The following is a 72,089-nucleotide window of genomic DNA, read 5'->3' as shown; positions in this document are numbered from 1 at the left end:
TCCCGACCCCCACTAAGCACAGTGGTGTCACGCATCAGAATGACTAACGGCCGAACTAATAATAAATCTCTAAGTTATCCATTTTTCAGAATTGTTTCCACAAAAGTGAAAGAAGGTGGGAGAATATGACAGTCCTCAACTCTGTCTGCTAGAAACACACAGTTCCCCCAGCTCTTCCTAAGTAAGACACGATGTAAAATGAGAGTGTTAGCACATGGCCCGGTCATTACTGGCAACTGCAAATCACATCGTACGAATCACCCCCATCTCATTGAAGAAGTACCCTGACCCTGCAATAGATGAAGATTGTGAACTTTCAGAAAATTATTCATCTGGGTTTTAGACAAAACATTTGAAGAGATCTATTCTGTTTTCATTAACATTATGAAAAAAAAATCATTAAAATATCAGTTTGGGTTTTTTTTTAAAACAACAACAAACTTACAGAGCTTTACTAGTTAAATGTTGAGACGTTTGTTCGCAGTTGGTTAGAAAGAAGGCATTATTATAGATCTCCTTATCTTTATTCCCTCTAGTATCACCTAAGATCTCTACAAGATGAGGCAGAGATGTGCTCAGGCAAAGGCTTACTTCAAAGAGAAATGTGGAGGGAACCCCTGGCTGCAGAGAAAGATCAAAGGGAGAGAGCTGTTTCGTTTGCCAGACATTCGTATGTTCCCTCATTCATCAGGTGTCTATTGAATTCCTAAACTGTGTCAGGCAGTCAGGGTGCAGAGCAGAGAGATGTCCCCCTATCTTCACTGAACGGACAGGCCAGTGGGAGAGGCAGCTAAACTAGCAGGAGGTTAGTTCCCTGTAAGAGGACCTTACTCACAGGAATGCCCAGGGCACCATGTGGGCCCAGAGAAGCCTGGGAAACCCACAGCATTTGGATAGTCCTCCGCTCTGGCCGCCTGGGTTGAATTCTAAAAAATATAATAAAGTTGTGAAAGAAGAAAACAATAAACATTTACCCAGCAAGTGCTGGTGCCAAAGACTCTGCTACAGATTTTTTTTTTTTTTTTGGCTGTGTTGGGTCTTTGTTGCTGCACGCAGGCTTTCTCTAGTTGCGGTGCGCGGGCTTCTCATTGCAGTGGCTTCTCTTGTTGCGGAGCACGGGGACTCTAGGTGCGCAGGCTTCAGTAGCTGTGGCGCACGGGCTTAGTTGCTCCTTGGTATGTGGGATCTTCCAAGACCAGGGCTCGAACCCGTGTCCCCTGCATTGGCAGGCAGATTCTTAACCACTGCGCCACCAGGGAAACCCTCTGCTACAGAGTTAATGAATACAGTTTCATGACAGGAGTATAATGAGGGAAAACATGAGGGAAGTCCTGAAAGCCAGACTTCTTGAATTCGTACCCAACTGCAGCGTTTACTAGCTAGCTGTATTAGGGTAAGGTAGCTCACCTCTCTAAATGTCAATTTCTCTGTATGTTAATGGGGATAATAATAGCCTTTATCTCAGAGGTAAATGCTATAGTTATGAGGAATAAACCAGATAATCTAAGTAAAGCAATAGGACTATGTCTGACACAGCAGATGTTCAGTGAATGTTAGCTGTTACGTAACTGTTAATCCCAATGACCCATGAACTAGCTGTTATTATTATTTTTTCTCCATTTTTGTAGATGTAGGAACTAAGGCCTAGAGAGCCTTAGTAACTTGCAATGTTGCTACCATGATGTGGAAGCCAGGCTGTGTGCGGACTGGCGAGCAGAAGTACTGGCCCAGGAAAAGGAGCGAAAATGTTAAAAACATGGTGATTCAGGGAAGAAGTGGGGAGAGGATGCTTCCTGAGGAACATCTACTGCGCTTATTTCAGAAGGAGGAGGTCAGCTTTGTAGAGTGTCCAAAAGAAGTAGATTGGAGATATTTTTCATTATGTGGATGTTAATAGATTATATGAATAGATGATCTACATGGGTAGATAAGAGGCATTACCTTGGAATTTCAGAATTTTAAGTGGATTTTGGTTTTATCCACAAATCAAATAGAAAAGGAGGAAGGGGAAGAGACTTAAGACGTGCAGCTGGGAGAGGCCAAAGTTGCAAGGTGTTAGGATTAAAAAGTTAATGCGTAGTGTATACTGAGGTTTCGTTTTGCTTTTCCCGTTGGTTCCATATTTTGTTGCCATTTGACATTTAATTATAAAGAGTGTATTACATGCTACTCTGCTTTGCCATACCAAAACATTTTCTTTTTTGTTTATAAAACATTGGTTCCTAGAATTTCTTCCTGTCTCGTCCTAAGGCTCAACTTTCTATACTCGGATGCTATACCCGAAACTGCAGTTTCAATTCAGTACTGGTGACGGTGACCAGGAAAATAACATAACCTGAGAGAACCGAGCCCCAGTAACCCCTTTTACTAGTTGCCGCTAACAGGAAGGATACATCTACAGGAGCTGCTTCTGGAATGAGTACCACCCTCTCCGTAAAAGGCCCTTCTCTATCCCTTCTAGAAGGTCTTCTGCTATGGAGACATTCCTGTTCACTGTTTCAATCCTACTAGTTCATTTATCAAACAGGAAAAACAAGACAAGCATCTAAAGAAACGCTAAATGTTATTCGTCTTCTGTTTCCAACGATAGAAATAGCAACAATAAATCATCACTTCCCTTCATGTTTTCACTAACTCACATTTCCTACTAAGACTCAGAGTGAGAAACAGCAAGGTTTGGGGAACAATGCTGAAGTATGATGTCATTGTGTGGTCCTAACCATTTTCTCTAAGAAAGCAGACTTTAGGCATTATTTTGATTCCATTAATGACCACTCAAGATAAGGAGCTTTTTCCATAGGTCTTGGATGCCTTCTTTCCTCACTCAGAGGACTTTTAAACCTGGGAGAGGTTGTAAACCTTTGTAAACAGGTTTACAAAGGTTGCCTTTGTAAACAAATGAGTAGCTTCGAGGGCCCCAAGGCATAACCTCAAATGAATGATAAATAAAGAGAAATTCTGCTCACAACTTTCCCCACACAAATGAAATAGAATGAGTCTTTCTTGGGCCTATAATTGCAACAGCTCAAACTTTACAAATAGTTTCTGCCAGATTTCAAAGGTGTTCAGGAAAAATTTTACTACATCATAAGAAATATACGTATCACTTATTTTTATGAATATTGTAAATAAAACCACTAAACATAACAACAGTTGAACAGAAAGTGCATGCAAACCAATTGGAAGATAAGCTAATGAATAACCTTTCTCTTTGTATTAAGAATGTATCTACATGGGACTTCCCTGGTGATGCAGTGGTTAAGAACCCGCCTGCCGATGCAGGGGACACTGGTTCGAGCCCTGGTCCGGGAAGATCCCACATGCCGAGGAGCAACTAAGCCCGTACACCACAACTGCGCTCTAGAGCCTGTGAGCCACAACTACTGAGCCCACGTGCCACAACTACTGAAGCCCCCGTGCCTGGAGCCAGTTCTCCACAATGAGAAGCCCACGCGCCGCAACGAAGAGTAGCTCCTGCTCGCTGCAACTAGAGAAAGCCCGCGCGCAGCAACAAAGACCCAATGCAGCCAGAAATAAATAAATAAATGAATAAATTTATTAAAAAAAAAGAATATCTATATGGATTATTTGGGGCTTTTTGCTATTGAGTTGTATGAGTTCCTTACATATTTTAGATATTAACCCCTTATCAGATATATGGTTTGCAAATGTTGTCTCCCATTCCGTAGGTTGCCTTTTCATTTTGTTGCCTGTTTCCTTTGCTGTGCAGAAGCTTTTAGTTTACGTAGTCTCATTTGTTTATTTCTATTTTCATTACCTGTACTTTTAGTATTATATCCAAAAAAGTCATTGCCAAGACCAATGTCAAGGAGATTTTTCCCTATGTTTTCTTTTAGGAGTTTTTTGGTTTCAGGTCTTACATCTTAAGTTTTTAATCCATTTCAAATAAATTTTTGTGTATCATGTAAGATAGGTGTCCAATTTCATTTTATTTTTTTGCATGTGGATATTCATTTTCCCAACATCATTATTGAAAACAAACAGTTCAACTTAAAAATGGGCAAAGTACCTGAATAGACAGTTTTCCAAAGAAAATATACAAATGGGCAACAGGTACATGAAAAGGTGCTCAAGATCACTAATCATCAAGGACATGAAAATCAAAACCACAAATGAGATATCATCCTACACCCTTGAGAATGGCTATAATCAAAAAAAAAAAAAAACCAAAAAACAAGAGATAACAAATGTTGGTGAGGACATGGAAAAGAAGGAACTCTTGTACACTGTTGGTGGGAATATAAAGTGGTGCAGCCATTATGGAAAACACTGTAGGGGTTCCTCAAAAAATTAAAAATAGAGTTACCATATGATCCAGCAATCCTACTTCTAGGTATATAATTGAAAGAAACAAAATCAGTATCTCAAAGAAATATCTGCACTCCCATGTCACTGTAGCATTATTCATAATAGCTAAGATATGGAAACAACCTAAGTGTCTGGCAGTGGGTGAATGGATAAAGAAAATATAATGGAATATTATTCAGCCATAAAAAAGAAGGAAATCCTGCCATTTGCAACAACATGGATGAAGCTGGAGGGCATTATGCTAAGTGAAATAAGCCAGACAGAGAAACACAGATACTGTATGGTATCACTTATATGTAAAATCTAAAAAAAAAAAAAAAAGAAAAGGAAGAAAGAAAGAAAAAAAGAGAAAAGAAAAAGTCAAGCTCACAGAAACTGAGAGTAAAATGGTGGTTGCCAGGGGCTGGGGGATGAATGGGAAGATGCTGGTCAAAGGGTGCAAACTTACAGTTTTAAGATGAATAAGCTCTAAGAATCTAATGTATAGCATGGTGATGGCAGTTAATGTTATTGTGTTAAATACTTGAATTTGGTAACAGAGTAGGTCTTAAGCATTTTCACCGCACAGAAAATGGTAACTATGTGAGGTGATGGACGTGTTAATTAACTTGATTGTGGTATAATGTCACAACGTATACGTGTATCAAATCATCACATAGTACACCTTAAATATATACGATTTTGTCAGTTATACCTCAATAAAGCTGGGGAGTGTGGGGAAGGGATGTATGTATATGGTCTTAAGATCTGAAAATAAATAAAGAAAAGGTAAGACCATTTAAAGTCCTTTTGGCCTGCCTCCAGCTCAAATAACCCTCAATAGAAATAAAAATATTTCTTAAAAGACCATGGGTGCCCTCTGTACTTCTTGTAGTCTCTTTTTCTATACTGGCCTCTTGGGGAGAAAATGCTGGGTAAGATGAAGTGTTCTGACATCCCATTGTGTGAGTGTGTGTAATTGCTCCTTAAGGCAGGAATTGAAGGCTTTAAGGGAATCACAGGGAGATTTTAGAGAGACTGACAATGACATTGAACGCTGCCTCTACCTCACCACCCAATCAAACAACCTTCTTGGGTGCAGGTAGTGTCATTTCTGTTCCTCCTTCTCTCTCTCTCTTTCCCTTCCACCATCCAGGCAGAACAACTTAGCATTTGCTCGATGGCTTGTACGTCCGTCAACTTTTCTTAGAAGAAGGAAGTGAGAAAAATCAGTTTGCTGCCTCTAAAGCTCCAATGGACGTTCTGATCGTTGTAGATATTTGCCCAGCTTCACACGAAGTATCAACAACCTGCAGTGAAGGCCGCTAGGAGATTATAATGGAGAAGATAGCTTAAACTGTTTGGGAAACCAGGAGGATCTAAGGAAGAAAATAGCCAGATAACCATAGGAAGTATCAATATTTAAAGTGCCGGGTCTGTAAGCATTTCAGAGACCCTATTTTATCAAATCCTCATGGCCTCCTTCATCTGGTTTCACCACCTGTCTTGGGAGAGAAGGGCAGGGAACAAGGATGGGTCTGTCCCAGGACTGACCTGGAACATGTGATCGTGCACACCTTCCAGCTGCTGTCCTTCCTCACATGGCTCATTCCTGGCAAGAACTGGTCTTTCCCCGACTTCTCTTGCCCCTTCAATGTATTGGGTTCATCAAAAAGTTTGTTTGGGTTTTTCTGTAAGATGTTCATCTCTACCCTCACTTCAGCCTTCTCTTGAGCCTCTCTGATTCTCCAGGAACACACATAAGGGCAACATAGGGGCAAGAAAAGATAAAAATGCTGAGACAACTACTTTTTTGGGAGAGGGATGGTGGGCTGTGCAGAGAGAGGCATGTTACCTAGGACCCTGCAATGAACAGGGAATCTGTTTTTTTGCGCAGAAGCCAAGACTTGGATTCGCTAAAGTCTGCAGATGTTTGGGGGCTCGTGTATGGATTTACAAAGTAACACTTACGTTTGCCACATACGTTTTCTAAGTAAATGTCACCTAAGAAGTAGCCCCATTTTGCTGGGGGCATCCCAGAAAGCACAGCCTGACTCCAAGTCTTGAGGCTGGCATTTATTCAGGAAATGATCCCAGGGAGCGGAGGTGAGGGGCAGGGGAGTGAAGATGGGAAGGAGGGAAAAGCTGATACAAGGTGTCTGCAGGGCTCAACTCACCGGACTTTCTGTGGAGCCTCATAAGTCTTGCCATAGAGCGGTCCGGTCCCCCAGAGGACAAACAGAAAGTGATGACCCTCAGTTCCCATCCCCCACTGGTCAAACATGGCCCTCTGGTTGTTGACTCCCCTGCACTGCCCAGCAGGTGCCCATAGATATCAGCAGAGAAACCCCAGGGCAGGAAGCAAGAGGCGTAGTCAGTGGACCCTTGGCCAGGAGCTGGAGAGTTCCTTCTGTTCCAAGCTGGTCAGTACCTCTGTGGAGCTGGTCACTTAAGCAGTGGCTGCAGTTGAAGGGGTGGTGGGAGGACCCAGAGGATTGCTGGGCACACAGGAGGGACCCACAGGGCAAGAGACTCCGTTGTTATAGGAGAAGAATGAAAGGGCAGCGCAAACGTTCTTAGTTACACTTACAGCCTAGAATTGCTGGTAACCGCCTTTGCTTTTCCTTTCACATCCGAAAAATATGCATAACGTATAATGTTCTTAGGTATTTGTTTGATATATGAAATTTTGACTAAGATTTCATGAATGTACGTGGCATTGAGATGGTATCTCTAACACTCCTTCCATGCCTCACGCAATGTGTTGGACGTGGGTTGAAGGGAGACTGACCCCATCCTCCACGCCAGAAGGGGGCCCTGATTATTTCAGCTCAGTCAAGGTCATCTCAGAGTCCTTTTCATAAAGATTAGTTGCAGGAATTCAAGCTGAAGCCCATCCGTACATGACATTCCCACTGTGTATGACCTAATTTGTCCTAGAGGTTCCAGAAGCCTCTTCCCTGGGATGTTGTAGCATATGAGGACTGCCACACCGAGTTCTGCCTCCCAAGTGAAGCCAGCCTAGGGCAGGACCAGGAGGAGGGACAGCTAAAAACACACAGCCCCTGGAGCAACCCTACCCTGAAGCCATCCCATCTTGCACTTCCAGTTCAATGAATACCTTTCCTTGTCATTTAAGCCATTTTAAATCAAAAGGATCTTAACTGACACTTGGACAGTCTGAGTCTCCCTGACTTTTAATCAATGATTTAACCCCACAGGAAAATTTTAATTCCAGAGGAGGGAAAGGTGTCCTTCTCCTGGACAAGGGTAGGCTTCTTCCTGTGAGTTCACTTATTGACTAATTTGCAGCTGCATTGGTTTAATGAGGGAGACATAACCTCTTTGTGTTGCCCCATTCAGAACTCTTTGTCATCATTTTTTCCTTCTGAAGCATTTTGACCAACTAAGCTGGCATTTGCCTTAAAAATATATTTCATCCATGACCTGTACAATGAGACTGAGTTGATAGGAAAGAATTCAAGTCATTTTCCAAGTTGGGGCCTGGGGTGGGGGGCCTGGAACTCAGAATTATTATTTTTTTAAGTCTAGATTACATAGTACAAGGAATATCGAATTGTTAACAAAATTCCCGTCACATGAATATTTCATACCCTTAAGGATTTCGTTTCTTGGCCCTATTTTGTAGTAGTTTCCTAAAGACTCTGCCCTTAACTTGCCGGGTGTTCTTTAGAATAGTGAGAGAGGAGGGCAGATGAAGTAAAGCTTTACAGGCAGGTCCCTGGGGTCAGGCTTTCTCTGCTTCAGAGGATTATGCTGTCAAAAGCCCTTCTGTGGCATCGTGTCCCTGGAGTGACTCATTCCTTGCAATCTACAGCACATCCATTAGAAGTGGAGCCAGGGCCCTTTCTGTGTGACATCTACGAGGGCGACAAACCTATTACATGTTTAAATGTCCGTGGCAAGAAAAATTCCCAATCTGTCAAATGTTCAGACAGGGTTGTTGTCTGGCCTTCCTGTTGCTGCTGAAGTCGCTGAGTGAAATATGACGTCTGACTTCACATCTTTGTATGATGATTTACTGGGTAATTCAAGGCACCTTTGTCTCTGACTCAGAAAACCTAATGAAGTAGGAGGCGTCGCTGCCAGTTTTCTGAAACTCACAAAAGAAGGGTTATAAATATTCACTTTCCATCAATTCATATTTAATGTCTCATCTAAATTAAAACCAACTTATTATAAGGGCCTCAAAAACTATTTCAAATTACACTTTCTGATCTAATCCTCTTCTGGCCTGCTACGTGAATGAATTTTGACTGTCACAAATACATCATCTGTTATTTAATCAAGAGAATGAAAAGATAAGCCACAGACTGGAAGAAAATACTTGCAAGGACATATCTGATAAAGGATTATTATCCAAAGTATACAAAGAACTCATAAAACACAACAATAAGGAAATGAACAACCTGATGGGAAAATGGGCAAAAGACCTGAACAGACATCTCAACAAAGAAGATACACAGGTGGCAAATAATCATATGAAAAGATGCTCTACTCATATGTCATCAGGGAAATGCAAATTAAAACAATGGTGAGATACCCTTTCATGGCTATTAGAGTGACCAAAATCCAGAACACTGACACCACCAAATGCAGTGAGGATGAGGAGCAACAGGAACTCTCATTCATTGTTGATGGGAATGCAAAATGGTACAGCCACTCTGGAATACAATTTAGCATTTTCTTACAAAACTAAGCACACCCTTGCCCTACGATCCAGTAATCTTGCTCCTTGGTATTTACCCAGCTGAGTTGAAAATTATGTCCACACAAAAACCTGCACATGGATATTTATAGCAACGTCATTCATAATTGCCAAAACTAGGAAGCAACTAAGATGTCCTTTAGTAGGTGAATGGATAAATATCCCTTAGTACATCCAGACAATGGAACATTATTCAGCACTAAAAAGAAATGAGCCATCAAGCCATGAAAAGCCATGGAGAAACTTTCAATACATACTGCTAGTAGAAGAAATCAATCTGAAAAGGCTGAAAACGATAAGATTCCAACTATATGACATTCTGGAAAAGGCAGAACTATGGAGATAATGAAAAGATCATCGGTTGCCAGGGGTAAGGGCAGGTGGGGAGGGATGAACAGATGGAACACAGAGGATTTTCAGAGCAATGAACATACTCTGTGTGATACTGTAATTGCAGATACATGCCATTTTACGTTTGTCCAAACTCACTGAGTGTACAACATTAAGAATGGTCCCTAATGTAAACTGCGGACTTTGGGTGGTAATGTGTGTCGGTGTAGGCTCATTGACTGTAACTAATGCACCGATCTGGAGGGAGATGTTGATAATGCGGGAGGCTGTGCCTGAGTGGGGGGAAGGGGCGTATGGGAAATCTCCGTCTCCTCCCCTCAATCTTGCTGTGAACCTAAAACTGCTCTAAAAGATAAAGTCTATTTAAAAGGAAAAAGAAAGATCCAAAGTCTAAAGCAAGTGTATAAGGCACCAATGCTCCCACATAGTCGACTTATTATTTCACTTTTTTCAGAGAAAAAAGAAAAAAAGATAGATGACTATTGATCCAAAGAGGAGAGATTTTAAGGGTTTTGTTTTCAATGGAATCAGTAGAATTATTACTCCGAAATAACAATTGATAAATTATAAGGATATTTTAAGGTGTCCAACAAACATGAGTTTTAAAGAACGTGTATTCTCCTGCATCTCTGGGGTGCAGGAGTGCCAACGCTCGCTGTGAGTCAGCACCAGGTCCCAGCCTGCCTGCTCCTGGAATCACAGACGAGGGCAAGTGAGTCACCTTCTCTGAGCCTCTGAGCTTTTCTTTACTTAGGGAATGAAGATGATAATACCCTTAAGATTGTTGAAGGAATTAACTGAGATAATAGTAAATGTTCATTTCCTTTCCCACTTCTCATTTCTTACAAACACTTCAAAAGAAAGAAAATTGAGGTTTCTTGATTTTCAAGGTTTCATGCGCTTCGTACCATGCCCTTATATCATGTGCCCCTAGCAAGCTGTGATCCACCAACAGAGGCTTATTGCAGAATTATAAGTCACCAGCTGGGTCGACTTGATTTTGAGATGTTTTCTAAGACAATCAATCGGCTGCCCAAATTAGGTATGTGTAGACCAAACTTTGTGTTTTGCAAACAAGTATACTGGAGACTAAACAGGATATGGGAGGATTGCCTTTCTTAGTCTTGAATATATTTCTTTTAACATTTTATCATTACAAAGACTTTTTTTAAAGGAAGTCTTGTCAACAACCAACTATATAACTTGTAAATTTTAAAGTGTTCTAAAAAAAGTTTTAAAGCAAAGGCCAGAACATGTTGCTTGGAATAATAATCAGCTATTGGGCTGGAATTATTTCTTCTGTTTCCTCTCCTCTTTCCAGGCACTGGCTCACAGTCTTGGCTTTGCCCAACTTGAGTTTCACTTTGAGTGTTTTTGTGACTTTGTCTGGAAACGGCATGAAACAAGCATATCAGCAGAGGATTCAAAGCCTTCTAAGGTAAAAGAGTTAAAGTACTCTTAATGAGTCACCTATCAGGAGACTGTGACCCTCGGTATCAATGCCAATGGGCCAAGTAGTTAAGACCATACATCTGAGTCAGATGTAAAGCCTCCAGTGGTTTGGGGCAGGTTACCTAAACTTTCCAGAAAATAGAGCTAGTAATATTGCCTAATTCACCATGTTGTTACGGGGACTAAGCAAAGAAATGTACATGAAATGCCTGAAACATTGGCTAGAACGTGAAGAGGCCTCATTACGTGTCAGTCTATGACTACATATGGATGGAGGTATTGCCTATCTGTCAGGTTCCCTGGGTGGATTTATGACAATCAGGCTGGGGTTGCAGCTGTAGAAAATTCCAAGCACAGTTCTTTGCTATCTGATTTCTTTTGGAGTTAATACCCCTTACGGACAGAAACTTCAGAAGCTTGTTGGAGAAATATTCTATCTGGCTGTTCTGGGCTGTGTTCAGAGGTCATCTGGGAGTCTTGGAAGCTGGGCAGACTCTCCCAAAAGCAAAAGTTTGAAAACAATATAGGGTGACATGGAAGAGAAAGGGTGTAGGCTTCTTCCATGTGGGCGAAATAAGACAGTGGTGACAGTCATGAGTCAGATTTAAACAAGTCATAGGTCCACCCAATTTTGATGTTTTTATGGCAATTTCTAATTCTGAACTTTGGAAAAGAATATCCTGGGTTCCAGGAATGAACCTCGTTCTGCCGGTTCGAATGGGCCTTTCCTTCAGTGTTTCCCATTCAGAAACAATACAGATGGGCTTCCCTGGTGGCACAGTGGTTGAGAATCTGCCTGCCAATGCAGGGGACACAGGTTCGAGCCCTGGTCTGGGAGGATCCCACATGCTGCAGAGCAACTAGGCCCGTGAGCCACAATTGCTGAGCCTGCGCATCTGGAGCCTGTGCTCCGCAGCAAGAGAGGTCGCGATAGTGAGAGGCCCGCGCACCGCGATGAAGAGTGGCCCCCACTTGCCGCAACTAGAGAAAGCCCTCGCACAGAAACGAAGACCCAACACAGCCAAAAATAAATAAATAAATAAAATTAAAAAAAAAAAAAAAAGAAACAATACAGATCCCCAATGAGATAAGATGAAGTCACCTGAGAAGGTCTGAGAAGGTGCCTCTTTGTGAAGCAGGTTGGTGCAAGTTCCATTGTTCTAACTGTGTGGGCAGAAGAAAGCACTGAGATACAGTTGTGTTTATTTTCACTCTTGCCAGATAGGATCACAATGATATCCTGCAATCTCAGTACTTGATCCTCCGTGTGGATTAAGGGAAAGGTGACTTTCACTTCCTTTCTCAGTCTCTTTGAAGCCTCAGTTTCCTTCTTCTACCAGAGATACCAAATGTGGGTAAATCATAGTCTGGAAAGACTGCCATTGCCTTCAGTGGCGTTGTGCAGCCCTGGTAGTTGGTGTTAATGGGAGCGTTTAGACTTAATCGATGAAGGAAAAGTTTTTATGTTTTGATGGCTTTTGTGCCTCTAAAGAAAGTCCATTATAGACGCTCAAATTCAATGAACTCTTCTAGCCCATATAGCAGTCCTTACACGTGACAAAATTGTCTTCACAAAATGAAGGAGTTTAGTGAGCTATAGGTTTTCTGAATGGTAGAATGGTGATAAAGGAACAGCACTGAATGCGGGTCAAGTGAGCCAGGATTTAATTTCCTCTGTGCCACTTAATAGTCTTAGATACTCTTCTTACTCAGGTCAACTCTATCTCTGTGGTTCACAGTTTACTCATTTGCAAAATCAAGAGTAGAATAAATTGAGTTCTATAATTATATGATTTTTATAGATTCTAGATAAACAACTTTTTAAAAATTGACTTCTAGACTTAGGAATGCATTTTGCATTTATTGAAATTCATAATCCAAGCAATAAAAATAATAAGGAAAAGGACTTTTCTAAGACAGTAGTGACCAGTTTTCATTTCCTTTTTATATTTGCAACTGGTTGAGGCAGAAAGTTCTGTGTATTATTGTGTGGGCATACAGCTGGTAACAGATGTGAGATGAAAATCAATCTCTTTTAAGAAAACTCTCCTTATAACATTTTATGTACATCTATACCCTCTTTCACTCGAGATCCAACTTTGAATAAACACTGTGGTCTCAGCCAGGGATGAGCAAAGCCAGCATTAGTCATCACTGTCTTATTTCACCCACATGGAAGAAGCCCACACCCTTTCTCCTCCATGTCACCCTATATTGTTTTCAAACTTTTGCTTTTGGGAGAGTCTGCCCAGCTTCCAAGACTTCCAAATGATCTCTGAGTACAGCCCAGAACAGCCAGATAGAATATTTGTCCAATAAGCTTCTGAAGTTTCTGTCTGTAAGGGGTATTGACTCCAAAAGAAATCAGATAGCAAAGAACTGTGCTTGGAATTTTCTACAGCTGCAACCCCAGCCTGATTGTCATAAATCCACCCAGGGAACCTGACAGATAGGCAATACCTCCATCCATACGTAGTCATAGACTGACACGTAATGAGGCCTCTTCACGTTCTAGCCAATGTATCAGGCATTTCATGTACATTTTCTTGCTTAGGAGAACTCTGGAATCTTAAGGTCTCATTAAGAGTCCTCAAGTGGTGGGGGGGCGGGCAGGGATGGATTGGGAGTTTGGGATTTACAGATGCCAACTATTCTATTTACAATGTATAAACAACAAGGTCCTACCATATAACACAGGGAACTATATTCAGTATCCTGTGATAAACCGCAATGGAAAAGAATATGAAAAAGAGTTATATATATATGTATGACTGAATCACTTTGCTGTACAGCAGAAATTAACACAACATTGTAAATGTTTGTAAATCAACTATACTTCAATTTAAAAAAAAACAGTCCTTGGTCATTCACACACACACATACTAGACTTTATCTCTGAGTTAGAATGCTGACCTCAACCCTCTCTTGCAGTTTTACCACCTGAATTTTATTGGGCTGACTTTTTTGCTTCTGTTCCCTCTGCCAGAAAATTATTGAGCAGTGATGATGATTTTAGGGAACAATAAAGAGCCTTGTATCTCTCTAATTTCAAAAATGCCAAAGCTTTTTCTTCCATCGGGGAAAACTATCCCCAACAACCTACTTCCAAAATTTCTTTTTAGTGTCATCTTAGGTGTCCCTGTGGATGGAATTTCGGCTACTCCTCCATAGAAACCTGCTCACTCTGTTACCTAATTTTTTTCTAATGACTGAAAGGGAAGATACCAGGACTATGAGGCAATAGATTAGTTGTTTAGAGTAGAATGTAACTCCGTTGATGGTACACAATTTTTTTTTTTTAAAGGTGCAACCCATTCTTTTTTTTTTTTTAATTTTATTATTTATTTATTTATTTATTTTTGGCTGTGTTGAGTCTTCGTTTCTGTGCGAGGGCTTTCTCTAGTTGTGGCAAGCGGGGGCCACTCTTCATCGCGGTGCGCGGGTCTCTCACTATGGCGGCCTCTCTTGTTGCGGAGCACAGGCTCCAGACGTGCAGGCTCAGTAGCTGTGGCTCACGGGCCTAGTTGCTCTGCGGCATGTGGGATCCTCCCAGACCAGGGCTCGAACCCGTGTCCCCTGCATTGGCAGGCGGATTCTCAACCACTGCACCACCAGGGAAGCCCGGTACACAATTTTTAAAAAAATTTATTTATTTTATTTATTTATTTTTGGCTGCATTGGGTCTTCGTTGCTGCGCGCGGGCTTTCTCTAGTTGCGGCGAGCGGGGGCTACTCTTCGTTGCGGTGCGCGGGCTTCTCATTGCGGTGGCTTCTCTTCTTGCAGAGCACGGGCTCTAGGCGCGCGGGCTTCCGTAGTTGTGGCACGCAGGCTCAGTAGTTGTGGCTCAAGGGCTCTAGAGCACAGGCTCAGTAGTTGTGGCGCACGGGCTTAGTTGCTCCACGGCATGTGGGATCTTCCCGGACCAGGAATCACACCCGTGTCTCCTGCATTGGCAGGCGGATTCTTAACCACTGCGCCACCAGGGAAGCCCTGGTACACAGCTTTTGCTAAGCTATGCGAGGGTTTAAACCAAACACTCCCTTATGTTTGTGTAACAGTATTTATCATCTCTGCGAGTTATTTCTCAAGTTAAAGGTTGTTGCCTTATGTAGGAGAATAGCTAAATTTTCAGCATACTTGGAAAGATTTTGCTTGTCTTGTTTGTTTACATGACTAAGTTGAGTATTGGACTCTGCATGACATTCTCTTGATTAAAAATGACTAGTTCAACTGGTTGCATTACAAGGATGAAACTTGTAAACACAATGCATCAAGTCATGAGAAACGTGCACATTTTCATGTGAAACTTAAACCAAATAAGCTTTAAAATATTTTAGTGCTGATTTTCCTTTTACAAAGTTAAGAAACAGCCTGCCCTTCAGCACAGTTTGAAAGTTAACCCCCCCTCTCAACAGGATAAAAACCTGATTTGCTTATCAAATGGGACAGAACTTATTTGGGGCTGGGGGCCATGGTTCTTAGTACATCACTGAGTTTTGGAATCAGAAACAATCCCCTACCACATGAGTGCTTTAACCCTCAGGAAAGTCTTGACGAGGATGTGGTGTCTGTACAACCTTGAGTAGATGGAATAAGGCTGAGGACACCGTTTGACCAAAGGTTGGATTCGTAACATGCATCTGGTTCTGCCCCAGCCGGCCTTCATTCTCACTGGTCTTGCTCTCACTGGCTTTTTATTCTCACATCAGAAGGGGGGAAGTTCACTCCCCCCCCACAGAACTCTTCTTGAGAGATTGCACAAAACCCCATTTCCATTCCAACAAGGCATATGTCTTTTTGCTTCTCTCTGTAGGAAAGGAGGTTAAAATATTTTTCCAGACACATTAAATGGTGTGACTTGCAAATGGTTCCACTGTCCCATTTACATAATCTATGAAGCATTCACAGTATTTGTATCTCAAGGGAAAACAGTAATCCAATTGTGCTAAAATTTCCATCAGGGCATTAGATAATGAGCTAACAATTTTCTTATTGCTTTTTACTTATTAGTAGAAAAATGTGTCAGAAAAAGTCAGTGAACACACAACAAAATAATTGTCACAACTGTAATGCTTAATAAATATAATGTCTTATCCTTTAACGCAATTATCAAAATTTGAATTAACTCTATAATTTTGTTGAGCTTCCAGGTGATATTTTGAATGACTTATGTAAACCAACAGATACCAAAAATTGTAAATTAAAGCACATGAAATCTTTAGAAGCACATTTTCTGTATAATCTTTTGTTTCATATCATGATTTCTAAGAGCTTTGCTGTAGGTCTCTTTCCCTGGCAAGATTCTCTCCAGTTTGTGTGCCGAGATTGTGTGCTGGAAATTTGTTAAGAAGAGTCCCCAAGATCAACACTATGGGGGAAAATGAAGGCTTGGGCAGAGGAAGGAGTTGAACTGTGATGTTAGTGCAAAAAAGGTGGAAAATGTGAGTCTCTCCTCCAGGAAGCCCTGAAGCGAAGACAGCGTTGTCCTACCTTGAAGCAAGGACACCAGAACATTATATGCTCCCTCTCCTGCCCCACCCACTCCCAGACCACCCTGTAGACCTACAGAAGGGGGCTTGTCTTTGGATAAGATGGCAATCTTCAGCCTGACAATTCATAAGAGAGACTCAAACGCAGGCCTTCAGTGGCTAATACCTCCAACAGTGGGGAAATGAGTATCTCAGTTTTGAAGGTGAGAAGTGGGTGGAACACATCAGTATCCATCACAAAATCCAAAAGAAAACAGCTGGTTAGACAAGGGATTTGGGCAAGAAGCCCAGAGGGTTCATTGATCTGCATTAACCTTTTCTCTGCTTCCCTCTGGGAGTCATGAGATCACCTCCATAGCGTCCATGGGCTCTTTTCCCTCCCCTTTCTAACCTGGCCCCTTTCCACTCTCATGAAGAAGTAGGCACAAACACATGCTTTGCATTGAGGTAGACCTGAGTTCAAATCCCACCTCTGCCCTTTACTGGCTGTATGTGCCCTCTGGAACCTAAGTTTACCTGTCCATATAATGGAGGTAATAGCACCTGTCAAGAACTGTAAAGAGGCCTATATTTTACCCTACTTTCAAACTAGGTTAGCCTGCCACCTTTTCACGGATGCTGGTGGAAGACATAGGACTTGGGTCAGAGGCAAACTGTAATAGGGAAGAACAAATCTGACTCCGTATCAGATCTGTTTCTTTTACTTTAACCTCTGTATTCTATTGCTTTTGCTGCAAGTTAATCTCTGAAGGGATATTGCCTATAGCTTAAAGTAAACATAATGGCCCATCTCTGGGAACCCTGCCTCCCGTGCTTGAGCTTTAAGCTACAATACCTTTGTTTAAGCTCACAGGAACATCCTGACCAGGTCCACCTGTGAGTGGCTGCAGGAAAGAAGAAATGAACACATCCCCTCTGGAGTCTGGCTGGAACCAGGAAATATTTGCAACAATTTAATGCCTTTTTTACTTTACCTCTTCCCCTCCCCACTCTTTGTTCTATAAAAGAAACTAGCATCCAAACTTGGGCAAGACGGCTCTTTGGGACATTAGTCCACCACCTTCTCAGTCTGCTGGCATTCTGAATAAAGTCTCTATGCCTTGCCCTAACACCTCGTCGCTCGATTTACTGACCTGTCATGCAGCGAGCAGTACAAGCTTGGGCTCGGTAACAAAAGGACAGTTTATTTTTCACAGCACTACATTAGCTGGAGTACCAGCATTTTGGCGGGTTCTCCAAGCCCCAATTCCCACAGGGCAATGCAAAGTGAGCCAGAGAGACCTGCAGACACAGCAGGTTGTGATGCAGCCATAGAACCCCGAGCACAGGGAACTCAAATCTTTTCTATGAGGCACTAACCAAGCCTGCCCTTTGCCCTGGACAGAGACACTACCTCTATCTTACAAGACTGCTGTGCAAACATCCTTGAAACATCTGGAACAAAGGCAGCTAGCGCCTTTGCTGGAAAGACATGCAGGATTGCTGGAGACCCAAGAAGAATAGTCCCCCAGCAGCACCCACCCCATTAGGTGACAGAGAGAGAAAACAGATACCACTGAAACACATATATAGAGAACAAACGTATGGACACCAAGGGGGAAAGGCAGGGGTGGGTGGGGCGGTAGAGGTGGTGGTGGTGGGATGAATTGGGAGATTGGGATTGACATATATACACTGATATGTATAAAATAGATAACTAATAAGAACCTGCTGTATAAAAAAAATAAATAAAAACGGAGAAAAAAAAGAGTGAGAGGTCTAAGGCAGCCTGCTTGAGTTTAACTCCTGCTTCTACCACTGAAAAGAATGGGACTTGAGGAAGTTCCTCAACCTCTGTAAGCCTCAGTTTACTCATCTGTGAAATGGAAATAATAATAGTGCCTCTCACCTCGGGTTGTTGTAGGATACATTGACATAAGCCACGTGGAAGGACTGAGTAGGGTAAGCAGACGCCCAGTAGATGGCGATCCTATTACAGCAGCCTGGACGCTGACCTGGTTATCTTCCCCAAGTAGCAGCAGAAACAGGAAAAAATGATTTTCCTCGCGTCTTTAGCTAAGAGAAGTGGATGATCACGTGGAATACCCTCAGCAACCCTCCCACCGCACCGCCGCACATGTTCAGTTCCTACTCCTACAGCATCCACCGCGGATCTTCACTCAGGGTTGGCCCAGGGAAGGAGATGGCCAGTCGCCCTTGATGTGCTGTGATGTCGTGAGCAGCTCCCCAGGGCTCGATGGCCCAGAGTCCTCCTCCTCCCAACACCCAGCCATGTGGGCCTGACTCTCTTGTCCAGCCTCCATTTGACTCCCCAGCCCTGGCGACTGAGCTCACATATTCCTCATCTGTGGGCTCAGCTGTGCCACAGCGACTCGGGCTGGTCCTAACCTTGCAAAGGAGGAACACCAAAATCTCCACGAAAATCGCTCAGGGACTCACAACTGCCAGCCTTATAAGCAGTGTGAGTCTGCCCTCTGTGAAGAGGTGACCCTCTGGGCTGCATCTGTTAACACAGGGCATGTAAGGGCTGAATGATCTACAGGGTTCCGGCCAACCCTCAGGTACACTGACCTTAACCTTCACCCAAAGGGGAGATGTCCCCAAGAAGGAGGTTGGCCTGAGGTGGCAGAGAATGAAGAGAAGAAATGTGTCCACGGAAACCAGGACGGTGAAAACCACTGGGCCAAATTCAATCCCCCCTGACCAGCAAATGTACAAACCCGACCATGTCTTCCTTCTCCTGTGTTTACGATGTCCCTCCTGTTACCCTCGGCCAATCCCCGCACAGGTGTTACCCTCCCACCCACCTCTTGGGTTGAGCCCTCTCCGGCATCTTTAACCTCTTTCCCTTCTGGATCATTCCCACCCAGATGTACTCTAGCTCCACAAACAACAGCGTCACCAGAGAGCTTATTAGAGATTCAGGACCCTGGGTCCCACCTTGACTGAATCAGAATCTGCTTTTGAACAAGCTCCACAGGGGATTTAAAAGCATATCCATTCCACTGGTTCTCAAACCTGCCTGCACACTGGACTTACCTGTTGTAGTTTTAAAAAGTACAGATGCCTGGGCCCCATCTTGTAAAGGTTCTGATTCAATTGTCACTGAAGGAAGCCTGAGCATCAGAATTTTAAAATTCCCTCCAGGAGGTTCTCCTGTATAGTCAAGGTTAAGAACAACTGCCCTAGTATCTCCTATGTTAAAAACAAACAAACAAAAAACCTATATCTGAAATGATTTCTTCCTCCAGTTATTTATTTTTCCATTTGCTCTTTTTCTGCTTTCTTTGTTTTATAGGCAAAAGACACTTTCTTTACTATCTTATCTCGTGCTGAACCACAGTGAGCTCCATTTGCCTAAGGGGCACTTTGCGTTCAAGTCTCTGCCAGTGTTCTTGTTCTGTCACCTACACAGCCTACTCTCTCCCTCTCCCGTTTCCTCTTTGACCCAGACTTCCCTCTTTGTTTCTCTTGCAACTTTGTACTTGACGTCTCCACCGGAATGTCTCTTCGGCATCTCAAACTCAGCATGCTCAAAGATGAATTCTGGGGACCTCCCTGGAGGTCCAGTGGTTAAGACTCCATGCTTCCACTGCAGGGGGCGTGGGTTCAATCCCTGGTCAGGGATCCCCACATGCTGCACAGTGCAGCCAAAAAAAGAAAGCTGCACTCTGATTTTTCCCACCAGAATGAGTCCCTCCTTTTGTCTTCATCTCAGTCAATGTTACCTCCTTTTTCTATCTCATTAATGGCACTTAAATCTATCCAGTCATGCACACAAGAAACCCAGAGACACTTTGCAACATCACCTTCTATCATTCTATCACCATATCTAAGAGGTTTGACCACCAAAATCTATTCCAAATTTGTCCACTTTTTTTCCCTATCTCCGTTGGTATCACATCAACCCAGCCAGCATCTCTCATCTGGACCACTGCAATAGTTTTCAAAATGATGTCCCTGCTTATTCGCCTGTCCCCTTCCATCCATTATAAGCACAACCCAGATCATTCCATCATCTGCTGCCTGAAACCCTTCAAGGTTTACCACTGCACTCATATGAAGTGAGCCCTTTCTTACCTCTCCAGCCCTGTCCCTTCCCCTCTGGTAAGTGTTCTTTCCACTCAACATTGTCAAGTGTCACGTTCTCTCTGATTGAGGAACCGGGCCGTCACGTGGAGAGCCATGGTCACCTGGGACTGCTTCTTAGAGGCCAATCTGATTTGGATGGAAACGAGACTGAATCTCTTGCTCCAAGCCGTTTTCTTAAGGAAAATACTTCATTTTAAAGGGAAACCCTTTTCTTTCAACATCATTGCTTTCTCCAGACCTTACAAAATAGCACATCAGAACCAAATCTCAAGTTCGGGTTGTCTGTATAGCTTTGCTGTGCTCTAGTAGGGATTTAACAAATCCTCAAGTCTTTGACAAGCTGTGAGGTAGTAAAATTATCTTTCACAGGGGATTTAATTATTCCTTTTCTATGAAGTCTGGTCTCTAAAAATGTTGCTACAAATAATCTGTCTCTCAGCTTTATAATGACATAAATGAATATCAGAAAGTATCTAAAGCAATTTGTTTCTTACTATATGTGATCTTTTTTTTTTTTTAAAGCAGAGAACAAGCAAAAGGTAGGAAGAGCATGAATAAGGAAAGAAAAAGCCCCTGAACCTGTAAAATTAGAATCCAACTTTAGAAATAGCTAATGCAAGGTGTAGGGTGTGTTTTTTGGAAAGTATATTATAGTTAATCATCTGCTGGTTCAATAACCTTCAAACTATAGTTTTATTAGCTTTAAAAAGCATCATCTTTTTAAAAGCCAATCAGGTCTGTATGCTAACACATATATATGGAATCTAAGGAAAAAAAAAAAAAAAGGTCATGAAGAACCTAGTGGCAAGATGGGAATAAAGACACAGACCTACTAAAGAATGGACTTGAGGATATGGGGAGGGGGAGGGGTGAGATGTGACAGGATGAGAGAGTGTCATGGACATATATACACTACCAAATGTAAAATAGATAGCTAGTGGGAAGCAGCTGCATAGCACAGGGAGATCAGCACGGTGCTTTGTGACTGCCTGGGGGGGTGGGATCGGGAGGGTGGGAGGGAGGGAGATGCGGGAGGGAGGAGATATGGGAACGTGTGTATATCTGTAGCTGATTCACTTTGTTATAAAGCAGAAAGTAACACACCATTGTGAAGCAATTATACTTCAATAAAGATGTTTAAAAAAAAAAAAAAAAAAAAAGCCAATCAGGTCTGTGGATTGTATCGATGTCCATTTCAATGTTGTGATATTGTTCTATGTTATGCAAGATGTTATCCCTGAGGGAAACTGAGGGAAAGGTACAGGGGATCTCTCTGTATTATTTCTTTCAAATGCACCTTATGTAATAATATATATGTGTATATATGTGTATGTATATATACACACATATATATAATTCATTTATCTCAAAATAAAAAGGTTTTAAAGTATAATCTAAATAAGTCAATAAGAGTTTGACAGACAGATCTATACAGACTTTGCTTTTTTCAACCTCTTCATCCACTGCAATAGCCAACATGGTTAGTTGGTTAAATGCGTAACTATTGTCTTTACATCTCAAACCCACATTTTATTCTGAAGCATTAACAATTATTCTTAGAACTGTCTCTCATCCCTGAAAAGCAAACATACTGTTTTTGTACTGGCAAAGGCTTTTTCAAATAGCCATCAAGGCAAATGGATTTATCTAATTCCAACATTTTTTCCATCCAAAGTTATAAAACCTTCAGTTCTACCTAGATGTTGCTCATGAGGGTACAATGCATTAAACTACACAAAAATAAGTAAAAACTTACCTTCACATTTCTCACTAGAATTTAGTTTGTTAGTTTAACCTACCAAAAATATTTAAACTCTGAACTAACAAATTGAAGTACACTGTGTCTATTTTCTTTCATTTTTTCGGTACTATAACAAATAATTTATAAATTAAATATTTTTTAAAAGACTACTTTGTATTTTAAAAGCTTTTAATTAAATTACTTTCAAAATACAAAAGTTGAGTATCTTTTTATTTTTAAAGTAATACATAGTTCTTTTCTCTTGTTACTTCTCTAAATTTTTAAAAATTAGTGAAACTTTTAACCTTGAGATATAGATTCACATGCAATTATAAGAAATAATACAGAAGGATCCCATGTAATTATTACTGTTTCCCCCAATGGTAATATCTTGTGAAACTATAGCACAATATCACAACCAGGAAACTGAAACTGGTAACGATCCACTCATCTTATTCAGATTTCCTCAGTTTCACTTGTATTCATTTGTTTGTGTGTATGTGTTTATTTCCATGCACAGTTATATATTCTTTTATTCCATTAAGTTTTCAACCAGAAGGACTTGGGACTTCATTTGTGTTTCTGCTGCTGGAAAGAGGAGATAGAGATTTTAACCACAGAAGACAGAATCCACCCCGGAGTGTACTGTTTCCCTGTGATAGCATGAAAATGTTCCACAGGGCTCCACAAAGAGCAATCAGCAACTGCAGAAAACACATGATGGTTTTGGTGGTTTTTTAAATAGATCTAACCTTTCCAGTGAACAAATCAGAACAATTTTCTAAAAATAGTAGGTTGTTGATACTTTATTATTAATCAATTAATTGATTTAATTAAGTATAGTTGATTTACAATGTTGTGTTAGTTTCGAGAGTACAGCAAAGTGACTTAGTTATACATACATATGTTGTTTTTCAGATTCTTTTCCATTACTGTTTATTATAAGATACTGAGTATAGTTCCCTGCGCTATGTAGTAGGTCCTTGTTGTTTATTTTATATACAGTAGCTTGTGTATGTTAATCCCAACCTTCTAATTTGTCTCTCCTCCCTCTTCCCCTTTGGTAACAATAAGTTTGTTTTCTATGTCTGTGGGTTTATTTCTGTTTTATATATAAGTTCATTTGTATCACTTTTTTTAGATTCCACATGCAAGTGATATCACATGATACTTGTCTTTAAAGAAAAACACAAAATTATGAAAAGTCCAGAGAATGAAATGAAGAACTCATTCCCTGTAAACAGCTGTGATGATTTCTTACATCACTGATAGTGTCCTTGCCTTAAACTAACACACAGACACACACACAACACACACAAACATACACATACTTACATGTGTACACGTCTCTCTCACACACAAAAAGGCCAAGGGCCAAAGGCAAAATCAAACCAACACCCCAGCTAAAGTGGTGGTTTTCCCAAGTTGCAGATATTGTAACTCCTATAATAAATAGGAAAAAAAACAAAAGGATTTTTGTTGGCAAAGCATGGAGGATGGTGATTATTTTCTCAGGAAAAAAGGGTTAGATGTCATATTTCCCCCTGTTTTAACACAAATGAAAGAGCATTTAGAAAAACAAGATGCTTAAATCTTGTTAGGATAGGTAATCTCATGTTAGCTTAACAGACCCCGAATCTGTTTGCCCCAGAACTTTTTCCACCAGGACGTGTCATTATCACTTGATTTGATTTTCCCACCAGCCTCTTTTCTCTCCACACTTCCTGAAGTAGATACGCTTGAGAGGAAAAAAATAGGAAGAACTACTAAAAAAAGAAGTGATCCAGAATGAAATATTCACGTAAGCCAGCCCATTTGAAATTTTCTTTCTTTCTTTCTTTCTTTCTTTCTTTCTTTCTTTCTTTCTTTCTTTCTTTCTTTCTTTCTTTCTTTCTTTCTTTCTTTCTTTCTTTCTTTCTTCCTTTCTTTCTTTCTTTCTTTTCTTTCTTTCTCTTTCTGCTGTGTTGGGTCTTCGTTGCTGTGCACAGGCTTTCTCTAGTTGTGGCGACCAGGGGCTACTCTTTGTTGCGGTGCACGGGCTTCTCATCATGGTGGCTTCTCTTGTTGCGGAGCATGGGCTCTAGGTGCACGGGCTTCAGTAGTTGCGGTGTGTGGGCTCAGTAGTTGTGGCACACGGGCTTAGTTGCTCCGTGGCATGTGGGATCTTCCCGGTCCAGGGATCAAACCCATGTCCCCTGCATTGGCAGGCGGATTCTTAACCACCACGCCACCAGGGAAGTCCCTGAACTTTTCATTCATCTTGGAACCATCTGAGAATTTATGCTGTGGTCTTCGAGTATGAACCACAGAAAACAGAAAATGATGGAGTTTCAGGATTCATGACACAGATCTACTCGTGGTGCCAGGTCCTGATCCTTCTCTCTGTGAGCCTTTGTTGCCTCGTGTTTGAACTTTTAGTTGAAAGCGGAATGAGAGAAGTCCTCAGGTTTTATGAATTCCAGGTATCTGTGAAGCGGGACTTGAAATTTTCTCCCCCCGTCGTGCAAGAGTTTTCTAGTCAGGGAAGGTGTTCTGAACCTTCTCTGTTCAGACCCAGGTATTCTGAAACCTACAGAGAGGTTCACAGGATGGAAGCAAAAGAGTTCAGAGGATTCTCTCTTTGCGTTCAGAGATGGACGCTCTGCTAGCAGACGGGTCGTGATGGCCACGTACTGTACTTGAGCGCTGATGGCAGAGAAGGATGGTATCAGCCCAGAAACCTCATAAAAATCTGAATTTGTCTGCAGGAAGTCATTCTGCATTAATCATGAAAGAGAAGAACCTTTAAAAACCATCTGTTCAACACATCACAGAGACTGCAATTTGTAAGCCAGCAGAATCTTTTTTTCAGTTACGCAGACACGGAGACTTTCCTGGTGATGGCAAAACCAAGCCTCATCTGACTGTCGCCAGGCAGTGCGTGGAAGCCTGAGGCCAGGGCTTTCCTCCTGGCCTCGGTAGAAGCAGCTGGCAGAGGAGATGGACCTCTTTCTCATTAGCCCAGTTCACTCAGTTGCAAATAGGGGCCTGGCTCTTGCTCAATCTGGCAACGCAATTCTTTAGAAACATAGATTTTGGGCACCATCCCAGAACGGCACTCAGAAGGAAGGTCTTCCTGTGGGGCTGACAGAGGGGAGAAAGCCCTGCTTCCTGTACCCACAGCATCTCCTGGTGAGGATTCAGCCTCTGGCCTGGAAGACAAGGATTTGTGGCTTACCTCTCAGAAAGTTCCCTCTGTCTTTTACATTCACTTACAGGGACACTTCAACCAGACTGATCTGGTTAATAAACCAAAGTAAGAGGCTCCTAGTTCCTTAGCCACTGCAGCTGAAAATTATCTCTTCAACCCATAGAAGCCTCTGCTAGCGTCCAGAATCAAAGGCTAGATTTAGGCTTATCTCTGCCCCGCAGGCTGGACAGGCTTTCATGATGCCAGGCCAGGAGCAGCATTCCCAGGGATGGGGGTGTTTAATGTCAGCGTGGGGTCCGTAGGGCAAGGCTCGCAGGCCATGACACTGACAGCTAAGCCACCGGTCTCTTCTCTCCTTGGATTTCCTTTCTGGACAACCACATCTTTACTCCCGCTGGGGAGCCGGCCTCTCTCTTTGAAGCTTGCATGAGCGAATGCACGCAAACACACACACACACACACACACACACACACACACACACACCAGAAAACCTTCTGTTAGTCTATAAGCTTCAAAGCTAATATCTGATCCTTCCTTGTAGTGACTTGCTGATGCCACTGTTTCCACAAAAATGTGCCAAAAAAGTACATTTTTTCCTTCCCTGGTTATTCTGAAATAAGCATTTAATTTTCAAAGATACTTAATGCTACAGGAAACTTTATAAATGCTCAGATGCACTAATATAAAATGCTGATTTCTGCCTTAGATAGGGATGTAGTATAGTAGTTAAGCATTCAGGCACAAGAACCAGACTTTCTGGGCTCGAACCTAATTCTGCCACTTACTAGAGACGGAATTTTGGTGAAGTTACTTGTTACCAAGTTTCCTTGTACCTTGATTTCCTCATTTGTACAGTGGGCCCAATGTTACCATCACTTACCTTGAGGGCTACTTTGAAGACTAATGCAGTCTGAGGGCTTTGAACCCTGCCTGGCACGTAGCCAATGAATGTGCTGTTACTACTTATCGACTATTATCAACTAGAGCTCCACAAGCAGGCTCCTGTGGAAACACTTAAGTAACAATTCACTCTTGATAGCATTTCACTGTTTTCAAACTGCAATCACATTCATTATGCTATTATCCAACCCTCATCACAAGCCTCCAGCTGGGTGTGCTGTCCATCGTTACCTTCATTTACTGGCTGCAAAAATGATCTCGGAAAAGGTGTTTCAGACGCAAAGTTCAGAGTCAGAATTAACCTTGGCTTTCCAACCTTTGGACCAGCACTCTTCCAATAACATTGAGATATTCAACATACTTTGCTGATAATATGAATTATCATTATGATTTTCTTTGCCGTATAGTAAGATGTCTTCTAGTGCTCATGAAAAAAAATCATTCCTATTTTTCATGCAAATACAAAACTGCCCCTAGAAAAATTTGTGCAAGCAAATTGAGCAATGATTTTGAAACAGTGGATCACTACCCTTTATTGGATAATGAAATCAATGTAGTGAGTGGCAACTAGCATTTTTTAAGAAAAATGAAATAGGATCAATTATACTATGATAGAATAGAAAATATCAGGGTACTGTATTATTTTGTGAGGCTTTTATTTTAGTTATTTTTTTCTTTGTGTGTGAGATTACTAGGTTGTAATGTAGAATGTATATAATTTGCAAGTATATTTCACACCCATTAGGATGGCTATATTTGAAAAAAACTATGGAAAATTACAAGTGATGGCAAGGATGTGAAGAAATTGGAACACTTGTACATAACTGGGAATGTAAAATGATGCAGTTGTTTTAAAACACAGTTTGGCATTTTCTCAAAAAGTTCAACATAGAGTTATCATATGACCCAACGATTCCACTCTTCAGAAGCATTCAAAATAGGTATTCAAACTAATACTTGTACACAGATATTCACAGCCCCACTCTTCACAATAGTCAAAAGGTAGAAACAAACCAAAAGTCATCAATGGATGAATGGATAAACAAGGTGTGGTATATCCACACACCAAATTATTATTCAGCCACACAGAGGAATAAAGTATTGTCAGATGCTACAACACAGATGAACCTCAAAAACATTATGCTAAGTGAAAGAGGCCAGAGATAAAAGCTCCATAATGTATGATCCCATTTATATGGAATATCCAGAATAGGTAAATCCATAGAGATAGGAAGCAGATTAGTGGCTGTTAGAGGCTACAAGGCTTAGGGGGTGGGCAGTGACTGTTTAAGTGGTGCAGAGTGTCCTTGGGGTGATGACAATGGTATGAAACTAGAGAGAGGTGGTGGTTGCACAACATTGTGAATGCACTAAATACCACTGAATTATACACTTAGAAATGGTTAATAGGGCCTCCCTGGTGGCGCAGTGGTTGAGAATCTGCCTGCCAATGCAGGGGACACGGGTTCGAGCCCTGGTCTGGGAAGATCCCACATGCTGCGGAGCAACTGGGACCGTGAGCCACAACTACTGAGCCTGCGCGTCTGGAGCCTGTGCTCCGCAACTAGAGAGGCCGCGATAATGAGAGGCCCGCGCACCGCGATGAAGAGTGGCCCCCGCTTGCCGCAACTAGAGGAAGCCCTCGCACAGAAACGAAGACCCAACACAGCCAAAAATAAATATAAAATAAATAAATAAATAAATAAAAGAGCCTTCCCTAAATTAAAAAAAAAAAGAAAAGAAAGAAAAGCAGCTTCATTATTAAAAAAAAAAAAAAAACCTATCAAATATAACTAGGATCATATCAAAAGGACTCAGTGTCCTAATTAAATAAGCTCCCATTGGCTAAGAGTAGGACAATTAGAGTATCAATAAGAATAACAATGCAGAGCATTGAAACATATTAACTATGTTTAGTGTTTGGTTATGTTTGAGGACATTAGCAAACCAACTCATTGTACTAGTAATCAAAAAGAAAGACTTAAGCATTTATCCTGTCTGTCCAAGGGTCCAGGCAACAATGATCAAAGCAGTAAACACTAAATAAAGAGAGTCAACCAGACGGTATCTATCTCCTGGTGGAAGTAAGTCGTACTACCTATGAAGAACTCTTGGGTGGAAAAAAGAAAGAAAATAATTGAAATCTAGTCAAGCATCTAGATAAAACTACCATTTTACTGGAAGTACAGGTGACGGAGGAACAAACCTGTTAAATGACACCACGGAGATATAATCAGCAAATCCACACTGTGAGAAAATGTGTAGCACAAACAACCCTGTTAATGAGATAAAGGGTTGGGGTGGGGAAGAGTGAGAGAGTCTATAAATAGAGATTTCAATAACTGCTAAATCAACTGTTATGTATGAACCTTACCTGGATCCTGATTCAAAGAAACAAACTACAAAAATCATAAATAGTACAATTAGGGAAAGGTGAATACTAACTGGATATTTGACAGTATTGTGGAATTACTCTTTGGCAGGATGGGGGAAGGTGGTGGTTATTGATACTATAATTATGTTTGAAAAGGGAAGTCCTTGTTTTTTTAAAGATATATAGAGAAAAATTCACAGATGATATGACATGACATCTGAAATTTCCTTCAAAATAATTCAGAGGGGGTAGGTATTGGGTGGGAGTACAGAGGAAAAAAAGATTGACCACGAGTTGATAAGTATTGAAGCTAGATGATTGGTGAATGATGGCTTATTGTCTCTACTTTTGAACATATTTGGAATTTTCCAATATAAAAAATGTTAAATGTATGAAAACAAAAATATTGTAAATAAAGCATTCAAAAAGAAACTACTAATAGTAGTTAGTGAAAAGATAAAAGACTTTAGAATAGTCATAGGAAAATGTCACAGATTTTCAGAATAATAGTTTTGAGAATGATAAACCATATGGTGAACAAAATTTATCCATCTAAGAAACACAGTGAAACATTTGTTTATGTTAACTGTGTACCTGTTGGCTGACTTTTTGAAAAAGTCATTTTGAAAAATCCTTGAAAGTAACTAGAGAATTAAATATGGCAAAAATTTTGACAAGCTATGGAGTTGGACTTTTACCAATTTGGACATAAGATATTTAATCTCCACTGTAGACAAACTCAGGCAGGAAAATTAACCTAATCACTCAAAGGGATGAGAAATGTGATATTTTCTGTTATATTTGCACAATCAAAAATTTTAAACCAGATATATTTATTTGTACAGTTTCCTTTGAAATCAATGGGAAAAACACAGAACTTAAATATGCACCCCGACATAAATGTGTTCTCAGAGTTGAGGGAAGCTCTTGCATTTCTGCAGGTACAAGGAAGTCATTCATTCACTGGTCCTCAGTCAGCCAGTCTCTTGAAACACGGCCATTAGGACTGCATGAATCTTATAAAGCAAAACCTCTGAAATAGTCCTCCCCACTGAGATTTAGCAAACTAAACTTCCTTTAATAATTCTTTCATATGCTTAAATAATTCCCTCTAGAATATTAACTTACTCAGTTGAAAGAAAGAAAGGCAAGCATGCCATATTTTATATTTATCCAGAGTCACTTGGAAAACCATTAAGTGGTACCACATGGGGATGCTGACATGCTACGGTGAAGTGGTCTTTGTGCCTTTACATTTGTAGGAGGCAGAGACACAGAAAGCACTAGATCGGCAGTCAGGTACTCCAGTACTTATTAGCTGCATGAGCTTGAGCTGGTCCCACTTTCCTCACCTGTAAATCAGGACTCCAAGAGTAGAACAGGGTAACAGAGGGAGGGTCTTGTACTTTCAACATTCATCACAGGTTTTATGCTAGTGAGTTGGACCATGCTTGACTCAACTTTTTATCAATAATAGCAAACACTTAGTCAATGGCTGTGAATTTCCAAGTACTGTGTTCAGTACTCAGATGGAAAGATAAGTAAAAATATGAGTAAAATAATATAAAAATATGAGTAAAACTCATATTCAAATATGAAATAGATTCAAACCCATGAGGGTTCACACATGAGCAGGTAAGTAATATAGAACAATGTTTTTAAATAATATGTGTCTCCCAGAAGGTCTCTTGGGGTAGCGTGTATTGGCTCCAAATCTCAAAGAGTGAGTAGACAATTACTAGCAGAGAAGAGAGGAGAGGCATGGGGTGGGCAAAAGGACATTCAGGGTAAAGGAAAGGCTCAGAAACAGAGTTAAAGAAAATCCAAGGACATTGAGTAGATATCCCAAAGTGGCTTACAAACGGGAGAAGATGATGAGAAGTGGTGGGTTGAGAACATTGTGAAGGGCCATGACTGCCCTACGTAAGGCATTTGTGCTTTATCCTGTGGGCTCTTGGGGACCAATGGAGATTTTTCATCCAGGGAAGCCCATGATAAGTTTCTTGTTCCTCTTACTATAGTCAGTCTCCACTGATGGAGTCCTACTCTTCCCAGCAACAGTGCCAATAGGACCCAACTTTTCTTATTCAGAAACGTCCAGGGAGCTTTATACAGAGCACTGTGGGCACGGCTCCCCGTGCTGCGTTGACAAAACGTAGCTGAAATTGCTCAATTTATGCAACTTCTATTTTTTTTTTGAATTTTATTTTATTTATTTTTTTATACAGCAGGTTCTTATTAGTTATCCACTTATACATATTAGTGTATACATGTCCATCCCAATCTCCCAGTTCATCCCACCACCACCGCATCCCGCCCCGCCACTTTCCCCCCTTGGTGTCCATACGTTTGTTCTCTACATCTGTGTCTCTATTTCTGCCCTATGCAACTGCTGTTTAGGGTTGGTTTTCATTTTAGACCTTATATACACAAATACAGGAGAATTCCTTCTCCAGACTGTATCTGGACAGATTTGTTCATTGTATAAGCTCTGACACAAGCTCTTTCAAACCATTAAGGTTAATTTCTTTTCCTGGGTGATATATGACGTATTTGTTTTCTGGAAGTGTTCATGTAACTCCCAAATGTGTCCCTGAGAATATCTGAATTATGATGGAAGAATCTTTCCTATTTACAGCTGAGAAAGCCAGCATTTATCTAACATCTTCTTCAAACACAATACTATATAAGTTACAAGCTTCCCAGGAATTACAAAGAAAGAAAAACAAGAGAAAGGCTGGTTTCTGTCCTTGGGGGGTAGGGGACAATCTAAGAGGAGAGGCTGCATACGCACAAATGAAAAGATCGAAAACACTTTGTTAGAAACATATTACGGTGACATTTAAATGTGCATATTTAGAAGAGACGATCTCCCCAAAACAAGATTTCCATATCTTTTAGGTGGTATCTTTCCTAGAACATGCTATTATGCTTCTATCAAAGCTTTTAAAACAAAGCTTGCCAGGAAGAGAAATGTAAAATATAACTTTACTTGGTAAAAGCTATCATTCTAATTTTGAGCTCTTAACGCCAGTTTTAACATAAGCCTTTTTCTTCACTGAGAGTTCTTGTGCTTGGGTACAGAAAATTATGTATTTTTTCCTGCTTTTTATATCGTCATTTTGTTAGGTGAAAGTTCTGAAAACAAAATCTTTTTTTTTTTAATTATTGAAGTAGAGTTGATTTACAATGTTGTGTTAGTTTCAGGTATATGGTAACATGTATATATTCTTTTTCAGATTCTTTTCCCTTATAGGTTATTACAAGACATTGAGTATACTTATAGAGAGTAGTTGGTATGATAGTTTACCCAGAAGAATGGCAACTCCATGGAAATAAGAGGGAGCAGCGCGACATTCTTACCACCCCTCACTCGGAATGTTCGTGCCAGCAGGCTCTGTAGCATGCATATAGGACCATCAGAAATGCTTTCTAAATGAATAGCTCAGACCCTCAGTCCCTTCTCTAAAATTCCAAAACCCACAAAGCTCCAAAAACCAAGCGTTTGTCCAACTTATTGGTGACAAAACCTGCCCTGCACTGGTAATTGGGTATGTTACTTATTCCATCTAGTATGAACATATTTTCCTACACAAACGTAAATGTTTGATTGTAGAATGCTGCCCCACCCCCGACTGAGCACAGCTATGTAATTTATGCTTTATCATTTAATACTCTGAAAATTCTGAATTCTGAAACAAATCTGGCCCCAAGGGTTTCAGATAAGAAATCATGGCCCTGGAATAGCAGGGATTGATTAAGCACCTTTCACATTCAAGGTGCTGTACACAGACATCTCATTTGATCCTCACCATGCCCTATCAATGAGGTATTAATATCACTGTTCTAATGATGGAGAAACTGAGGTCCAGCAAAGTTAAGCAATTCATCCAAGATCCCATATCTCAGAAGTGATAGAGCAAAGACTCAAACCTGGGTCTGTTGGATTCCAGAGCCCATGTTCATTGCACTCTGTCTGAGGCTTCTCTGCAGCTCTTTCTCATCACATGCCTATTCACCAGCCCCATCAATCACCCCCTGATGGTGGCCATGGATTCTAGGAGCCTTCCAGGATGTATAGATGCCAAGGGAGAGAATGGTATTAAGCATTGATGAAGAGCTCATTTCTCTTCTTGCCCCTTCAAACGAACAATGGGTGTCTTCCTGCAAGACCTACATTTTTATGCCGATTCATTGCCATCTAGTGGTTATTTTAAAAAGATGAGTTTTACATAAAATATTAGGATGACGTACACCATTTTTAACAGGTGGGGGAGTTGGTCCTTGGATGCTGTTGAAAAAAATAAGATTTGCAGTTAAAAGGAAACTAACCTAAGAAAATATCTATAAAATGAAATAAATTTTCATTTTTACTTCCTTCAGGTGAACGACTAGCAAGATGGATGGGTTTTGCTAAGGCTTTATAAAATCTCATCTATTAAAAACTGACCTAAATAATCAGATTAAATCTCTATGTACGCTGCTTAGGAAAATAAAAGCTTTCTCTAAAACCGTTTCTTCAGCCTTTCTCTAAAGATTGCCAGGGATCGTCTCTGTTCTAATTATAATATTTACAATGCAAATTAATAGTTGCCATGTACTCCTCTTCATGAAATTAAAAACAGTCATTCATATCCTCATTTACATACTTTCCTCTCAGATGAACTCTCACTCATCTTTGGTAACGATGAAATAATTTTTAAACTTGAAAGTGAGTTCAAGGAAATCACAACATTGCCCACCAAAAGAAAAGTTTTTAGGTATTGTAAATACTTATTTAATATTTATTGAGCTTCCGGAAAGTCCTGTAATAGATTCAAATATGAACTCAGCAGCCTCTTGGCTTCAAGTGGCTTAGAATCTAAAGGAGGAAGATTGGCAAGTACATGTTAAGGAGAAATACAGAATGTGATGCAAGAGAATCCAATGTATTTGGAGATGGGAACAGTCCAGGATTAAAGTCCTGAAGACACCCACTAGCTTGCTAGTTTCAGAGGCCAGGCCCTGGGAACTTCATGACACCAAAGAGTTCTCAGATAAATTGAGATCAAGTTAACTATCCAATTATTGGACCAACTAGAGAGTTAAAGTTGCTTTGGGGTTAAAAATGGGTACCCTTGGTAACCAAGGCTCAGCTGTCCACCTGTTCTTCCTGCTTAAACCGTCGGAAGGAAAGTCATGCATATGTCAGAATTGGGGGGCGGTCTTCCCTTACACGTTGCCTGTGGGTTAAACGGTGTATCTTGCAAGGAGGGAACATGATAAAATGAAGCAGACTCAGGACTTCCCTGGTGGTCCACTGGTTAAGACTCTGCACTTCCATTGCAGGGGGCACAGGTTCGATCCCTGGTCGGGGAACTAAAATCCCACATGCCACACAGCCAAAAAAAAAAAAAAAAAAAAAAGGCAGATTCCCCAAATTCACTTTATTTTCACATTATGTGGTTTGAAAGAAAGAAAGAAAAAGAAATCTTCTACCTGCAGTAAGTGTAGGGATATAATGAGGGGCCACTAGCAGGGCACCCAAGGTCCTTTCTTTTTGAAAACTAACAAGCCTTATTATGACTTAGAAGTGGCCCAGTGCCATTTGTCCCTGCTTTTTCCTTTTGGCATGTTTCTCACATGCTCCTTGGTCTTTTAATTCTGAATTGTGACACTGTCTTGTTTTGGTACAAACATTTACTTATGGGGTCCTGTTCACAGATTTCATTTCATCCAAGTAAAAACCCAGTAGTTTTGTGCTTTCCTTATTTTTGCTGCTGGGTGGCTTAATAAGAACAAAGGCAAGACTCAATACAGACAGAAGAACCTGATGATTTGCAACAGGGAAGATGAAAGGTGCATGTCACACCGGGAAGGGGCTTCTGAACAACAGCCCAGAGGCACCGCACGTGATGAGAGCAGAGAAGAAGGGACAAGGGACCCCGGGGAGCATCCATTCGCTCTGCTCTTAACGAAGACTCACGACATCCCCCATTTATTCCTGAAATTGATCCACATCTTCATTAGGGAAACCAGAGGTTCTCATTTAGGGAAGGCCAGCATGGAATGCACCCCTTTGTCCATTTGGGATATTAAAGTGATAAAATTACTAAAATGATTTCCAGGGCTCTTAATATATGTATAAATGTCATCTGAGACTTTAAAAAAAGCAAGGCTTTTGATGAAGTATAAAACTCCCCGGTGTGTGTATTCACAGCACATGCTCTATTGGAAGGCAACAATAGAATCATGTGTGGGCACCGGACCTAAATCTAGACTTCTCAGGTTCAAACCCAACCAGCTATCCTGGGCAAGTTCCTTGGTCCTGTGTCTAGGTTCCATTATCTGTAAAGAGGGAAAGTAACAGGACTTACCTCATAGGGTTATTCCAAGAATCGAATGAGTGAATGAATACACATAAAGCACTTAGCATGGTGCCTGGAACAGAGAAATCACTCCATAAACATTAGCAGTTATTATTACTTATTTACAATGAAGTTTTGAATTAGCTTTAAATAATTCAGTATAAAAGTGTTTGTCAAATGACTATTACATCCAGCCAATACTACATGTAAGAAGAAAAGGTTGATATTATCTATACAGGAAGATATAATTGTTAATTATAATTGCTAATTATAATTAACAATGATTAGTCAAGTACCATGGAAATGCTTTACATATTTTAACTAATTTAATATTCCCTGGGGGGGGGAAGGAGATACTTTATGCCCATTTCACAGGCAAGAAAACAGAGACTTAGAAAAGTTACATGTCATACAATAAGCCGTGGCTTGGAATTTAAGACCAGATATATCTGATTCCAAAGTATGGGTTCTCTATACCACATCCCAAATTTGGGCTTAATTGTTAAAATACAACGAGGCATTAATTTTCCTCTTAGATACTTGGCATCCAAGATAAAAATAGAAACAGAATTGATGGATGCCTTTCTTTGACAGAATCAGACTATCAGAAAAACAGTAGCAACTAGAGGGTCAAATCTAAAAGGAATTCATAAGTATATATTGAAAATTTTAATGGGCAATATTCTCAAATGGAGTATTTTGAAAAAACAAACAAAAAAAGTTCTTTGAGTAACTGATTTTTTTGGTAAATATCCTTGCTGAAATCCACCTTATCCAAGATATTTCTGGAAGCAGTACTATATGATGACATATAGATATTGTATAGTGTCGTGTGATCTAGCTTCTTTCAAGAAGTTTGGAAAACTTAAAGGAATGAATTGAAGCACATCCTTTGGAAAACTTCTCATATATCAATTTCTTGACTGGGGTTTCTTCTGGTCAGAAATCAATTAAGCATTGAGCTCTCAGAAAATAGCTAAAATATTAGGGAACTAGGGCATAACTGTATTCAGGACTCAGTGTAACTTTTTCAATTTTTTAAAATTAAAAAGTATTTTTAAAATGCCAGCACTCACCAACTGTGCAAGGAAAAATTCATAAAAATAAAACTCCAACCCATAGAATTGGGAGGAAATGAAGAGAAAAAATGCAATAAAAAAACCAATTTCAGCTTTTGGCTTCCATGGAGTTCCAATATACCATATGTACTTGGAAATCTTTTAAAATGACGAAATCAGCAATGTGTGAGAGATTCCTAATAGTTCACTGGTTTATTGGAAACCCAGGAGAGTACACAAACAGTGGAGGAATTGTCACAGTGAGAACATGAAGATAGAGTTAATGTTTGTAAAATGTTTAGAACTTTGGTGAAGGCTAGAAAAATGATAGAAGCTAAGCATTAGTGCTGTGCGCAGTTTTTTGTTTGTTTTTGTTGTTTTAGCTCCTCTCCAACTTTGGAGAAAAGTGTTCACAGGTGCGCACTCCCACACACGTAAAAAGCCCCATTTCACATCTCCTGAACTCATGTATTCAACTCCCTACTTGACGTCACTTCAAAGTTTAACATGATAAGAACGGAGCAACCTACTTTGGTCACAGTCTTACCCAGCGCAATAAATGGCGACTTTATGCCTCCATTCATGCTGACAAACAGCTTTGGAATCATTCTTGGTTCCTTTCTTTCTCTCGAATCCACATCTGTTATGTCAGACGTCCTCAGCTCTGTCTTCAAAGTCTATCCGGCACCTGGCCATTCCTTACCAGCTTCACAGCCAACCTGGCTCACATCCCATCACCTCTCCCAGCTCATTGCAATGGCTTCCGACTGCTCTCCCAGACCTCACGTGTTGCCTTTGTTCTGCACTCAAAACAGCAGTTGGAGTGATGCTGTCACAGTGTTAGACAGATCATGTCAACCTGTTGCCTGAAACCTTCCAGTGATTTTCCTTCCCGCGTGGTAACGGTCAGCATCCCTATGACGGCCAGAGGCCCTGCGCTGCATATGGGTCCCTGCCCCTTTGGCTCCGACCCCGTTTCTCCTCCTTTATTCCTCTCTCTCTCTCTCTCTCCACTCCTGATCCTCTGAACTGGAACACACCAGTTCACTCTTCAGAGTCTTTTCTGACCTTTCCCTTCAACGGTCACCCACATTTCCCAGTGGCTCACCTGCCCCCTCCTTTCTTGGTGGTATGTGCCTTCATAGAGAAAAGTCTTCCCTCTTGGTATGGAAAGTTGCAAAACCCACCCTCCATACCTTTTCATTCCCTTTCCCTACTTTTCTTTTCTTCTAAGCACTCATCATCATCCAACTTACTATACATTTTATTTTACTGAGTCATCGAACAGCTGATGCTGTCAGAATGTGGTTCCATAAGGGGTGGGAATTTTTGTATTCCCAGCGTCTGTCACAGGTCCCTAGAGAGGGAGCAACAGGGCTAGATCCAAGTTTATGGGGCCTGAAGCTTATATATGCAATCCGAAGAAAACTTTTTTTTAAAAAAAGAATACAAAATTAAGTATAGAAGTAAATACAATATATGCTTAGAATTAGAAATCACAATAAATTATTTTTTAAATAGTCAAAAACTAGCATAAAAATCACCAAGTTCAGAAACATGGCATATTTTTTAACTGCCTACTCATGTCTACAGTACTTTTTGTCTACATTTTTGGCTATATCCTCTTTAGTACCTCCTTTTAGGACAATAATTTTCTAATATTTTCTATAGAGAAAATGGAATGGTATTTTGGTCTTTGCTCTGGCATCATTGATTAAAGTTTTACCTTGCTTTGTTTTGTTTTTTTATATTGATTGCTTGCTTGATTCATTGTTTAGCTTGTATTAACAGTTCAGCTTTACAACTTGTTCTTGGTAGTGTCATGTAAGTTATTAGGATTGTTGTCTAATTTGGAAAAACATCTATCAGGTTTCTTTGTTGTTGTTGTTTTTGGCCGCATGGCATGGCTTGTGGGATCTTAGTTCCCCGACCAGGGATTGAACCCGGGCCCCCAGCACTGGAATCATGGAGTCTTAACCACTGGACCGCCAGGGAAGTCCCTCTATCAGGTTTCTTTCAAGCAGAGTTGTAAGATTTCCAGTTCTTGTGCAGTGACCAATCTTAAATACTCCTTGAACTGATGACACTCAACAGTATGTTATTGATGTCCTCTTTGTGATGGCCTAATAGGATTGTCATGGCATCTCTGTCGATGCCAGTATTTCATGGGGATAAAACATGCAACTTTACCCATACATTCACTGTTTTTAATACACAGGTTTGTACCCAACAAAAGTAGGAAATCTGATGAGCTCGAGTACATGTAATTCTCATCAAAAGAAAACATTGGCTGGTACATTTATAATTGTATCTGCTGCATTTTTAAGTATACTCCTGATCAGAGAGAACTTTTGTTTTGACCAGGAATCAAGAAGAACCATGTTTTCTACTTTCAGTTTTACATACCTAGTGATTGGAAGAATTCTCCAAAGCCAGCTCTGTCTATTTCTCCTCTCCACTGTAGGATACATTCACACAGCCCTGCACGTTCACACCAAAACCTAGGGAGGGTTGACATAGCAAGCAGTATGCATATTTATGGCAACCCTTCCTACCCCAGGATAGCAACAGTCTGATGGCACACGGAAGTAACTGTGAAACACATACCTACAGCCATGAAACTCAAACGCAGTGCATCCTCAATCAGCCAGACCCCTAAAAATGCCTGCAGCCCTCCATTCCCAGAAAATACAAGGAAAAGTCTGAGTGAAAAGTGATAGGAGTCAAAACTGATTATAGTAAAAATATCTTATCATTGCAAATTCTACGAAAACATATGGCCAAGTGAACGCATTGACAGAGCCTCTCCTAAGACTTTGAAAAGAGCCTGTGCAAGTGAGGAGCCCTGAAGGTCAAGTTTTTACTAGCTTCATAATAAGGTAGCTTTTGACACTCAATAAATATTTGTTGAATAAAGTAAGGAAGAAACAATACCCAAGACCCAAACCCAGATCTCCAAAATCTAAACACCGTGATATTTCTATACACTGCTGAATGTGGTCCACTCTTATGTGACGGGGGAGTCAAGCTACACGCCCACTTAGCCATTAGGCATACTCTCAATGACCTCGAGATAAGGGGGGCGTGTTGTGAGGATTCTATGGTGGTAGAGAGATAGCAAGAAGAAACACTGAAGAAATGGTGGGAAAAGTATTTTAAAACTGGGAAACATTTAAATTAATTTATTTATTTATTTATTTATTTTTGGCTGTGTTGGGTCTTCGTTGCTGCGTGCGGGCTTTCTCTAGTTGTGGCAAGCGGGGGCTACTCTTCGTGGCAGTGCGCAGGCTTCTCATTGCGGTGGCTTCTCTTGTTGTGGAGCACGGGCTCGTGGGCTCAGTAGTTGTGGTTTGTGGGCTCTAGAGCGCAGGCTCAGGAGTTGTGGCGCATGGGCTTAGTTGCCCTGTGGCATGTGCGATCTTCTCGGACTAGTGATTGAACCTGTGTCCCCTGCATTTGCAGGAGGATTCTTAACCACTGTGCCACCAGGGAAGTCCTGGGAAACATTTTATTCACGGCCCTGGCACTGGCCTGGAGTCAGAGAAGCCAGGAGGTGAATGACTCAATGATGTTAAGCAAGTTACTTTACCTCTCAAAGCCCCAGTGTCGCCATCCAAAAATGTCTGGTCCATAGTGGGTAGTCAGTAAACTGCAGCCACCGTGGTGATTGTTCTTGTTGTAATGAGAAGGCTGCTCAGATACATGAACTGATTCCTCAGCTTCCTCTGACCACCTTTCTAGATCCCTCCATCCCTCTTCTTTAAACCAAAGCAAATGAGATGGGAGGCCCACACCTGGCTCCTCCCTGAGCCCTGAGAGTACATAGGCCTGATACACCTGAGCCTGATACACCTGAGCCCTGAGAGTACATAGGGACCCTCACAAGTCAGGAAGTCAGTCTACTTCTGCCTTCACATTCTGTTTTTGCCATGTAGCTAAGAGCTTTTCCTGAAGCCAATCTCCCAGCAGGCTGCCTGAGCTTAGTCTACTTTTGTTCTCTTTAAGAAGTTAGACTGATACTAGAGGGGGAAGAAAATATTTAGACCAATATATTTTTTCCGTCCACTATGTTCAAAAGAATTTTAAAACGGTGGGATTAATGAGTTATCGCTAGATACGGCACAATCATTGGGTCTCTAGCTGACCAGTCCCTGCTGGCTCACCATTAGCATTAAGTTCTGGAAAAGGGAGTGATACTGAAAACTCATCTGATCTGTAATCATGGACAAAATATTACAGCAATGAACAACAACGAAAAAAGATGCCCCCTCTTAAAGTCGGTGATGTTCTCTGGGAATCACGTTTGAAAGCTGAAAGTCTATTTTAAACTAATTGCATTCAAAGTACTTTATTCGTTTCTTTCTTGTGGTGGAACAATCCCAAGTTTATACAGATGGGCTCTTGTTCAGTGGCCACTGCAATGGGAAAGAAGGCAAATGATCTTCCAGCAGGCAAACGTGGAGCCGTGGCCAGCAGCAGCGACAGATGGGCGACTCCACTCCGTCATGGTTCCACTGAAGCTTTTCCCAGTGCATGTAGAGTTCTGCTGTCACAGGCTGTAAGTGGACACAAACCCCTTGAGAAAGAGATTTAGGGGTCTTAGCTTGGTGATAAAAGGAAATGCCATTAAATGAGTACATCAGATGGGCAGGAGGGATGTGATGACTTCATAAGGCAAATTCCTTGGAAAGTAGAAATGTGTACTCTTGAAATTGTCTCTGGAATTTACATGGATTTTGAAGCAGATATAGAAATCTATTTCAATCAGTGTCAATTGTGTCGACCAGGAATTTTAAATTGAAATAATCCTTTCCTTTAGCACATTTGACATTCGTCCATTAACTCTCTAATATCCTTATCCAATTTTGTACCCACTTGCTGGCCTATAACTGCAGTCACTTAACCTTGACAGTTACCCATGTCCTTCTCAAGTCAAGTGCTTTTTCTCCAGGTCCATTTTTGTTTGTTTGTTTTTTGTTTCTAGACAATTTCATGATCAACTTTGACCTTAATTATACACTTTCCAAAATCAATGAGAAGGACTTATTGCTTCCTTCCCCGGATATAGACACAAGGATTAGTGAGACAATACTCTTTTCTAATTTTATATGTATTTTTTCTTTCCAGTAATATTGATCATCCCATTTTACTCACCTCTCTCTGTGAAAGCCCAGGGGGATGGGGGGTAGGGGACAGCTCATTTGTTAAATGAGCCCCATGGCAGATGAAGTTAGTTCACACTTCTTTCCAGAGGCTTTCTCTGCCAGGGTTAAAGTCAATCTTTGTAGCAAAGCACCACAAATGCCAATAATGTAGTTTAGATAAAATGAGTCCCAAGACCAAGAATGACAATTACAGTGGACTTGCCTGTGATTCTGTACAATTATTTATCCTGAAGTTTAGATCTTGATTCCCAATAGAAGATTTTAAAGACGTTGCAGAATTAGAACAGATTGATCATTAATTACAGTGGTCTGTGCTTAGAGCCTTTTGCAATCACACACTAGGCTCACAGTCTAGAAACCCATAAACCTGTACCTTCTACCATAGCCCGAGAATATTTGAATAGTCATGGGTGAACAGATAATCTTCCTCATATGATAAACTTTCTTAGATAGGTTGTGGGTTATCCCTAAGAGGACAAGACTAATGTTTAAAAGGAATATCTATGAATTCTAAATATTTCTGCCAAAGGGATCAGTTTTTCTATCATCCTATTGAAGCACAGTTCTCATATATGATGTGATCATTCTTAACCACTTTAAGACTTGTCTTCTACAATGACAGGAATAATCAATAAGCCCACCTCTGACCCATAGTAGAGGTTCCTATCCAGGATTGCCAGATCACATGCAAGATGCTCAGCTAAACTTGACTTTCAGATTGACAATGGATAATTGCTTAATACAAATATGTCCCATGAAATATTTGGGACACACTTATATTCAAAATTTATTCACTGTTTATCTGAAATTCAACTTTAATTGGGTGTCATATTTTATTTGCAAATCTAGCAACCCTTTGGGTACCTTTTGTTCTAAAGACTCAAAACATGTCTCATCAACATTCAGAAAATATTACACACTATCCGATATCAATACAGGAGAATCAAACCCAAATAATGTTGACATATGGAAGGGGCATCCTAGTGGAGTTCCAACATGTCATTTGAGCAGTTCCTAAAAGATCTAGGTCTTGAGCCACTATTACGTTCTCCTTTTGAACAGTTAACAGCAGACACTAAGGATTGACCACCCACAAACCATTCACAAGTGCTTGTATCCTTGACTTCCTCTATTACAGGGGTTGGGAAGATAAAATGTCTCACTTTCCCAGACCGCCTATAGCATAGGGTGGCTACATGGTCCAGTTCTAGAGGATGAAAGGCAAGTTGGAGGCACTGGGTGAGGCTTCCAGGAAAACTTTCATGAAAGGTTCTGCTTTGCTGGCTGGAAAGTTGTCAATTGGGACTTGAAAATTGTTCTAAAGTCAAATAATGCTTGAGTCCAACCATAATCCTTCCTATTCCTTGTTTCCCAACCCTGCCTTCCAATCTGCCAGGGTTGGCCTTCATCCCAACTACTGTCTTCTCCTTCAGGAGTAATTAGATTAGTCTCCCAAATTAGCTTTGCTGATGACAGGTTGGTGCTCATGGAGATTATTTAGTGCATTTCATGCTACTTTGGTCCTTTTGTTTTATTTGACTCCATATCCACAAGCTGGACTTCTTCTAACCAATCATGTCAGAAATGCATGTTTTTTTGTCCCAAGTGAAACTGGGCAAGACCAGACATTGGAAATCCACCACTCTTTAGAAAATTAACTCAAGGTGCTCAACCAATGTTGAGCCAGTAACATCAACCCAAGCCCTCCTTAAACACAGAAGGAAATCCACTCGGCACATCCTATCAGCCCTCAGTTAACATCTTTGCATTCTCACAGGAAGTAAGACTTCTTGTGGTGTTTATTTGTGTACTTAGTTTTCTGTTCTGAAGCCATACCGTCTTGACATCTCAACATGAGGAGGAAAGAGACCAAAGATGACAGTGTTGATGCAAATTTGAATAACCCAATTTACTCAAGTTTAACATCTCTGCTGTTCCAAATTCAACCCCATTTAAAGAAGGATGTTTTATTTCTTCTCTAAGATAAGAATTCATGCACAATGCACTTATCATAGGCCAAGCTTACTGGATGGCTTGGGGCCAAGCAGAAAGGTAGCCAAGTAGCATTATCATTCTAAAAACACCTTATTCTTTTTTAAAGTTCATGTTATTTTTTAAAAATTTATATTCAAATCACACCCTCATTTGAGATGGGTAAAAATTCTTTTCTCTAAATAGATTCTTGTGAGGGTTGGGGGGATGAAGAAAACCTAAGCTGAAAAAATTATGTCAAACCTCACACCCTGGTAAGTTAGGTAGGCTTCATTCACTCACTCACCCATTTGTTTCTTCATCCATCCATTTCGTCATTCATTCATCAAGTGAGTATTTGTTGGATGCCTCTAAAATATGAGCCAGGCTCCAGTTATGAAATAATTTGCTTGGTGTGTGTGTGTATGAGTAGGTTGTACTCTAAAAATACTTCTAGTTGTTAACGTATATGTTATTTGATAGTCTCATGTGTGCATTATTTTTATTGTTTTACCATTAAGAATAATTGAACATTCCCACATGTATGAAAATCTCATGTCTTAGAAAGGAAGCTTCACCCAACCACTCATTTTAAAATGTCAACTGTGTTAAAATGCCAAAGATTCATATTAGGAGGGTGAAAGCAGACATCAGTGTGGCACAAAAGAAACAGTCTTACAGACTGATGTATATTTCATCATTTCTCGTTGTTTTCTTGTTCTTTCTAGGTTGGCTGGTGCCTGTGTACCTGGCTGACTTCAGACGCATGAACTCAATGGAGAGGATGTTAGCACTTGAATCAACTGAAAAATCCCGCTTGGGTAACACTTAGGCTCCTGGGTCTCAGGCTGTCAGCCCAGTCAGTCTGTAAAACAAAATATTCTTGAGTTTCTCAAGTGTATGTAAACTGTCCTAGCTTGACTTTTCTGAGCAAAGCCTTCCCCATGGTCACAGAAAGACAATTCTCAGCAAGAAGAGGGAATGTAAATTAGGCAGCGTGGTGGGATACAGTGCTTTCTTCAAACCTGGAGCTGTGAAATCAGTTTAGTTAGCCTGACCAGCATGGAAGGGACCAGAACAGAACAGATTGGAAAGGAATAGAAAGTATATCAGAATGGATCGCATGGCATGTCCTAAGGGTAAGTGTTGTTTGGGGAAAACCTTTTCCTTAATTGAGCATGGGTTATATTTCTTCATATCATCAGTTTTTCTCTCTCTACCAAACCTTCCCATGATTCTCCATATGCAATGATTTCATTCTTAAAAATAAACCTTTCCCGACCCCACTACTCACCCTGGCCGTTGCCCCAGTTCATTCCTTCCCTTTAAAGCGATTGCCTGCAAGTAGTGTCTCTATGTTATCATTTCTCTCCTTCCGTTCTCTCTTGACTGCCCTTCCCAGCCCAGTGCCCCAGCAAGACTATGGTAGTCAAAGTCACCCGTGATGCGCATGATTCCAAACCCAATGGTAGATTCTCAGCCTTCCTCTTGCTTGGCCGGCTGGCAGCCCTGGATGTGGTGATTCGCCCTCTCCTCTTTGAAGCACCTCCTCACTTCCCTCCACTGCTCCCGGGCTGCTCCAAGTCACCTTCCTGTTCCCCTGTCCTATTGTGCTGGTGCCCTGACTGGTCTTCTTGCCCACGCTCTCACCCACCACCATCCCCAAAGTCTGTCCTCCACATAACAGTTAAATCGTGTCATTGTTTGTTTTAAAACCTCCACTGACTTCACAGGTCACTCAAAGTTAAGGTCAACAACTTTATAGCAGCCTCAGAGACCCTGCACAATCGCCTCCCTCACGCCCCTGCCCAACCTCACTGCCCACTACTCTCATCCGACTCTACCATCTCTGCCCCCACTGGCCTTCTCTCTTTCCCCCCAAACCCACCAGGCTGCTCCTCTTGCTGGAGCTTTGCCCTTGCTGTCCCTCTGCCTGGAATATCCTCCCTCCAGATTCGTGTCCGCCTTACTCCTCTTCCTCTAGGTCCTGGCTCAAATCTGCCATCTCAATGATGTCTTCCCTGTGCACTGGATCTCCACTTTACGCACACACACAGAGATAGCACCTCACACCCATTAGGATGGCTACTATCCAAAAAAAACCCCAGAAAATCACAAGTCTTGGTGAGGCTGTGGAACAATTGGAGCCCTTGAGCGTGCACTGTTGGTAGGATTGCAAAATGGTGCACCTGCTATGTAAACACTTTGGAGGGTCCTCAAAAATTAAAAATAAAAATCCAATATAATCCAGCAATCCCACCTCTGGGTATTTGTCCAAAGACTTGAAAGCAAGGACTCGAAGAGATATTTGCACACCCATGTTCACAGCAGCATTATTCACGATAGCCAAGAGGTGGAAGCAACCCAAATGTCCATCAGCAGATGAACAGATACACAAAATGTGGTCTGTTACCTACAATGGAATATTATTCAGCCTTGAAGAGGAAGACAGTTCTGTCTCCTGCTACAGCATGGATGAACCCTGAAAACATTATGCTAAGTGAAATAAGCCAGACACAAAAACAGCGTGATTCCACTTATATGAGGGGCCTAGAGAACTCCAAGTCATAGAGGTGGAAGGGAGAATGGTTGATATGAGGGAGTAGGGGTTCGGGAGAAAAGGGGAGTCCTTGTTTAAAGGGTACAGAACTTCAGTTTTACAAGATGAAGACATTCTGGAAATCTGTTTCATAACAACGTGAATGGACTTAACACTACTGAACTGTACACTTAAAAATGGGTAAGATGGTAAATTTTATGTTAAGTAATTTTTACCACAATAAAAAAAATCCTGAAGAAACTGTATATCTTCAAGGAACTGATGCTGGTTTATAGTTTCTCTTTTGAAAGCAAACAGGGAAGAGAGGCAGACGTTCTCTGAAACAGTGACGTGTCTAACTCTAACTTATCAGCTCCTGGTTGCTTTCCAATCACCCTTACTCAGTGTCTGTACCTTTTGGGGTCACTGAGGTGTCTCTCATCAGCTTCCACAATCTAGCTCACCGCCTTCAGCCACCTCACGTTTTTGTGTCAATTTCTGGGAGCCCATGAAGAAACATGATGTTAATTTTGGACATCTGTGCATAAAGAAAACAAAAGCAGAGGTTACCTTGGAGGAGTTGCAAGTATCACCTGGACCCACTTGCAACAGGTGACCGTTCCCACAGGACCATGGGGTCCCAGAGCTGCCGGGAGTCTGAAGGAGCAGAATGAGTGTCTCAGGGACAGTGCCCCAGCTCCTGGAGGGTGCGTGGCTGCCTGTCATTTTTCTCTGCAGCAACTGTCGCTATAAATCTGACTGCTGCAAAGGCTGCTTTAGGGGAGCCAAGGCAAACACCAAGCTCTTTGCCAGGTACGTAAAATGACTCTTTTACTTCTGATGATCAGCCTGCAGACTCTTGCCTGGAGTGGGTAGGCTGGTGTGCCTGGTGGAAACCACTGTTTAATTCACTTTTACTCCTCTGGGGAAGGGCAGCTTTGCCAAGAAGGCTACATTCTGAGCAGACTAAATTAGTTTGCACTGAAGGCAGTCAATTTCTGGGTAATTTGTTCAGGCACCACTGTGTGCCACTTGGATTACTTCCCCAGTTATGCAGGGCAGTCTCAGAGGTCCTTAGGGGTTTGGGTTTCTGTATCCTCACTCTCCTAATGACACCATCCTGGGGTGGGTGGGTCCCTCCAAAGGAAACACTGCTTTAGCAGATTTTTGGATGAGCTCACGCTGGTTAGAAAGTTTCAAGTGTTGAGTAAACTCTTCCTTATTACGAGGGCATAGATAAAACCTCCTATTTAGAGTCTACTCATCATAGATTTGTGTGGGATTCCTGCTACTTGCAGAGCATGCTTACAAAGTATTTTCACGTGATGATTCCTTATCACTTGTATTAATCATTTACCTTTCTTCACATCCAGCTACACCAAAAACATATGGTTGATCTTCAGGTTACTACCTCCACCCATTAGCTGCCCTTAACTTCTCAGCTTCACAACCAGTTATATGTCAGTTAGGAGACATGAAGGCCCTGACATGAAGAACAAGCTGTACGTCTTATTCTTGTGCTCCCATCCTCCATCCTGAGGGATGCAGTCCCTTGGGTATCCCATTCCTGACCTTCCAGTGGGGACGCCAGAACAGAAATCCATCCCCCCTCCCTGCCCACATGGACGTAACAAATGCCCTCGTGCATTCCTGCTTTGGTTGGAAGCTTGTTGCTCAGGGGGTAGAGATCAAGGAGGGAGCGGGACCCAGGTGCTGATAGGAAGCAGAATAAAGACTGAGTTTTAAGATTCAGAACAGAGAAAAGGGGAGAGTTTCAGGAGTGAGAGGTCGAGAGGTATGGGGACAATGGGAGGAGGAGGGACGGAAGTTACAACACGCAGGAGAAATAGGAAACCCAGGGCCATCCTGTGCGTAGTTGGTCCTCCAGGCGGGGTGATGAGGTAAAGGGTTCATCCCCCGCCTCCTTGCTGCCCTATTACCGCTCATCCTCCAGGCCTCCCCCCACTGTACTGTCAGCAGAGAAAGAGGCTGTTCATGGTAAGAGAGGGAGCTGGTCAGACAATCCGCTTCACCGTCCCCGATTGCTGTGGACATACACTGTCGGCAGCTGTAGGTCAGAGGGTCAAACCCAGGTGTCTCAAGAGCTGGGCTCCTCCCAGGTTAACACTGTGACCAATGCAGGAACCTGGACGCTGTTCAGCACACGGTGGGTTCCCAGAGAAGGTTCTATGGGATCTGAACGTCATCACCAAACGCAGTTCTGTGGTGGCAGGTCTATCCCTGCAAATGCCTGAGCTTAAGGTGCCCTGGATTTTGGTGTGAGAAATGCTCATCGGTCTTGGTCCAAGGATCACACTGTCAGATGCCACCGTTAGATCCCATAGTTGCACCAGGTTTCCCAAGATCCTGAAGAAGGAAGGCCCCATCACGGGCCTGTGCCTCAGCATGATGCCCACATCTATTATAGCATGAGCAGGTGTTGCCCATCCGGAGGGCCTGGACAGCTCTGAAATACTCACCACGGCAGCAGTTGGGCAGGTTGAAGTGAGTCACAGCCTTATCCCCGAATTGCATGTGGAAAATAAACAGAAGAACCCAGGAAGCAAAGTTGAGTCATCTCAGCTTATATAAAAGTCAATTCTTCACTCACTTATTTGTTCAACAACTTGGTTCGAACTCCTAAGTGCCAGGCACGGTCAAGGCACTGGTTGGGTAATACAAACAGAACAGAGGTGAGTGAGGGGGATGGAGAAGCCTCATGGAGCGTGGTCTTGTCTCCTGGCCAATGACTAGCACTACGTGTGCAGGAACCGTATGCAGCACCACGGTCAGTGCCTCACCCATACCCCTGCCCCTCACTGCTACTTGGCAAACCACTGTGACGATGCCCGAGAAATTTTTTTTTTTTCCCAACTACACGGACCACTTTGCTCTTAGCTCTCTCTCAGGGCAAGCCAGTGTGCTGGGAAGATAAGGTCCTGGAAGCAGCCCTCAACCGATGAAGATGAGTGGCTGGTGGATCAACACCCCCACTGTCTCGCCCTTCAGCTGTGAGAGCTCCAGGAGTGCTCTCTGCTACCCCCTAGTGGCATGAGAACTTTATGGGCTTCCATCCTTATCTTTGTCTCCCTTCCCCCTTCCCCACTAGTGTTTCCTGGCTTCATCTTCCAAATAAACTATTTGTATTCAAATCCTTGTCTCTGGGCCTGCCGCTGAGGAACCGAAAACAAAAGACCGTATTACTTAGATTTTTCCATAGAGTTTCAGTTTTGACAATCCCATCCCACCAGTATATGTCACATCTTCTGGTTTAGAAAACCTTTTTGCCATCTTTATGGGCCTCATAAGATGTCTACCAAAGGGTGATCTTTATTTGTTTGGAACCAATAAAAGCTCCCCCACCCCTACCGTCCCAACTCCATCTATGGATGCTAGAAATGAAAGTAGAATAAAGAGAGAAGATTGTTTTAAATTTCCTTTTTATTAGGACATTTTCTTTATATTTTAAATTCTAAAAATGGAGTCTTGATTTATTTTTCTTGACAACTAGGACTGTAGGAAGTTTTCTAATATGAAGTTCAAGGCTCACCTCCAGCCCAGTGAAGAGCACTGGGTGAATAGCCCCATCTTGCCGGCACCCTCCCGTCAGGGTGTCCCTCACTCTTCGGAGTGGCTTTTGCCAGCAAGCATCATGCTTACAAAATATCGTTGAAGGCAAAAAAAAAATCATCGGCTTGATTGTAGACAGTCTAGAAAGAAGTACATATCTGGGATCCAAAATGGAAAAAAGATAAACAGTGAGTTAGTGTCATGTCACTTGGATCCCCAAAGTCTTGATTTTAGCCAGACTTGCCTCAGGCCAGTTTGAAATAAGGACACTTTGAACTGTTGAATCATAACCAAGCTGCATAAAAAGGCTACTGATTTGCTATTTCTATATTTTATGCAAGTGATGGTGGGGGAGAAAGCATTTTTTAGCAGCTGTATATAACTGTAGCTCAAAGAAATCACAAAACTTTATGAAAAATCTGCTAAAGATATTTGGCTAATTCCCTTGTCCTGTAAGAGTTCTACATATCAGAGAAAAAACAGACAGTCACACACACACATATGCACATGCACACACACACACACACACACACACACACACACACATCCTCATCAAACACCCCACCTGGCTTAATATTTTCTCAGATGCATTTATCAACTAGTAGCACTTTGCATATTTGTCTTACAAAAGACACATTAATCTACAACAGCCATGTACTTGGAACCCCAAATTTGCTGAAGGATCCAAACTGGATTTCCCCTTCACAGGTGATGTGAAGCCCTATCTCATGGGGTTACAGACAGAAGTGACAGAAGCAGACAGTTTTAACAACAATGACTTAGCAATCTCAGCCCCTGGGAAAAAGAAAAGAAAGAAGAGTTTACAGAGAAAGCACTAACATTTTTTTTTAAAATAAAATGACCATCTAACACAAGATGGAATAAAATTAGAATATGGAAAAGCAAAAGTGAAATTTTGTTATTAATTATGATAAACCAAAACCATTAGAAAGATAGTAAAACATTGGAAATAGTCAAATACATAGCACATGAGTTCTTTTTAGTATTGTTTTGAAATCATCCTGTGCTAGTCCTTCAGATAAACATTGGAAAACACCTTAATTTCTGAAACAAATTAAAAAATCAAAATAGGAATATCTTTTTTATGTATGTCAAAATCAGATTAAGACATAGCACTGAGACTATTTCAAAAGGGTAGCATTCAATTCAGTCTAGCAAACAGTTACCAAAAAACTTACCAGGAGCTGGATACCGCATTTATCCTCTCCCTACCTCAGTTTCCTTACCTGTATATAGTAAGGATAATCATAGTACCACCTCAAAATATTGTCATGAGGATTAAATGAGTTAATAAGTGTAAAACACTTAAACCAATACCTGATAAATAGTGAGCACTGTGTGTATTAGCTCTCATCACCCTCATCATCACCATCACCACCATCATCATCACCATCTTCATCACCACCATCATCATCCTCACCATCCTCACCATCATTATGACCACCATGATCATCACCATGATCATCACCATCACCACCACCACCATCATCATCAACACCATCATCATCACCATCACCACCACCATCATCACCATTATCATCACCACCATCATCATCATCACCACCATCATCATCACAATCATCATCACCATCATCATCACCAACACCACCACCATCATCTTCATTATCACCATCATCATTACCACTACCACCACCATCATCATCACCATCATCATCATCATCACAATCACCATCACCACCATCATCACCACCACCATCATCATCACCACCATCATCATCACAATCATCATCACCATCATCATCACCATCACCACCACCATCACCATCATCATCATTATCACCACCATCATCATCACCACCACCATTGTTAGTGTTCTGAGTACTAAAATGTTGAGGCAGTCCTGCCAATATGGGGTTTGTCATGTTTGCAAGGAAATATGCTAAATCCACAAGTAACTATAACACAAAGCCACATGTGGAAATATCCCTTGAAAGCTACCACAGCACCCTCAGATGTGGAAACCTGGTTCACTAAGACAAAATTATGGAAGGGAGATTGCCCACCTGACATCACCCACTCTGGGTATCAGAACTTTGACTCTTACAGTTCAGGAATTTAACATCCAGTCTTTTAACTTGAGACTCCACGCAAAGGGAAAGAGGAGTTGTTTAGCATGAATAAAGCTCTATTCTGTAGTAAGAACCACACCCTTATGCACATGAGTCATAAAGGATACGCTGGTGCCATCTCCAGGCCACTGTCACTAAACGGTGGGAGCCCCTCTCCAGAGGGCTCCCGGGCCACTTGAATCCTCTTCGGTGATGTCCAGATACTGGGATGTCTGCGTCTTACTTCAGGGCACACAGGTTGACCACAGATGGTTTCAACTCTTACTTTTAGCCCAGAGATGGCTGCGTAATGAGGGCTGCAGCCGGGTCTCTGCCCTGAGCACGTGTTGAGATCCACCTGTGGGATGAGCAGTGGCCCATCCTAATCACTGGTCTTCCGCCTGTTGTGGCCCTGGGGGACGTCTTTAAATCCCCAGAGGAAGATCTGCTTCTAAATTGGGGTTAGAACTGAACCCGTATCCCTCATGTGTGCCATGCCACAAAACTTCCTGTTAATGCCCCTAAAATACTCCCCAGGCAACAGTAGCTCAGGCACTGCCGTGAATCATTTTGGGCTTGGTATCATGTGGGTTGTGATGTGAGAGCCATAGCTAAGCTATCAGTGTCAGAGGTGACAGAAACCAGGTGGGCAGGCTGGTAGATGGGGCAGGAGATTGGAACACAGGTCAGGGAAGGTGGGGAATGGGTTTTGATTAGGTCTCGGAAACATGGGTCTGAGGATGGAGAAGAGGTAATAGGGGAAAAAGAGAACATTCTAGACATGGGGAGCAATGCCCTCTCCACTGTCCACCGAGTGCCTTGCACAGTGCCTGGCACATCGTAGGTGCTCAGTAAACCTTTAGTGAATGAATGAATGAATGAGGCATGGTACAAAGGTGAATAATGATAAGGCAGATTTTCACTGCACCCTAATTATTCTGTTTTGACTCTAATATGAAACCCAAGTTGGAGAACAACAAGAAACAAAAAGTTTCAGTGCTGTTTAATAGTGATGCATCAGTACACAAAAATCATTTACTATTTTAATGTCTAGGCTTCAGTTTTAAATTTAATGGGAATGTCTTATTTCCTTCTCCATCTCCATCCTTCCTTCCTTCCCCTCCCTTTCTGTTCCCTTTCCCCTTCTCTCTCTCCCTTTCTTTCTTAAAACACCTACTATATATTGCTTCGTTTCTAAAGTGCACATCATTTATGACTTATAAAAAATTAAAAACAGAACCTATGCGGTAATGTATTTGTTGTTGTAATTTCATAACAGATGCGACTGTTCCAAACCACGAGACAAAGCTGACTCTTTGCTGGCCTTCCAATCACTGTCTTAAAAGTCAGCCAAACGGAACAGGGCCCCTAGGATAGATGATCTTCAAGGTTAGAAACGTGCTACGGTGGTTACAAATCTGCGTGTCATAAATAATATTGCATTTACAAATAGACTTGAAAAAGGTCAGTGCATTTTCTCTGCCCTTTTAAAGCTGTTCCCTTTATTTGTTAAAGGGTTTGGGTTACAGATGAGCTTTCTTGCCTTTATTAATGTCTCTCCTGCCTTGAAACCAAAACTGTGCTCTGAAAAAAACGAGTGACAGTCTTATCTTACTGCATTTTTACACAGCTTTAAAAAATCATTTCATTTGTGAATTTGATTACTGTCTTGGGGGGAAAACGTTTACCAGCCAAGCAGAGGAATCAAGAAGAGATAGAACTTAACGTTCAGCAAGAAGTAAAGTCTTGTCCTAGGAAAATATTAGATACAATTTTAACCTCACCTCTTAGAAAAATAGAATTCATTTTTTGAAGGACTCATTGTTCTGAAAAAAGTTATATTATGAATAATTAACACCTTTTTTTTAAGCCATAGTTTATTAACATACTTTTGAAGAAGCACCTTGAAAGCAAAAAAAAGGTGGCTCCTCTGAATACCTAGCTGCAGGTTTTTTCTTTCCTGGGACCAGCTGACTCACCCAGCATCTGCGTCACTCAAATCCTGCCCACTCTGCCCTCGTCCGGAAGCAGAGGAGGTCAGGGCTCCAAGAGGTGACAGGAGCTCCTCTCTGGGGAGGCCCTGGACGCAGAGCTGTGACTTGAAGGCGGCTCTGGGTTCTCAGGCTTGCTCAGCCGTGGGGACGGCTGCCCCTGGCTTTCCCCTCCCTTCACCAGGCCTGTCTTCTGAGCTCTCCAAGAGCTGTTTTGTTTTTTTTTTCTGCTTGTCTTCCTTTCTTCCTTCCATCTCTGTTTTTCCCGCTGTCCTTTCCTCCCTCCCTCTTTTTCCTTTCTTTCAAATTCTCTTCAAATTTCTATCATCAATTTTAATTATACAATTTTTATAAAAATATATTCTCAACGAAGAAACTACAGAAACAAAACGATATGCAGTGTTGGCTTGACCCCTGTCCACACAGCAGTGCTTTCAGGGTGTGGATGGCCTTCTGGACACTCACAGGTGATGCTCTTTTGTCTGTGTGACTGTGTTAACGTAAAGGTGTTGTACTGCGGGTTATATTTGGCAATTTGATTTTTAAAAGAATATTTTAATATTGTATTAAACCTCAAATAGATATAAGTTAATTTGTAATAGGTATAGGGTATACAGAATAACAGGACAGCAAACACCTATGCGTCTCACACCCAATGTAAGAAATGGGATCTTACCTTTGATTTAGAAGCTGCTTTAATTCCATGCTCCTCCTTCAGAGGTAACCACTCACATGAGTTTTGTGTTTAGTATTTCTTTACCTTTCTTTATAGTTTCTTCATATGTGTATCATCCCTGAAAATATGCAATGGAATTTTTCATGTTTTTATACTTTATGTAAATGAGATCAAACCCAAGTGGGGGGTGTGTGTGTGTGTAGCTGAAGCTCATTTATTTTCATTCTTCTACAAAAGCCCCTTGTATGAGTAGACCACAATTTTTTTAGCTAAGTAAAATCATTGTTTATTTCTAGCTTAAAAAATAACATTTCTACATATATGTAAGCCTATAAAAGAGAACAAGAGACCAACACATATATATAATAATTTTACAACTGCCAGAATTAAAATAGAGCTAGAAATAAAACTGACATAATCGCATGTCACTCAGTTTAAAAATATTATTGAAGCCTTGTATGAAATTGTATTTAGGATATATATTTTATTATATTACCTTGTCTTATGGTTTTAGTACCTTTACTGTATTCAACATTGTCAAAAAATTTTCATGTTATAACTGGCATTACTTAAATTAACATTATCTTTATTTAAATTAAATTTACCAAGGATTAGACCACCATTCATGTACACATTCCATTATTGTCTGTAGCTGAGATCACTGCTAATTTTTTGCTGTAGATTTCCACGTACATATCCCCTGATGCACGTGTACAAGAGTTTATCTAGGACATTTACCCAGGACTGGCCTGGGTGTGCACATTTTCAACTTAACGGGAAACGCCAAATGGTTTTCCAGACTGGTAGTTGCAAGTCCCACTCCTACAAAGAGTGTGGAAGGGTTCTGGTAGCTCCACATCCTGCCCAATGCTGGGTCATTATTGGAATTTTAAATTGGGGGATTTTTAAATCAGGTGTCTGTGAAATGGGACCTCACTGCTTTCACTTTTATTTTCCTGATTGCTAACGTGGTTGATCATCTTTTCCTCTTCTCTGAACAGCTTATTCACATTTTGGGTCCATTTTTCTCGATGGTTATTTGTTTTTTGGGGGGATTGTAAGAGTTTTTTCTATAACGATCACAGTAACCCCTTGTTGGTTGTATGTATTGCAACTCTCTTCTCCCTTGTCTCCCTTCTCCTTTGGTTTTTCTTTTTACTTTGTTTTACTGTCTTGTGATCAACAGAAGTGCTTAATTTTAATGTAGCCCAGTGTATCCATATTTCCCTTTTAAATTTATGATAGTTTGCCAATTTTATTTTCCTTCCCCTGAGATTATAAAAGGAGTCTCCTTTTTGTCTTCTATGAATTTATGGTTTTGCCTTTCACATTTAAGTTTTTAATCTACCTGGAGTCACTTCTGTCGGATGAAAAATAAGATTCGATTTTCATTGTTTCCATATGGATAATCACTTGACATGGCTCTATTTATTGAAAATTTGTTGCCTGTTGCTTTGCAAAGCCAGTTCTGCCATAACTCAAGCTTTCATATACAGGTTCCTGGGCTTGATATTTTTTTCCATTTGATGATTTCTCCTGTGCAAATACCACTCAGTCTTAATTATTATAGATTTATATTAAGTGCTGATATTTAGCAGGGCAAATCCCTCATCTTATTCTTTGCTCTCAGAGGTATTTTGTAATTTTGTTTATTCTTTAGTTCAGAATCATCTTGTCAAGTTCCAGCAAAAGAATGATTCCCGCCAAAAACCATTGGGATTTTGATTGGAATGCATTGAATCTATAGATCATATAGGTGAGAACTGATATGCTTATGTTATTAATTGTGCCAATTTATGAACGTGAATTGTAGCTCTATTTATTTTGGTCTGCTTTAACATGTCTCAGTAATGTTTTATACTGTTTTCATAAAGTTCTTTCACATCTTTTGTTACTTTTATTTCTATATAGTTGATATTTTAATGACTTTAAATTGATTTTACAATGGTATTTTTATTATATTTTATATCTGTCACTAAAGTAGAGACATACCATTTTTAAAAATTGTGGTATAATTGGCATACATTATATTAGTTTCAAGTGTATACCATAATGGTTTGATATTTGTATATATGTTGAAATGATCACTAAAATAAGTTTAGTTAACATTCATCTACACAAACCATTGATATATATGTGTGTGTGTGTGTGTGTGTGTAAAATGTGTATGTGTGTATATATGTATTTGCAAATAATCTCATTAAACTCATCAATTGTTAAACTATATTATTGATTCTTTCGAGTTCTCTATGTAGAGAATAGTATCATTTGAAAGTAATGAGCACTTTTTCCTTTTTTTTTTATAGTCCTTGTGAACTTATTTTCTTTTTCTGGCCTTATTATATGAGTTAAGACCTCTAGTACAATGTTGAATAAAATGGTGATAAAAGGCATCTTGCCTTGTTTGTGGTTTTAAACAAAACATATTCATGGTAATGTTTTTTGTAACCCCCCCAAATAAATACAGAATTAAAGTCCACCAGTCTGTGGTGGGGAATCCAGTGAAATTCAGGCAGACAGTTGAGCCTAATACGCAGTAACATGAATGAATAACAGCATACTGAAAGAGGTGGAGAGAAAAAGAACTAACCTAATCACTCTGGAAACAGAATCTTGGCTGCATAATGTAAGTTTAGCCTTAAGCAAGAATTGTCCAGAGATCTTGTAATCAGGATGTTAAATTTGTTTCTTCTCAGGGGTATGGAGTAGAGATTCTGAAGCTGTTTTAGGGGTACACTTGGACTGAGAAAATAAGTAAATAGTTTCAGAATTATGAGAGCCATATTTCTCACTGTCAGAGAAAGGTAACAAATAAAGAAGGAGGAAGACAGAAGGACGAACCTGGTGTGCTGGGTAGGAATCCGAAGCATCGTCATGGACTCCTGTGTTTTTACATTATATACAGATACATATAGACAGATCGATGTACCCTTTATACATTTTAAACCCTTCTTTTGTATTTTATCATATTAAGTACATATTTAATATTCTACAGCTATTAAGTATAGTATCTGAAATCTTTGCAGATCCGATTGTGTTGATTTCTGTGACTCCTCAATGTCTTTGCTTTCAGAGAGATAGATGAGTGATAAATAGGTAGCTAGGTGATAGATAGACAGATAGATGATAGATAGATAGATACATAGATGATAGATAGATAGATGATAGATGATAGATAGATAGGCAGATGATAGATAGATAGATGATGGATAGATGATAGATAGATAGATAGATAGATGATAGATAGATAGATGGTAGATAGATAGATGATAGATAGATAGATAATGATTATTTTAAAACATGAGCTCTTGTTTTGCAGACCTTTATCTGTGGGAGTTCCTGAAGCCTGGGCTGAAGGCGGACTCCGCTGGAGGGCTTATATTTGTATCTGCCTGTCATTTATCTGGGCTTCTTCCCAATTCTGGGTCATTTGAATTCGGGTCACTCGAATGTAAGTTCCTGGTTTGGAGTTTGTTGATCCTAATAGTATGAATTTAGACTGAAAACGTGTGGGGTCCATTTGTGGTTATAAAATATGGGGGTGGGCAGGGGAGAGTTTTTTCTTCCCACCAAGGACTAAGATTTGAGATAGGAAATTTCTTTACTGGGTGCTGGAGGAGGAGGGGAGAACTTATTTCTGGCTTACCTTTACATTGAAGACAGCCCTTTACGATGCCAGATTTAGGCAGCAGGGTTATTTAATTATTTCTTTTTTGAAACAGATTCCCTGAAAAGCCTGTAAGAGAAAACAAAAGTATGGTGGTTAAGAATATGAGGCTGTTTAGGCTTGAATTCCCGAAGGGCTACTTCCCAGCTGTGTAACCATGAGCAAATTATCAAATCTCTAGCATTCAATGTCCTCATCTGTAAAATGGGGATGATAAGAAGACTGTGTACCTTACAGAGCTCTAGTGAGGCTTAGATGAGATAACGTATATAATGACCTAGCCCTGTTTCTTGGCACACAGCAAGTGCTCGATAATCATCAGTTCAATGGATATATAAACTTTAAAGCAACAAGGCTGGGTATGCAACAAATGCATTTTTCTTCATTTCAAATGGAAGAGGATTCAGTCCTTGACTCTGAACTCCTGGAGCTGGGTGGTGGTAAGGGGTGGGAGAGCCCGCTTTCTCCTTTGGGGTTGGTCTTGCAGAGGAGTCTGCAGCAGATTTATTGTTCTGTGCTTGGACGATGCCAGCTGTTCCCTGCGGCAGAATTCTTCATGCCCTTCTGCAAACTCTGGCCCCTCCCGGCCCCTGCATTGGCTGGTCTCCGACTCCCCGAGCCCCTGTTGGTCCCTATTGCTTTATTTCTAGAGGCCCCTGCAAGGGTCGTGGTCCTTTCCTGAGCAGACCTCCAGGTCCCCAACCTGAACCAAGGGAAACGTCCGGTCCTCTGTCACCCCACATGGGAGCCGTGGGCAGGGCTTATTCTTTGTTTAAAATATTTATTTATTTTTGGCTGCATTGGTGCATGCGCTCTTTGTTACGGCGTGCAGGCTTCTCTCTAGGTATGATGCGGGGGTTCCAGACCGCGTGGGCTCTGTAGTTGCAGCACATGGGCTCAGTTGCACTGCGGCATGTGGGATCTTAGTTCCCCGACCAGGGATCGAACCCGTGTCCCCGGCATTGGAAGGGGGATTCTTAACCACTGCGCCACCAGGGAAGTCCCAAGTGGTTATTCTTATATTACTCTGTCCCTCCCCCAAAACAGGGCTTAGGCTTTGACTTCTGTACCCACAAGCTTTCACAAAACAAAAACTAAAACCAAGCAAAAGAAAAAAGAGAGCATGCATGCCCTTAACCCAGAAGCCTAATTCCCTGGGTTTTAGGTACTCCTGGTACTCCTGCACTGGTACTCCTCTGGGTTCCCACATTCACGTAGCATTTAGCTCAAGATTCCTTCACTCTTGCTGGCTCATCAGTACAATTTAAAACATTTACCTTTGTATTTTTTGCAGAACGTGTGGTTGTTCTGGGCAGGAGGATTGGTGCTGTGCTGACTCTAGCAATACTAACCAAAGCTAGTACACGCGGAGGCTTTATCTTATGCCAGAACTGTGCTCTGCGGACCAGCTCACGTACCCTTCACACCAACCCCGGGAGACAGGGAGGACTGTTTTGGCTATTTCACAACTTAGTTTATAAATCCTCACGTGAAAGCGTCCCATCATGACGTTAGTTCAACTGTAAAATTAGTTTGGAAAATGTGATTCTTGGACACAATTCTCTGTTCGGAGTTATCTTCCAAATCGGCACAGAAACGGCAGCTTAAAGATGAGTTAAAATCCCGGCAGAGTATCGCCCTGGAGTGATTTCATATTGCGTATTTGTTGTGAGAATTATTTGACCAGATGGAAAAGAAAGGCAGTCCCTGAGTAAGTAACAAGACACAAACATTGCATCTTAGAAGGAGACTTCCAAGGCCCGTTCCTAGTCCTCATATGGAAGGTCTTTAATTAATTAATTTATTTATTTAGGCTGCACCGGGTCTTAGTTGCGGCATGTGGGATCTTTGTTGAGGCATGCAGACTCTTAGTTGTGGCATGCATGCGGGATCTAGTTCCCTGACCAGGGATCCAGTTCCCTGACCAGGGATCCAGCCTGGGCCACCTCCGTTGGGAGCGTGGAGTCTTACCCACTGGACCACCAGGAAAGTCCCTGGAAGGCCTTTAGATTATTCTATTACCAAGGGAATTGTCTGATCATGTGTGTACCTGGCAAAGTGAAAGACTTAGCCCCCAAATTGTCTCTGTTACGAATATTTTCCAGTTAAGGTTTGCTAGAAAGCTCGCCATAGATATTTTTGTTTCATCATTTTTTAGAACATTAGCTTACTCTTCATTAAGAATTATTTTATCCCTTTAAAAATATCCCTGAGAAACAAAACAAACAAATATGTCCCTGAAAATTCTATATATTCTAAATAATTCCTTCAGCAGAGGCACTAGATTGGACCATGTAAACAGGCATTATTAGCTATCTTTGCTTAGGGCCGTTTTCTGTAGAACCTTATTCTAAGGACAAAAATTTCAAGCAAAATATGACACATTTGCTCTGTTTACTATTCCTTATGGCGTTTGAAGTCCAGCTATAATTTGACGAATTTTTAGACTTCACAAATAGATTTCTTTGTACAACTCTGAGAATTTAAACATTGTCAGAAGGGATGTTCTGGGATAAAGCAGTTCTTAACTTACCAGCGATGTGTCACCGGGGTGAAACACGCCTTGTTTTTCTGGCAGTCCTTTTTTATATTTAGTAGAAGCTGCATTTAGCACACACCCTGCAGTGCAGTTTACATTTCTATGTGCATAACCTATATGTTATGTGTCCCTCCTGTAGTGGGATGAATGCATTTTAGCTCAAGGATAAAGCAACATTTTCACTTCCATCTCTCCCCTATTTTGTGTCATGTCACTGTTAACAGTCAACACAGTCCAACTTTCTTATAGGAAAAAAACAATTTGTCCATGGAATTTTTCAGGGTGACAAGAACAACATATGTGACTGGACCCACTCATGCATAAAGTTAGAGGGTGACGGCCAGTGCTAAGTGCAAACATCTTCAAGGATGCTTTCTCACCCTGCTTTCATTTGAATGAAAACTGGCCCCCTGGACAAACTTCTCCCTATAACCACAGAGCTAGGTCCCTTTATAAACACTGGTGCTTGGAAGATGGTAAACCTTTAAGAGTTTGGCTTCCATGCTTATCTCATAAACAAGTCATATGAAGTTTAGTTTTGAGGTCATTTGGAACCCTTTGAATCATTTCACATGTTCATCTTCCGTGTGTGGCGTAGTTTTGGTTATTTATTACATTGTAGGATGGAGCCACCTGAACTCCTTTCAGGAGTAAGTCAGAGTGTAAATATGCACACACAAAAATAGTTATATGACATGTTTGCATCTGAATCCAGAAAGGGAGAAGGCTTGAGGAGGAGCAACCACAGTATTTTTTTCAATTAGAATTCTTATATTTTGATAAGAAAATTAAAAAAAAAATTTTAATTGTGGTAAAATAACATACAACGTGAAATTTACCATCTTAACCATTTTTTAAGTGTATAATTCACTGGCATTAAGTACATTCACATTGTTGTGCAACCATCACCATTTGATAATAATTTTTTTTGTTTTGCTACTTTTTTTTTTATTATTGGTACATGATGTCATTTTTCTTTAAAACTTCAAGGACTTTGGTCTTTTTTTGTAGGATCGTGTGCAAACTCTGGGTTGCAACATGTGCTGTCTTGGATCCATAAAGAGGATCCCACAGAGCCATCAATAGGGTTAACGCTGTAAGTTGTTTTCCAGGAACAGTGAGGATTTTGATGAATTCCTGTTGGGACCAATAGCACGAGTTCTTTAAATGGTCAGCCAGAATTTGGGGTTTTTAGTTGCTGCCATCATGGGATGAGATCCAGGCCTTCTCAGAAAACCCTTTGGGGGACCTTTGCACCCGGGCAATCTGAATAGTTGCAGGTGAGTTGCTGCCATTGCCAGGAAGAGGCTGAGGGAAGTCTTAGTGGTCCAGTCTTCAACAGATGGCTGTGAGTGAGCTTTCCCAAAAGACGAGGGTTAAAGGAAGGCAGGACTGCAAATTCTCTTCGGGGAAAGGGGGAGGGAGTTGCATTTAGCACAGAGACTGCTTGAGTGGTCAGTAACCCGCTTCACACGGGAGAACAGGAGTCTAGAAAAAGCAGAGCCGAGAAGTTGGTGGTGCAGATTAAAGCAGGTTTCCCAGATTAGCTCAGGAGTCATCTCTGAAAAAAGAAATAGACAGAGGGTGGTGGGGGAGGGTGAGAGAGAGAGGAGCACCTATCTTCCGGTAAAGAAGGCAACTCCCTCCACAAGCAACAGACGGAAAAGGGTTTGGATACAACGTGAAAGCACAGAGCCTAGAGCCGTACGTAAGTGTAGAGGTTGTTGCTAAGGCCTGGGAGATGTTGCTAAGGATTTCTCTGTTTTTGAAGCCATAAAGGAGGAAAAGGAGGAATCATAATACTTAAGGATTAGTGAGCGAGGTACCAAGTCCTGGCTCAGACCAGAGATGCTCACGTCGTAATGTACACACTTCCCCTGGAGGGAGCATCAGAAAGATTCACATCATGCAGGTCAAGGAGTGACTGAAAAATCCTTCAGTGGTTTCCTACTGCTTTAGAAATAAAATCCAAACTCTGGATCATGGCCTCTGGGCTGAGCAGGAGTGGTTCTAACCTTCCTCCTAGCCTCCTGCCTTCTCCTCTCCGAGGGCCTAGAGCGCCTCACCGTTCACCTCCTCCTCCCACCCCCAGTACCTCCTGCCTCTTCTGCAGGACTGGCTCTCCCTGCTCCACGTGCTGTGGCACTGTCATCCTTGATAGGGGCTTGTCACCTCTCCCAGAAGATTCCCCTCCCCCCAGGGACCTCCCTAATTATTTATTCTCTCATCACTCAGTATTTGTTCCAACCTGGAATTATTTGGTTTATTCATCTGTTTGCTTCCTTATTTTTTCCCCATTAGAATAGTTATCCATTCACATGGTTATTCTCTCAAGCAATATTTATTGAACCTACCTTGTGCCTAGAACAGCACTTGCTTTTAGGGTCTATCAGTGAACAAAACAAAGATTCCCACCCTTGGGGACCTTACAGGAGAGAAAGAACCACAGGAAATCAGTGAAGCACCTCGTGTGTCAGCCGGTGACGTGCTGCGGACCACGTAAAGCTGGGGAGGCCGGTACACAGGGCTGGGGAAGGGCTGCATTTTGAGCAGAATTTGTCATGTTTCAGGCCTGGTGTGCAGCCCAGTGTAGCTGTTCCACAAGTGTGAGGGGAAGCCAGGGAGAGGGGTAAAAACAGCACACAACCTGCGAGTCTTTTTAAATTGCTACCACGCTTATAATCGTGGTCACATCATAAAGTACGCTGGAGGGGAAAAATATTGAGAAGCACGGCCTTAAACTTCATTGCTTTTAAATTCCCTCTATGTGCCCTCCCAAAAGCCATTGATCTGCATGCTGTTTCTCTGCTTTAGCACAGTATTTCCTTGATTGTATGATAGAATTGATTGCAAAGCTTGCCAGACAATATATTAAAAATTCACGTCAAATCTACGTTACATCCTGATTTAAGACCCATTAAAATGTCGGAAAATGTTCATCTTTTAATCAAGAAACTATTTTAATTATACTTTTACAGGTGATCAGTGGGGAAACCATGATTTTAATTTGGATTTTGGCCAAAGCACTTGCCTTGTAATTCAATCCACCGGAAACTCTTGTAGCCTGCAGGCAATAAATAGTCTTCACAGGAAAAAGTGCTAGAGGCGGGGAGAGACAGCTTTGGTGTTTTATATGAAAACCCAGAGAAGTGCCAGTAGCAGATGGTGAAGTCCCAAGGTGCTGTAAACCAGCCTAACAGTGTTATGCAGGAACCCCACTATTATAACATAAAGTGAAGTTTTCGTGTAGCAGGGAATTTTAGATACTAAATTACAGAGTGGAACTTACAGGGAGTGATGTTCAGTATAGAAAAACCCCCGTGTATTTTGCATTTAAAATGTCCTATTTGCATTTAAAACCAGTGTAAGAATCTCCAGAAATGTGTGGGATAAATAAGCCAATGACTTTGACTCTATCTCCTTGCCAAATGCCACACTTAACAAGGAAGCGAAGTGATTTGCTCCTGGAATAACATGTCCTCCTGGACAAGAGAGGAACAGAGCAGAAAATGCATCCAGTGATCACTGTTTAGGGTGGAAACTTCTTATCACCACCTTTAGGAGAATGCTCACATGGTTTGCGTCTCCTGCAAGTTGGTTGGATTGAATGTTGCTATTCATATGCACTGGTATCAGCCTAGTAGTCTTGTAATGGAACTCAGCCTGGACTTTCTTTGGACTTCTTAATTATTGATGCTAAATAGAGAAGGCTATGAATTATTTAACTAATCCCTCTCTGTGGTAAAATGCTCTTTGGATCCTTATTATACATTTTAGCTACCTAGTTAGACATAATTAGCCAAATAAATGATAACTCCCTGGTTTTTTTTTAGGAACCATTCATGTATAGCCTAAGTTTCAAGAATGGATTTCTAAACATAATATTATTATTCTCAGCAAGACTTCTGACGCCAGAGCCTGGTAGAGCACTGGTCCTCAAAAGTGACCAGAGATACCCTTCTGCAGCTTATTCGGGCTGATAGGAGCTTCCACATTTTCCCACCTACCCAGTCAGTCAATAATGTTTTAATAACTTAGGTGGTGGTCATAAATCACCTGTGACATGTCCAAAATATTTTATTACTGAGCCGAAACAGGATCATGGCTTTCACAGTCTTCCAAGGCCGCCTCCTGAGGGCTCAACTGCTTCTCGCACGTGCAGTCTCACACCTGTGCACACCTGTGCTCACCTCTTCCTCCTGTGCCCTGGGCCTGCTGGAGGCTGTGGTGCAGGATGCCAGGAGGGACCCGCTCTGTGTTGGCATCTGCGTGGTCCAGACTTTGGGAGGCGTGGGATGGGCGCAGCCTCTATTTCCTGTGGAAGACAGTTCTGAGACGCATCTCATTAGGCTCTTCAGAAGATCCAGAATGGACAGAGCACCAGTAGCCACGGCGGAGGCCCTTGGAGGACACGTTCTTGCGTTAACTTTCCCTCCTTCTCTACTTTGTGTCCCCTGGTGCCACACGCCCTTTCGTGAAATAAACCACCTGCACACAAGCCTTTGTCCCAGGCTGTGCTTTGTGGAAGAACCCAGAGGGCACATCACTCTTTAGTCTGCGTCTTTCTACAGGAACAAATATTTCATTTTCTCTTCAAAGCCAAAACGGATACAGTCCTGCTAGAAAATCAGTAAGCCAATATATATAGCCTGGTAAGGTGCTAGGAACGGCCTTAAGAATCAGAAAAGAGGGGCCCAGGGGCAGACCTGGGCCCTCATTTTTCTGGTGAATATGCACCGGCATCTGCCAGCACCAGGCTCTCTGCCACGGCGGGGGCACGGAGGAGTGAGAGGGGCGCTGCCTTGGCCACATCCACGGGGCATCTCCATAAAGGACACGCGTAGGATGGGGAGTCAGAGGCCAGGGCTGCAGTTTCACCTCTAGGTTATGTGATCTTATTATTGTTCCCCATATTAGATATCATACTCGAACGAAATAATGATTCCTATCTTATAATACTTGGAGCAATCATCCTGTCTTGCTTGTGTGAGATCCTGCTGCGGGGCTGGAAGCTGTGTTAACCCGGCAGGCCCCACGTTCCTCCCAGCTGTCCACACCACGATGGCCCCACCTCTCAGCCAGTGAGGTGAAGCCGCAGGCTGGGCTGGGTGGACGTTTCCCCGGGAGCCAGCAGGTGGTGCTGAGGCCGCATGGGACCCCGGGGTTAAATTCGAGTTTAGCACTTCCTGTTGTAGGAGAAATGAAACGTGATTCTTCCTTCGACGTTGAGCAGGGAGTGGATTTTGTAATTGTTAGTATTTTGCAACTAAAGTCTCCAGGTCATTTGTCTTGAACTCATTTCTGGCTTGACTCATCCCAAAAGTTCAGCATAGTTTCAGCGTTCTTTGATAACCTAGTGAGCCAGAGGTCCTACTCACCTTCGCGTGGGTGCAGACCTAGCAACTTAGTTGGAGCTTAGAGATGCTTCTGAAGTGGATGCAGCATCTGCACAGATGAATCACTCATAGATAAGTAAGCCAAGACGCTGGGGGCCAAAGTGGCTTGTTCAAGGCCACACCAGCAGCCTGGACCAGCTCCCAACATGGCCCAGGGCCCCCAAGTCTTTCGGTTGTCCACCCGCCTGGATGCCAAATCTGAGAAGCACCAGGTTATTTTCTTTATTATTGTTTACAAAACAGCTTTTTAGCATATGAATTTAATACATAAATCCGTGAGAAATTTTGATTCCATCTACAGAGAAATTCACCTTAGAGGCATATCTGTTTATTAATATGTATATGCCATACTTAATTAAAAAAGAAACCTTCATGTCAAGGTTCAAAAACTTCAGTTTCCATCTAGTTCACATTATTCAGTGAGGCATCATTACACACAGCAGGGGAATTCTATGCTAGAAAAACTTCACTTATCCAACATTAGTGGAGGTACAATAAGCTAATTCAAAATGTGAAGTCACCAAATTCTACTTTTACAGCCCTCAAAATATTTTTGGAAAATGCTAGCCATTTGGATGGATAATTTCTTAAATACAGGGTACGTTTCTTGTCAGGAAAAATATGGCATATAATCTCACTGATTCTTTATGACTGAGGGTCCCCACTGAACCAGAGTTTTGCCCTGTGCAGCGATACCTTCGTGGCGAAAGAGGGCCTGCTTGACAACGAAGCCTGTTTGATGTGACAATAAAGGACTCCGGGATGCTCTTCTCATTTTAGTCCTTCTTTCTACCCGTTCAGGCTTCTCCTCTTTTCTTCACTATCACGCTGTCTGCTTCTCCCTGCCCTGACTGTCTTCTTCCCACCTCTTTCTCCAATGGATTTCACCACAGTCACCCAAAGCCACACGCACGCAACTGACTACCTCCAAGTGATTGTGGGTTGGAAAATAATTGTCTGTAAAACTAGAATAAAAGTAACCCTCCCCGCCCCCTCCAAACTGTGTGTGCCTTGCATTAGAACACAGTGTAAGAGTTATTGATGGGAGTGTTGACTTGCGTGGTCTTTGACTATGAGTTCTGCCCCCAGTTCAATGTGGTGGGAGGACTTCCCACACCGCCAAGTCATGCTCGGACACCAGCGGGGAGGCCTACAATTCAACTCAGCTCTGACACTGTCTACCTGGAGGTGGCGTCAGATCCCTCAGGTTAAGGGCTCAGGCCTACAAGACTGCCTCCCCACCCACACCCTCAGATGCCAATCGCAAGTCCAGGTTGTCACCTGTGCTTCTGGCCAACTGGCTCGAGACTGGAAGTTCCCACGACCCCCTCTTTAGGGTCCATTAATGTGCTAGAGCGGCTCACATTTTACTTACTAGATTACTGGTTTATTATAAAGGATACAACTCAGGAACAGCCGAGGGAAGAGATGCAGAGGGCAAGGTATGGGGGAAGGGGGCGGAGCTTCCATGCCCTCCCCAGGCCCCCCTCTCCCTGAATCTTCACGGGAATCACCAACCTGGAAGGTCTCCAAACCCCATCCTTTTGGGGTTTTATGAAGGCATCATTACAGGATTGATGAAATCATCAACATTGGGGATTGATTCATCCTCCGGTCCTTCTCCCTCTCTGAAGGTTGGGGGGCAGGACTAAAAGTTCCAAAAGTCACTTCGTGACCACAGACTCAGGTGTGGTTGAAAGCAGCTCTTTGTGAATCCCAACCCTGTCAGGGACAGGGATGAGGACCAAATACATATTTCTTACTACAAGTCACAGTGTCACGGAGCAGCTGCTTTTGGAGCACAGAGGCTTTCTGGCTGACTGTGCTCTATGTAGTGAGCTTACCTGATGAACAACTTCCAGCTCTGTGAGGTTTTCATTTGTCTTATTTATTGTGTGGAATGTGCTTGGTGTCTCCCTTTGGCTGATTTTTAACTCCAGTGAGCTCTTGCTGAGGTATTTGTAAAGGGCAGCACAGCACTGGTAGAGGCAGTTTAAACACCAGCAAGGGCTGGGTAAGTTTTAAGCCCTTAAAAGAAATAAAATCGCACAATTTTCAAAGATAAGAAAGCAAGCAATATTTACTTGCCACAGTCCTGGAGAAAAGCCAGTATTTCGGGGGTAGCTATCTCTGGGGCTGCAATGTTCGAGAAGGGGCTGGGAGTCAAGGTCACTGGCTGAGGATAGGATGTTCTGAAAGTATCCAGCCTTTCAGGAACATGAGTATATGTATGGCCCGACTCCAAACACCTTCCTTATGAGTAGGACTTCTTTGTCTGAAGACCGATTTGGCTGTCCTATAATTACTGGCCTTTTTTATCTTGACTGTGGAACCATGTCTAGTCTTTCTTATTATGGGACATGTCACATCCCTGGCTTAACTGCACAAATTTCCATTGTAAAAAGAAGCCCTATTATTAATGATATTATTCAGCCAAACATGCTAAATTGAATATTGTCTATACTGCCCTTACTTTTAAATACTATGGAGAATATAAAAATCTTTGAAATAACATGATTTCAATACCATATACTTAGCTTCTCTGGTCATTCACTGACTGATTCTCACCCAACCTCTCCTCTGGCTCTTTGTTTTGCTTTGGCATCTCTGTTCTTCCTCCCTCTGCCCTCTGAATGGGGAGGCTCCCAAAGCATGGCCCCTGGCCCTCTGCCTTCCCTGCCCACGGCCTCTTTGGAACATTCCTCCACACTCAAGACTCTATTATATACATATAACGTCTTTATTGGAGTATAATTGCTTTACAATGGTGTGTTAGTTTCTGCTTTATAGCAAAGTGAATCAGGTATACATATACATATGTCCCCATATTTCTTCCCTCTTGCGTCTCCCTCCCTCCCACCCTCCCTATGCCACCCCTCTAGGTGGTCACAAAGCACCGAGCTGATCTCCCTGTGCTAGCCATTCGTGCACAAAACTCCCAAATGTAAGTCCCACACCAGCCACTCCTTCTCACCATGCTTTCAAGGTCAACCCAGTTTTCCCAGTCACCCAGCTTCAACATCTGGACTAATTTTGGACTCAACTCTTTCAATAGCCTTGACATGTTGGGGAAAAAGCCTCACGTCTATTTCCCCTTCAAAATGTCTCCAAATCCTGACCCCTTTCTCTTTATTTTCCCCTACATCTGGGCCCCCATAAGAGCCTCTGGATAACTGTGCTTGCCTTGCAAATGATCTCTCTGACTTCAGTTTCATCCCACCTAAATAGTAGAGTCATAGATGTGGAAAACAAACTTAGGTTACCAAGTGGGAAGCGGGGGTGGGATAAATTGGGAGACTGGGATTGACATATACATACTACTATATATAAAACAGATAACTTAAAAAGGACCTACTGTATAGCAAGGGAACTCTACTCAGTACTCTCTAATGACCTATATGGGAATAGAATCTAAAAAAGAGTGGATATATGTATATGTATAACTGATTCACTTTGCCGTACAGCAGAAACTAACACAACATTGTGAATCAACTGTACTCCAATCAAAATTAATAAAAAATTTTTTTAAATATACTATTTTAATTATATTACTTCCCTACTTAAAAATCTCCATTGGTTCCTTTTGGTTTACTAAATTGGTTCCTTTTCACTGAGTTCCGACATTGCGTGTACCTCCCTCTGCCTGCCCTGCCAGGGTGTCTCTTGGAGCTAGGAATGGGCTCCAATGACAGCAGACACAGCCCTGACACTTCTAATCTGTGAACAGGGGAAGTCATGCCTGCCCAGAGGCTGTCCTGAAAATTAAATAAGATTTGCAACTTCAAGAACAGAACCTGAAAGATGTTAGATGCTAAAGAAACACGCCCCATTTCCCACCCAATTTGTTTCTTGATGAGCTTGAACACAGATACATGATTGACACTGGAGCAAACCAGGCAGGACACTTGTGAAATGTGCTTGATGAATGGGTCCATGAGTCTGGGAATGTTCACTAGAGTGAGTGTTTTGGAGATGGCGCCGTTTCAGAGATGACGAGTTCCACGTGAAGATGGTGATCATAGGTGGCTGAGAGGGCAAGGGGGCGGGAAGGTCACTGGTGAGGAAGACTGTGATCCAGGGAGACAGCACTTCTGTGGTGAGACTGTTGCTGCCTGAACCCAGGGGTCAATTGGAGCATCACCAAGTGCGGGGATAACAGCTGTCCTGAGCTTCCTAAAGTGACGCAGTGTGAGGTCCACAACATGGCAATGATCCATGCTAGCTGAAAATTCTTAAATTCGACCCATGAAGGCTTTAGATATAATTTCTCTTAGATATAATTTAGATACAATTTCCAGGAAACACAGGTGTGGCAACCGTGCAGTGGGAGGCTCAGACCTCCGGCTGTAGGGGGTATGGTTGACTGAGGACCTCTGGATCCAGACCTTCCCCTGTCCGCACCCCACACCCATACTCCCCACCCGTCCCACCCATCAAGAGCTGGGCGCACCCGGGATCCTGGTACAGGCCATTCCTGGGAGATGCACACTTTAGGCTGAGGGCTCTCCATCAGCCCAGCTGGAACTTCCCTAGAAATGCACTGCGGACTGTGATGATACTTCCCAATTCCTTCCTTCCCCTCCTCCTTCACGGGGCTCGGACCTGCATGATTCCCCTGCTCCCTCCCGTTTAGAATTCAAAGGCATATCCCTCCGTAAATATTTTGTCCATAGAATACCATTCTGACGTCTGCTTCTCAGGGGATCAGAACTAACACTAATGGTGCGAGGAGCTGTCCAAGAAAATAGATGGGAAGATTGGGCTTGGAGTCTGGCTCGTTACCTCCAGTGGACAAAGAGAATGTCGTCCTGAGCGTTACGGGAGATGAAGGTAGTCCTTGGCCCAAAGAGGGGCCCCGTTGCTAAAGATTTTACCGGTGGTGATCTGGGGAAAGTGCCAGGGAAGAACACCCTTGTAGGCGAAATTATTCAGGTATTTGAAAAATATGGGGCGGAACAGTGCCTACAAGGATGGCATAGATGGCTCAGTTGTTTTGCTGCCCTGCAGAGGGATAATGGGAAACTGAGGGCTATTCACAAACTAAGTGTGAGAGGCAGATGGCCTCTCTGGTGGCTGACAAAGAGGCCCTTATCTCCTGCAACAGAAGACTGGACACAGCTGTGAGGCAGATGCAGGCCCTGATAGAATCCCGGGCTCCAGCGATGGCATCTAAGTGAGCACTTAGACATCAAGTGCTAGTACCCTATGGTCAGGGCCAGTGGTGCGCTGGGCCCAGCTCTTCCAAGTTCACGGGAGCTGAGTATGAGTGTCTCTTCAGAGCGCCATGTTCAATGACGTTGTATTTGTAGCTTGAAATCAGCCACAGTGGATTATTTATCCCACAGAAAGCAGCAAATACTAAGATTCAGGGGGATTTTTCCCCTCCTTTTCAGAGAGTTGGTTGTTAGACACTTAGCAGCACACGGTTAGTGAGGATCTTGGCGGGCAAAACCTGGGATTCTGAAACACGGGATGGAAACATCTGGATGCAAATTCCAGAAGAGGCTGGCTCTGCAGACCGCCGGAATCCTCAGAACCTGCAGAGGTGGTCACCCCGCCCTAGGAAGAGCGGTGTCTCCCCATGCCCAAAGGTGCCACGGAGACCTATAAGGATTATGCTTCGGGAAGTAACTCACTAGTTCTCAATTTTAACAAAGGTGAATATAGTGACACAATTCTAATAAGAATCTGGATATCATTTTATTCTAATTAATTTTCTCATTAACATTTTACTTGGGATACAAAAAAAAATTTTCCTAATCTCTACATGACTCATAAGAAAACTCCATGGGATTCTACAAAAGTACAGAGATTAGTTCTGATTACACACTGAAGAGCCTATACAAGATTTAATCATAAAACTAATTAGAAAGATAATTAACAAATCATTATTAGGCCCATATAAAAGACAACTGAAAATAACTCTCACTTTTTATTGTGACTAAAGTCTAGGGGTTCCCTATCCGTTGACTAGTTGTTTTCTGATTGTGTAAACCCAAAATAAATGTGGAAATTGAATGTCAGCACAGTATTCTAATAGGGTATTGTTTATAGGACATGTACAACTGTGAGTCAACAGTCTAGTGATCTGGGATCATCCACACTTAATATTAAGATAGAAGGGTTGTAAGGTTTTTCAGCCACAGGCTGAAGAGCTCTGCTTCATTCATCTTTGTTCTTATATGACACACAAAAGAATCTAAGTTTATTCCAAAGTAACAAACACAAGTCCTCCTCCATGAAGCGAGAGCTAAAGTACACCAGCCATGACACTGAGCTTGTTTCAGTCCTGTTGAGTGGCTGTCCCTGGATGGGCATAAAAGCGCACCCTGATAGATCTTCAGTGTTGACAAAATTTGCTCCGAAACCTTTCCTTTTAAGTCGATCGATTGATCATCCATTAAGGACTGAATGTTTGTGTCCCACAAACAATGTTGGGCCCAGCTCTGGGGA

The 72,089-nt window shown here is 41.8% G+C and overlaps 1 long non-coding RNA gene across 1 annotated transcript; it reads right to left on the bottom strand.

Annotated features, from left to right (window-relative positions):
- Positions 1 to 38,351: 38,351 nt before the first annotated feature.
- LOC309640291 lies at positions 38,352 to 43,593 on the bottom strand. Its single transcript, XR_014252168.1, has 2 exons — positions 39,870 to 43,593; positions 38,352 to 39,837 (listed from the first exon to the last, which is right to left on the bottom strand). It is a non-coding gene; the product is annotated as an uncharacterized lncRNA (long non-coding RNA).
- Positions 43,594 to 72,089: the final 28,496 nt, after the last annotated feature.

Source organism: Balaenoptera physalus, assembly GCF_965194825.1.
Source record: "Balaenoptera physalus genome assembly, chromosome: 12".
In the NCBI taxonomy this organism is placed as follows: Eukaryota; Metazoa; Chordata; class Mammalia; order Artiodactyla; family Balaenopteridae; genus Balaenoptera; species Balaenoptera physalus.
The sequence above is the reverse complement of the archived record's forward strand: the minus strand, read 5'-3'. Positions and strand labels throughout refer to the sequence as shown.